A 60,948-nucleotide genomic window follows, 5' to 3' on the forward strand; every position below is an offset into this window, starting at 1 on the left:
GAAGGGCAACGGCATCCCGGGCTGCGTCAGGAGGAGAGCTGCCGGCAGGTCAGGGGAGATGCTCCCACCCCTTCGTTCAGCGCTGGTGAGTGCTGCGAGAGCTGGAGTGCTGGGTCCAGTTCTGAGCTCCCCAGTGCGGGAGAGACATGGACAGAGAGTCCAGCAAAGGGCCACAAAGATGATGAAGGGACGGGAGCATCTCACATGAGGAAAGGTGAGAGAGCTGGGCCTGTTCAGCCTGGGGAAGGCTCAGGGGGATCCTGGCAGTGTCTGTAAATACCTACAGGGAGGGTGCAGAGAAGCCCTATTGGCTTCCAGAGTGGAAACAAAAAAGGGGTAACGAGGCATGATTGTCTTCACAGACATCAAACAAATCTGGAGAGTTAGTTTCTAAGGCAAGTCACTGGCATGTAAACAAAACGATGGATCATACCCTGAGCTGCTTCCCACCGAGGCCTGTCCGCTCTGCACTGGCTGCACCAGGTCCTGCCTCTGAAGCTGCCAGGACCATCCATCCCAACCCCCCCTTGCTGCGCTCCTGGCCCCTGGCACGTGATGGTGCTGCAGCTCCCAGCTCGGCTCCCACCCAGGGGTGCCCCGCACGCCTCCAGCTGAGCTGGGATCTCTGGGCACTGGGGCGGGCCCTTTGCTTCTGGACCATGGCTTGAAGGGAGCTGTCCTGGCTCTGGAGATGATGCTGTGTCACGGTCCCACCAAGTCCAGGTTTCTGTCAAGAGGCCTCGGCTTGGACACCCAGCACGGAGCCCAGGCTGCACTGAGCTGCCCTCCGAGCAGGGCTGGTCATCTCCCCAGCCCACAGCTGGCTGCCCCAGCGCCCCGCTAGCCAGAGGGGTCACTGGGACAGAGCTGCGGGGTAGCTCTAGGGCTGAGCTGGGTTAGCTGGGGGCAGGGGGGGTCTGGTGGGTTTGGGACAGGGTTCCAGTGTGGAGCAACCGAAGGGGATGGAGCAGCGAGAGGCTGGCAGCAGTGGCAGCAGGAGGCTGAGGAGTCCATGGGAGTGTGTGTGTGCAGGCAGGGAGTGTCTGTGTGTGTGTGTGTGTGTGTGTGTGTGTGTGTGTGTGTGTGTGTGCTGGTGTGCAGTCAGGGAGTGTCTGTGTGTGTGTGTGTGTGTGTGTGTGTGCTGGTGTGCAGGCAGGGAGTGTCTCTGTGTGTGTGTGTGTGTGCGCGCTGGTGTGCAGTCAGGGAGTGTCTGTGTGTGTGTGTGTGCTGGTGTGCAGTCAGGGAGTGTCTGTGTGTGTGTGTGTGTGCTGGTGTGCAGTCAGGGAGTGTCTCTGTGTGTGTGTGTGTGTGCGCGCTGGTGTGCAGTCAGGGAGTGTCTGTGTGTGTGTGTGTGCTGGTGTGCAGTCAGGGAGTGTCTGTGTGTGTGTGTGCGTGTGTGTGTGCTGGTGTGCAGGCAGGGAGTGTCTGTGTGTGTGTGTGTGAGCGCTGGTGTGCAGGCAGGGAGTGTCTGTGTGTGTGTGTGTGTGTGTGTGTGTGCGCGCGCGCTGGTGTGCAGTCAGGGGGTGTCTGTGTGTGTGTGTGTGTGTGTGTGTGTGTGTGTGTGTGTGTGTGTGCTGGTGTGCAGTCAGGGAGTGTCTGTGTGTGTGTGTGCGTGTGTGTGTGCTGGTGTGCAGGCAGGGAGTGTCTGTGTGTGTGTGTGTGAGCGCTGGTGTGCAGGCAGGGAGTGTCTGTGTGTGTGTGTGTGTGTGTGTGCGCGCGCGCTGGTGTGCAGTCAGGGGGTGTGTGTGTGTGTGTGTGTGTGTGTGTGTGTGTGCTGGTGTGCAGTCAGGGAGTGTCTGTGTGTGTGTGTGTGTGCTGGTGTGCAGTCAGGGGGTGTCTGTGTGTGTATGTGTGCTGGTGTGCAGGCAGGGAGTGTCTGTGTGTGTGTGCTGGTGTGCAGTCAGGGAGTGTCTGTGTGTGTGTGTGTGCGCGCGCTGGTGTGCAGGCAGGGAGTGTCTGTGTGTGTGTGTGTGTGTGCTGGTGTGCAGTCAGGGAGTGTCTGTGTGTGTGTGTGTGTGCAGTCAGGGGGCTGTGTGTTGTCCCAAAAGCGGGTTCTTTCACCCGGTGCACAATCACCCCATCAACACACTGATTGTTGCTTGCAGACAATTTTCGTTCGTATCAGCTCATGGGGCAGGGGCTGCATTAACCCCCCACCTCCCGCTGCACGAATGACCACTGGCAGAGGCGCTGTGAAACAAACACTGAAACTTTAATGAAATAAGAATGAGTTGGAGACAGGGGAGAGGGCTGGGGCTGGAGCGGGCGGCACGCTGTCCCGTGGTGTCCCTCAGGGTTCTGGCTCGCTTGGCGGGCACGTTGTTGCCATCAGGTGCTCTCCACTTGCTGCTGCCCGCCACCACGCCGTCCCTGTCCGGCTTCACCTCCCGCGAGGTTTTTGAGTGTTTTCCCACCCGTCACACCACCATCTTCCTCCTCTTGGGTGGGATGTTGTCCCGCAGGGAGGTCTCTCGTTTCTTGGCACTCCTGGCCGGGGTGGGGCGCTTGGCCCGCTTGCCCCCCGCCCGGCCCGATCCGGGCACCCCCCGGCCGGAGACAGCGCCCAAGGGCAGCGGCAGGCGGGTCAGAAGCACCCGGGGCTGCCTCCGCAGCACCTCCTCCATCAGCTGGGCTGTGTGGGCTGGGTGATTCCGGGAGGGACGTGAGCGGCTGGGCAGAGGGGTCTCCTGAGGACCCTTCAGCGCATTCTCCAGGGGCAGGCGAGTCAGAAGCACCCGGGGCTGCCTCCGCAGCACCTCCTCCATCAGCCGGGCCGTGCGGGGCGGGTGACGCCGGGAAGGACGCGAGGGGCTGGGCAGGGGACTCAGCAGCGGGATCCCCTGTGGGCTCAGCAGGTGACTGTCCGGAAGAGCCTTCAGGGGACCCTTCTGGGGTCTCTTCGCAGGACTGTCCTCGGAGCTCTCCTCCGAGCTCTCATCTGAGCTCTCCTCCGAGCTCTCCTCAGATGTCTCCGAAGGACTCGGTGGCAGCCAGGTGGGCAGTTCTGCCCCCATCCTGCCCTGCTGCCCTGTGGGGTCCTGCGAGGGGGAGGCTGGCACCCCCCAGAAGGGGTCCGCGTCCCCCAGCATCGCTGCTGACAGGTGGTCCTTGGCCCAGTTGCCCTGCATCCCGTAGCCCAAGAAGTTGGGGGCTTTGTTGGAGGAGACTGTGCTGTCGAGGCTGTCAGGGACGTCGGGGAAGATGTTTTCACCGTCCACCAGCATCACCACCGCCACTTGCTCATTGTCGCAGCCGCCCTCTGCCCTGTACTCCGAGAGGTGGGGGAGCTCGTTAAGGGAGGTGCTCAAGTTGGAGACGTGGGGGACACTGGGGACGGTGTCCTTGCCATCCCCCAGCCCTGCCGCCACGGCTCGCTCCTTGGGGCAGCCGCCCTCCGTCACGTACCTGCAGAGGTCAGGGAGCTCCTTGAGGACCTCAGCAGGCAAGTTGGGGACACTGGCGGTCAAGACGGTGTCCCCACTGTCCCCTAGATGTGCCACCATCGCTCGGTCCTGGGGGCAGTCACCGTCCACCACGTACACAGAGAGGTCGGGGAGCTCATCACAGCACATGGTGCTGGTGAGGCTGTTGGGGAAATCAAGGACATCAGGGACAGTGTCCTCACTGTTCCCCACTCCCACCACCACCCGCTTCCACATACCTGGAGAGGTCGGGGAGCTCACCGAGGAGGGCCGTCAGCTCTGGGACATCGGAGACAGCGTCCTCACTGTCCCCCAGCCTTGCCGCCACTGCCTGCTCCTTGGGGCTGCTGCCCTCCGCCACGTAGGCAGAGACGTCGGGGAGCTGCTGGAGGAAGGCAGTCACGCTGGGGCTGTCGAGGACGTCGGGGATGGTGTCCTCGCCATCCACGGTGTTAAGCCAAGCGAGGATCTGTTGGGCAGTGGTGTCCTCTGCCTCCTCAGGAAAGGCCTCCGCGAAGGCGTCCAGCCCCTGCTCGGGCAGGTCTGCGGGCTTCCCCGGGGCTGCCAGGGTGGTCACTGCTGCTGCAAAAGCAAAGCCAACCCAAGTCCAGGCCATGCAACCTTTCCTCAGCTTGGCTGTCTGCCTGTGGGCTCTGCCAGCCCCTAAACTCACCTTTGGGCTTTATGGTGGCTCTGCCAGTCAGCGGAGCCAGGGCGGGCTGGTGGGCGCTGGCAGCAGGGACGCTGTCCTCGACGGCCACTGCCTCCATGTTGGAGGCCTCCGGCAGCTTCTGGGCGCTGCCGGGCGTGTTGTGGAGCAGAGGGGGGCCCTGCACCCAGCGCTGAGCTGCGGGGTGGCAGGGTGACGGGGGGCTGGGGCGGGCAGGGACGTGCAGCAGGCAGGAGCCCGTGGGGTACAGGGGCTCCTCCTGGACCACGGTCCCCGGCCCCAGCCCCATCGGCTGGGGGGGCACCAGCGTCCTCCCCACCACCTGCTGTCCCCAGCCATGGGCAGGGGGACAGGGAGCAGCCATGGAGCAGAACTGCACCCCTGGGGGGAGCTGCACCATGGGAGGGAGCCACATGCCGGGGTGGAGCTGCACCAGCTGCCCCGGGGCCCCCATGGGCCCTGGCCCCCCCTGCCAGACACTGGCCTGGGGCAGCTGGTAGGTGATGGGGGGCAGCTGGGCAGGCTCAGAGGCCGCCGGCAGACCCGGGACAGAGCGCAGCATGTCTGCTGTGACCGGTGGCGGCGCGGCTGCAGCACTGACGCTCTGACACCCTGTCGTCGGGTGGTTTGGATCTGCCCCATTATGACATCACCCCTAACGACACCCCGTAACCGGGGACCGGCTGTGAGCCGCTCCGCAGGCAATGGGCTCCTGGACACTCCGGCCCCTCGCTCCATGGCTGCCCTCAGCCTTTGCTTACCCACAGCCCAGACGACACTGGGCCCTGTACCTACACCCTGTCGATGGCTGCTCTGAGCAAAACCAGCCTGTGACTCCCCTGCAACTTTTCAGTGTTATTTGGCCTGGTGTAAAGCTCCCCAGATGTGGGCACCAGCTGCCCTGGTACCAGCTCACGCAGGAGGAAGCCGAGGCACAGGCTGGCTAACGGCAGTGATGAAGCCGCAACTACTCTGTCCCTGCCGTATCTGCTGCCAGTTTGGAGGGGTGGAAGGCGCCACCCAGGGCACAGGAGAGGAGAGCGGGGGGACAGGGAGCCCCGTCCTGACTCCTCACTGGCTTCACTCCTGGCCAGCTGCTTTTCCTCTGTGCCAGGATGGAGAGCACAGCGGGGGCTGGGGGGCGTTGGTCCCCCAGGAGCTGTGTGGGATCCCGGGGTGTCGCTGAACAGGGGGTCTCTGCCCGCAGGTGCCTGTGGGAATTAAGAATTGGTAGTTAGCAAAATGTAAACTGGCCTTGAGGTTAGAAGAATGATTGTGGATAACTGAGTTTAACATTCCTGGGGTGATTTGAGGTTCTTTTGCTGCGGCAGTGAGGTGATGCCGGGCTGCGGAGCAGAGCGGGGTGGGAGGCGAGGAAGGGCGTGAACGTCTCGAAGCTGGGAAGGGCTTTGCAGCGAGCCCTGTCCCCATGGGAGGGGACGCTGGCCGTGTTCAGGATGAAGGCCTTGCGGCCCTGGCTGGGGTGTGTGCCCGTGCCCTCCCTGGCCCCCCAAGGTGTGTCCTGGTGCCAGGGGCTCCGTGCTGCTTTCTGCGTGGGGCCGTGTCCGTGAGTCCTGCAGGGAGCTGTCTGTCCTGGCTGCCCCGCCAAAGGGCTCCTTGCCCCGGGGAATGGGCCGGGGGAGTCCCCCCTCCCCCCCACCACCATTGCCTGCCCCGCTGGTGGTGACTCGGCCCTGAGGGCGGCTGAGTGCCCTTCAGGGCTCACCGGCTCTGATTTGGGGCTCAGTGGGGCTGTTGCACCATTGGGTGCCGTTTCCCAATGCCCCCTGCGCTGCCTCCCCCTCCCACACAGACACAGAGAGGTTTTGAAGAAAACAAATTTTAATTGCAATAAACAACAGAGAATGTCCCATCAAAACTACTCTAATACCCTCCCTCCCCCCAAATACATGAACATCCCCACCCACGCCCCAAACACCCCACCCTTGAGCCCCCACCCCCCAAATACAATAACATACCCCCCCAATACACCACCCTCCTCCCGCACCCCCAAGATACCCCACTCTCATCACCCACTGCCCCGTTCCCTACATCAATCTTTACTCCCCCCTGCCCCCCCCGGGCTGACTGCAAGTGCCCTGCGCTTGCTGGGGGGCGGTGACAGGGTGCTCTGCCCCCGCTTCCAGTCCCGCTTCTCTGGCACGGCCGGCTGGGACGGGGGCGGCTCCATCCCCGCATCCCCCCACGGCTCCTGGGCCTCCAGCCCCATCAGAAAGTCCTCCAGGCCCAGGACGGTGTCGATGGTGTTGTCGAGGCCAAGCAGCTCATCGGGCAGCAAAAGCGAGGGGGAGTCACAGGGGGGGATGGCTGCGCAGGTGTCAGCCAGGTCCCCAGGCATGGGGCTGCTGCTGGCACCGTCCTGGCTGAGCCCCACCGAGTCCAGCGACCAACCAAAGAGGCTCAGGGCCTCTTGGAGCAGCATCTCATCGCTGAGACTGAGATCTTCTGGTGTGCCCCCAAGGTCTTCATTGTGGGGGACAGCAGCGGGGCTGGTGGGGACGTCACTGCCCGGGGGGATGTTGCTGCCTGGGACTGGCCCCATGGGGGTGGCCGCACCGGAGATGTTGTTTTCCGGTTGCCCCTGGACATCCTCGTAGGTGGGGATGGACGTCGACAGCACTGGGGAGCCTGGGGCCATCGCTCTCCCCTCTTCTCTGGTGACTCCACTGTCCCCAGGCATGGGGCCGCTGCTGGGACCATCCTGGCTGACACCCACCGCATCCAGGGAGTGACTGAAGAGCCTGAGGGCCTCTTGCTGAAACATGTCTTCAGTCACAACCAGGTCGTCCGTGGCATCCCCAGGGCCTTGGTTGTAGGGGTCAGCACCGGCTGCTGGGGGGACGTCGCTGCCTGGGGCGATGTCAGTGCCCAGGGGTGCCCCTGCAGAGGTGGCCGTGCTGTCGATGTTGAAGGGAGCAGACAGCCCCTCGATGTGCCCGTAGCTGGGGATGGAGGTGGATGGTGGTGGCATGTTGGTCCACTCGTAGCCAAAGAGTCGGGGGTCAAAACGGCAGCCACACGGAGCCCTCAGCAGCCCTGTGTAGGTGAGAGGGAGCTGTGCTGGGCAAGGGGGACCCTCTGGGGGCACCCACCGAGCCGGCCCCCATCCCCAACATCCCCCGGCTCCGCGCCACGCACGTGGGGAGCTCGTGGCCAGGGCGATGCCTGCGGGATGAGCTGCTGTGCCAAAGGGACGGGCTCAGAAATCGGGGACGAGTCTGGCTTCTCCGAGGTGAAAAGGGGAGAGATGGTGCCAAGTATGTGGTAAATTCTCTGGCCGTGGGCTGTACTGGGCACACATCAGCCAGGTGAGGGCAGGGACGCTCGCCCAGGCTTGCCAAACCCCCGTGCGAAAACTGCCTGGGGAGGGGGCACGGGAGTGATGGGGACTCTGGGGTGCCCGTGGTCGGGGGTGCTGAAGGTGCGGAAGGTGCCGGGGTGGTGGAGCAGAGAGGGGTGCCATACCTTGTGGAGGGGCCTGGGGGGCGTGGGGTGCCCCCCTCGCCGGGGGTGCCCAGGCTGTGGGGAAGGGCTGCTCCTGCCCGGGCAGTGGGCACAGGTTGGCTGAGCCTGGAAGAGAGACGGGAGCCATGGCCGGCGCTCACCTCCGCTCTGGCCCCCAAGAGCGTCCCCGGGCTGCAGGGGTCGGGGTCGGGGTCGGTGCCTACCTTGGTGGGAGAAGATTTCGGGGAGCAGAGAGAGCCGCAGGAACCGGGGCCCTGGGGGGTCCCAGGAGCCGCGCAGAGACACCCACCCTGGTGGCAGCACCATGGTTTGTGGTGGGTGTTGGTTGCTAAGGACTCTCTGGGGTGTCCCGGGACGGAATGTTGGGGGTCCCCAGGTTACGCCCCGCCCCCAGCAACCTCCCCAGCTCCTCCTGGGGAGGGAAAGGGTTAAAAGGGGCCTGTGGGTGCAGGTGCCTTGGACTGGAAGCCTTGGTCCGTTGCCAGAGCTGAGACAGCCTTGGGATCAGGGGGACTTGGTGGCAGGAGCCCCACACCTGGAGTGCTGGGCTGGAGGGGGCAGGTGGGGCAGGAGGGGCAGGCAGGGCAGGCGAGGGGAGGGCTGGCAGGCGATGTGAGGGAGAGGTGCGATGCTGCAGGCCTGACAGTCAGCGAGGACGTGGTTGGGAGCCTCGGGGTGAGGATGAGGGGGATGGAAAACAAAGCAGATGTCGTGGTGGGTGTCTCCTGCCGCTCGCCCAGCCGGGACGCCAGCACTGCGCAGTTCCTCTGGGGGCACTTGGAGAAATCTCTGGAGCGCTGACCCTGGCCCTTGTGGCAGCTGCCAACTCTTGTTTATGTTTCCCCCCCCGGTCCGGTCTTGTGTCTGCCCGGGGTGCAGCCAGGCCAGGGGAGGAGGGTCCCAGCCTGGCCGGCAGCTCCCTCCCTGGCCGTTCCTGGGGTGATTTGGGGTTCCTTTGCTGCGGCAGTGAGGCGATGCCGGGCTGCGGAGCTGAGCGGGGTGGGAGGCGAGGAAGGGTGTGAACGTCTCGAGGCTGGGAAGGGCTTTGCAGCGAGCCCTGTCCCCGCGGGAGGGGACGCTGGCCGTGTTCAGGACGAAGGCCTTGCGGCCCTGGCTGGGGTGTGTGCCCGTGCCCTCCCTGGCCCCCCAAGGTCTGTCCTGGTGCCGGGGGCTCCGTGCTGCCTTGGCTGTCTTGTGCCCATTGCTCAGCTTGGCGAGGGCCCCGCACTTCTCGTGGAACAGCAGCGCCTCATTGGACAGCGGCGCCCCTGGACCCGCCCACGCCACTCCTGCATAGGCCTCGCCCCCTCTGGCGACACACCCCCCGGGAGGGGCCGCACCCTCCAGAGAACACCCTGTCTGGTCATTATGGCCCAGGAGAGTGGGGAAAGGCCTGCCCCGAGGTGGGACACACCCCCTGGAGAGGCCCCACCCTCCAAGACAAGCCCCACCCCTCGACCCCCCATTTATCCCCTGGTTTGGAAAAGGAAACACAGTGAAGGCTCCGCCCCTGTGCTGTGACACCCCCAGAAGAGGCCCCGCCCCTGGGAAGGGTCCACCCAGGAGGCTTTAACCCATGAGGGGTTAAGGGAGAAATGGGGCAGAAATGGGGGGGGATGGGGGTCCCCACTGCTGGTGTCTGTGTCCCCCCGACAGCGGGGGCTCCAGTGCTGGGGGGCCCTGATCAGGGGAGTCCCAATGCTGGGGGCTGTGTCACCTTGAGGGGGGGTGTATGGGGGACCCAGTTCTGGGGGGCTGCATCACCCCAGTGTTGGGGGACCCCAGTAAGGGGGGTTGGGGGACACCATGCTGGGGGCTGCATTGCCCGGATCTTGGCATTCCCAATGCAGGGGGTCCCCATGCTGGGGGGCTGCAGCACCCCCATACTGGGGCTCCCAATGCAGGGGCGGCGATGCTGGGGATCCATGTTGAGGTGTCCCTGCCCCACTTACACCCATGCACCCAGTTACCTCCTGCCCTTCCCCAGGAACCCCCAGCCCCCTGCTTCCCCAGTCCCCTCTCCAGTCCTCCCTTTCCAGTCTCCCCCAGTTCTCCCAGTTAACCCCAGCCTGCTCTTCCCCAGTCCCCCTGATACCAGGGGACTGGAACCACGGGATCATCTGTAAAACAACTCGCTAATCTATAGATAACAAAATGTACGCCTCTCAGTTTAGACCCCTAACAGTAGATAACAGGATGCTCCAGTGTCCGCAGAGTGAAAATTGTGGCTGTGAACAAGCCCAGGCCAGACTCTATTTCGGCAAAGAGCCTCCAGGAAAAGCGAGCATGCGCGGAGTAAAGGCTCATCAAACGGACACAGTGAGGAAGACTCTAATTAGCCACTAGAGACCACCAGAGGAGCACCGACTCATTTAGATCAACGGAAGTGAGCATGTGCAAAGTACTAATGCATATGTTACCTAGTTCTAGGAAAAGTATGAATATGCTCATGGCTTTGTGGAAATTTAGTGCCTATGACTGAATTGCTTTCACTCTAAGCTGTGCAGCGTTAGGAGTCGGTGCGCTCACCTCTGCGAAATTATTCACGTGTGCGCCCAGCGCTGCAATACAGAATGCCTGCTTTCTGACCCTCCAAAATGAGTCTGAGAGAGTTTCCTCGACCGCTTTTTGGGTATCAGTTGAATAGAGCACAAGTGCTCTGGGGAGGAACAGCCCCACGCACCGGTATATCCTGGGGCTGCCCAGCTGGAAAGCGGCGTTGCAGAAAAGGGGGACCTGGGGGACACCAAGTTGAACGTGAGCCAATAATGTACCGCTGCTGCAAAGAAGGGCAACGGCATCCCGGGCTGCGTCAGGAGGAGAGCTGCCGGCAGGTCAGGGGAGATGCTCCCACCCCTTCGTTCAGCGCTGGTGAGTGCTGCGAGAGCTGGAGTGCTGGGTCCAGTTCTGAGCTCCCCAGTGCGGGAGAGACATGGACAGAGAGTCCAGCAAAGGGCCACAAAGATGATGAAGGGACGGGAGCATCTCACATGAGGAAAGGTGAGAGAGCTGGGCCTGTTCAGCCTGGGGAAGGCTCAGGGGGATCCTGGCAGTGTCTGTAAATACCTACAGGGAGGGTGCAGAGAAGCCCTATTGGCTTCCAGAGTGGAAACAAAAAAGGGGTAACGAGGCATGATTGTCTTCACAGACATCAAACAAATCTGGAGAGTTAGTTTCTAAGGCAAGTCACTGGCATGTAAACAAAACGATGGATCATACCCTGAGCTGCTTCCCACCGAGGCCTGTCCGCTCTGCACTGGCTGCACCAGGTCCTGCCTCTGAAGCTGCCAGGACCATCCATCCCAACCCCCCCTTGCTGCGCTCCTGGCCCCTGGCACGTGATGGTGCTGCAGCTCCCAGCTCGGCTCCCACCCAGGGGTGCCCCGCACGCCTCCAGCTGAGCTGGGATCTCTGGGCACTGGGGCGGGCCCTTTGCTTCTGGACCATGGCTTGAAGGGAGCTGTCCTGGCTCTGGAGATGATGCTGTGTCACGGTCCCACCAAGTCCAGGTTTCTGTCAAGAGGCCTCGGCTTGGACACCCAGCACGGAGCCCAGGCTGCACTGAGCTGCCCTCCGAGCAGGGCTGGTCATCTCCCCAGCCCACAGCTGGCTGCCCCAGCGCCCCGCTAGCCAGAGGGGTCACTGGGACAGAGCTGCGGGGTAGCTCTAGGGCTGAGCTGGGTTAGCTGGGGGCAGGGGGGGTCTGGTGGGTTTGGGACAGGGTTCCAGTGTGGAGCAACCGAAGGGGATGGAGCAGCGAGAGGCTGGGAGCAGTGGCAGCAGGAGGCTGAGGAGTCCATGGGGGGGTGTGTGCTGGTGTGCAGTCAGGGAGTGTCTGTGTGTGTGTGTGCTGGTGTGCAGTCAGGGAGTGTCTGTGTGTGTGTGTGTGTGTGTGTGCTGGTTTGCAGTCAGGGAGTGTGTGTGTGTGTGTGTGTGTGTGTGTGTGCTGGTGTGCAGTCAGGGAGTGTCTCTGTGTGTGTGTGTGTGTGCGCGCTGGTGTGCAGTCAGGGAGTGTCTGTGTGTGTGTGTGTGCTGGTGTGCAGTCAGGGAGTGTCTGTGTGTGTGTGTGCGTGTGTGTGTGCTGGTGTGCAGGCAGGGAGTGTCTGTGTGTGTGTGTGTGTGTGTGTGTGCGCGCGCGCTGGTGTGCAGTCAGGGGGTGTCTGTGTGTGTGTGTGTGTGTGTGTGTGTGTGTGTGCTGGTGTGCAGTCAGGGAGTGTCTGTGTGTGTGTGTGTGTGCTGGTGTGCAGTCAGGGGGTGTCTGTGTGTGTATGTGTGCTGGTGTGCAGTCAGGGAGTGTCTGTGTGTGTGTGTGCGTGTGTGTGTGCTGGTGTGCAGGCAGGGAGTGTCTGTGTGTGTGTGTGTGAGCGCTGGTGTGCAGGCAGGGAGTGTGTGTGTGTGTGTGTGTGTGTGCTGGTGTGCAGTCAGGGAGTGTCTGTGTGTGTGTGTGTGTGCTGGTGTGCAGTCAGGGGGTGTCTGTGTGTGTATGTGTGCTGGTGTGCAGGCAGGGAGTGTCTGTGTGTGTGTGCTGGTGTGCAGTCAGGGAGTGTCTGTGTGTGTGTGTGTGCGCGCGCTGGTGTGCAGGCAGGGAGTGTCTGTGTGTGTGTGTGTGTGTGCTGGTGTGCAGTCAGGGAGTGTCTGTGTGTGTGTGTGTGTGCAGTCAGGGGGCTGTGTGTTGTCCCAAAAGCGGGTTCTTTCACCCGGTGCACAATCACCCCATCAACACACTGATTGTTGCTTGCAGACAATTTTCGTTCGTATCAGCTCATGGGGCAGGGGCTGCATTAACCCCCCACCTCCCGCTGCACGAATGACCACTGGCAGAGGCGCTGTGAAACAAACACTGAAACTTTAATGAAATAAGAATGAGTTGGAGACAGGGGAGAGGGCTGGGGCTGGAGCGGGCGGCACGCTGTCCCGTGGTGTCCCTCAGGGTTCTGGCTCGCTTGGCGGGCACGTTGTTGCCATCAGGTGCTCTCCACTTGCTGCTGCCCGCCACCACGCCGTCCCTGTCCGGCTTCACCTCCCGCGAGGTTTTTGAGTGTTTTCCCACCCGTCACACCACCATCTTCCTCCTCTTGGGTGGGATGTTGTCCCGCAGGGAGGTCTCTCGTTTCTTGGCACTCCTGGCCGGGGTGGGGCGCTTGACCCGCTTGCCCCCCGCCCGGCCCGATCCGGGCACCCCCCGGCCGGAGACAGCGCCCAAGGGCAGCGGCAGGCGGGTCAGAAGCACCCGGGGCTGCCTCCGCAGCACCTCCTCCATCAGCTGGGCTGTGTGGGCTGGGTGATTCCGGGAGGGACGTGAGCGGCTGGGCAGAGGGGTCTCCTGAGGACCCTTCAGTGCATTCTCCAGGGGCAGGCGAGTCAGAAGCACCCGGGGCTGCCTCCGCAGCACCTCCTCCATCAGCCGGGCCGTGCGGGGCGGGTGACGCCGGGAAGGACGCGAGGGGCTGGGCAGGGGACTCAGCAGCGGGATCCCCTGTGGGCTCAGCAGGTGACTGTCCGGAAGAGCCTTCAGGGGACCCTTCTGGGGTCTCTTCGCAGGACTGTCCTCGGAGCTCTCCTCCGAGCTCTCATCTGAGCTCTCCTCCGAGCTCTCCTCAGATGTCTCCGAAGGACTCGGTGGCAGCCAGGTGGGCAGTTCTGCCCCCATCCTGCCCTGCTGCCCTGTGGGGTCCTGCGAGGGGGAGGCTGGCACCCCCCAGAAGGGGTCTGCGTCCCCCAGCATCGCTGCTGACAGGTGGTCCTTGGCCCAGTTGCCCTGCATCCCGTAGCCCAAGAAGTTGGGGGCTTTGTTGGAGGAGACTGTGCTGTCGAGGCTGTCATGGACGTCGGGGAAGATGTTTTCACCGTCCACCAGCATCACCACCGCCACTTGCTCATTGTCGCAGCCGCCCTCTGCCCTGTACTCCGAGAGGTGGGGGAGCTCGTTAAGGGAGGTGCTCAAGTTGGAGACGTGGGGGACACTGGGGACGGTGTCCTTGCCATCCCCCAGCCCTGCCGCCACGGCTCGCTCCTTGGGGCAGCCGCCCTCCGTCACGTACCTGCAGAGGTCAGGGAGCTCCTTGAGGACCTCAGCAGGCAAGTTGGGGACACTGGCGGTCAAGACGGTGTCCCCACTGTCCCCTAGATGTGCCACCATCGCTCGGTCCTGGGGGCAGTCACCGTCCACCACGTACACAGAGAGGTCGGGGAGCTCATCACAGCACATGGTGCTGGTGAGGCTGTTGGGGAAATCAAGGACATCAGGGACAGTGTCCTCACTGTTCCCCACTCCCACCACCACCCGCTTCCACATACCTGGAGAGGTCGGGGAGCTCACCGAGGAGGGCCGTCAGCTCTGGGACATCGGAGAGAGCGTCCTCACTGTCCCCCAGCCTTGCCGCCACTGCCTGCTCCTTGGGGCTGCTGCCCTCCGCCACGTAGGCAGAGACGTCGGGGAGCTGCTGGAGGAAGGCAGTCACGCTGGGGCTGTCGAGGACGTCGGGGATGGTGTCCTCGCCATCCACGGTGTTAAGCCAAGCGAGGATCTGTTGGGCAGTGGTGTCCTCTGCCTCCTCAGGAAAGGCCTCCGCGAAGGCGTCCAGCCCCTGCTCGGGCAGGTCTGCGGGCTTCCCCGGGGCTGCCAGGGTGGTCACTGCTGCTGCAAAAGCAAAGCCAACCCAAGTCCAGGCCATGCAACCTTTCCTCAGCTTGGCTGTCTGCCTGTGGGCTCTGCCAGCCCCTAAACTCACCTTTGGGCTTTATGGTGGCTCTGCCAGTCAGCGGAGCCAGGGCGGGCTGGTGGGCGCTGGCAGCAGGGACGCTGTCCTCGACGGCCACTGCCTCCATGTTGGAGGCCTCCGGCAGCTTCTGGGCGCTGCCGGGCGTGTTGTGGAGCAGAGGGGGGCCCTGCACCCAGCGCTGAGCTGCGGGGTGGCAGGGTGACGGGGGGCTGGGGCGGGCAGGGACGTGCAGCAGGCAGGAGCCCGTGGGGTACAGGGGCTCCTCCTGGACCACGGTCCCCGGCCCCAGCCCCATCGGCTGGGGGGGCACCAGCGTCCTCCCCACCACCTGCTGTCCCCAGCCATGGGCAGGGGGACAGGGAGCAGCCATGGAGCAGAACTGCACCCCTGGGGGGAGCTGCACCATGGGAGGGAGCCACATGCCGGGGTGGAGCTGCACCAGCTGCCCCGGGGCCCCCATGGGCCCTGGCCCCCCCTGCCAGACACTGGCCTGGGGCAGCTGGTAGGTGATGGGGGGCAGCTGGGCAGGCTCAGAGGCCGCCGGCAGACCCGGGACAGAGCGCAGCATGTCTGCTGTGACCGGTGGCGGCGCGGCTGCAGCACTGACGCTCTGACACCCTGTCGTCGGGTGGTTTGGATCTGCCCCATTATGACATCACCCCTAACGACACCCCGTAACCGGGGACCGGCTGTGAGCCGCTCCGCAGGCAATGGGCTCCTGGACACTCCGGCCCCTCGCTCCATGGCTGCCCTCAGCCTTTGCTTACCCACAGCCCAGACGACACTGGGCCCTGTACCTACACCCTGTCGATGGCTGCTCTGAGCAAAACCAGCCTGTGACTCCCCTGCAACTTTTCAGTGTTATTTGGCCTGGTGTAAAGCTCCCCAGATGTGGGCACCAGCTGCCCTGGTACCAGCTCACGCAGGAGGAAGCCGAGGCACAGGCTGGCTAACGGCAGTGATGAAGCCGCAACTACTCTGTCCCTGCCGTATCTGCTGCCAGTTTGGAGGGGTGGAAGGCGCCACCCAGGGCACAGGAGAGGAGAGCGGGGGGACAGGGAGCCCCGTCCTGACTCCTCACTGGCTTCACTCCTGGCCAGCTGCTTTTCCTCTGTGCCAGGATGGAGAGCACAGCGGGGGCTGGGGGGCGTTGGTCCCCCAGGAGCTGTGTGGGATCCCGGGGTGTCGCTGAACAGGGGGTCTCTGCCCGCAGGTGCCTGTGGGAATTAAGAATTGGTAGTTAGCAAAATGTAAACTGGCCTTGAGGTTAGAAGAATGATTGTGGATAACTGAGTTTAACATTCCTGGGGTGATTTGAGGTTCTTTTGCTGCGGCAGTGAGGTGATGCCGGGCTGCGGAGCAGAGCGGGGTGGGAGGCGAGGAAGGGCGTGAACGTCTCGAAGCTGGGAAGGGCTTTGCAGCGAGCCCTGTCCCCATGGGAGGGGACGCTGGCCGTGTTCAGGATGAAGGCCTTGCGGCCCTGGCTGGGGTGTGTGCCCGTGCCCTCCCTGGCCCCCCAAGGTGTGTCCTGGTGCCAGGGGCTCCGTGCTGCTTTCTGCGTGGGGCCGTGTCCGTGAGTCCTGCAGGGAGCTGTCTGTCCTGGCTGCCCCGCCAAAGGGCTCCTTGCCCCGGGGAATGGGCCGGGGGAGTCCCCCCTCCCCCCCACCACCATTGCCTGCCCCGCTGGTGGTGACTCGGCCCTGAGGGCGGCTGAGTGCCCTTCAGGGCTCACCGGCTCTGATTTGGGGCTCAGTGGGGCTGTTGCACCATTGGGTGCCGTTTCCCAATGCCCCCTGCGCTGCCTCCCCCTCCCACACAGACACAGAGAGGTTTTGAAGAAAACAAATTTTAATTGCAATAAACAACAGAGAATGTCCCATCAAAACTACTCTAATACCCTCCCTCCCCCCAAATACATGAACATCCCCACCCACGCCCCAAACACCCCACCCTTGAGCCCCCACCCCCCAAATACAATAACATACCCCCCCAATACACCACCCTCCTCCCGCACCCCCAAGATACCCCACTCTCATCACCCACTGCCCCGTTCCCTACATCAATCTTTACTCCCCCCTGCCCCCCCCGGGCTGACTGCAAGTGCCCTGCGCTTGCTGGGGGGCGGTGACAGGGTGCTCTGCCCCCGCTTCCAGTCCCGCTTCTCTGGCACGGCCGGCTGGGACGGGGGCGGCTCCATCCCCGCATCCCCCCACGGCTCCTGGGCCTCCAGCCCCATCAGAAAGTCCTCCAGGCCCAGGACGGTGTCGATGGTGTTGTCGAGGCCAAGCAGCTCATCGGGCAGCAAAAGCGAGGGGGAGTCACAGGGGGGGATGGCTGCGCAGGTGTCAGCCAGGTCCCCAGGCATGGGGCTGCTGCTGGCACCGTCCTGGCTGAGCCCCACCGAGTCCAGCGACCAACCAAAGAGGCTCAGGGCCTCTTGGAGCAGCATCTCATCGCTGAGACTGAGATCTTCTGGTGTGCCCCCAAGGTCTTCATTGTGGGGGACAGCAGCGGGGCTGGTGGGGACGTCACTGCCCGGGGGGATGTTGCTGCCTGGGACTGGCCCCATGGGGGTGGCCGCACCGGAGATGTTGTTTTCCGGTTGCCCCTGGACATCCTCGTAGGTGGGGATGGACGTCGACAGCACTGGGGAGCCTGGGGCCATCGCTCTCCCCTCTTCTCTGGTGACTCCACTGTCCCCAGGCATGGGGCCGCTGCTGGGACCATCCTGGCTGACACCCACCGCATCCAGGGAGTGACTGAAGAGCCTGAGGGCCTCTTGCTGAAACATGTCTTCAGTCACAACCAGGTCGTCCGTGGCATCCCCAGGGCCTTGGTTGTAGGGGTCAGCACCGGCTGCTGGGGGGACGTCGCTGCCTGGGGCGATGTCAGTGCCCAGGGGTGCCCCTGCAGAGGTGGCCGTGCTGTCGATGTTGAAGGGAGCAGACAGCCCCTCGATGTGCCCGTAGCTGGGGATGGAGGTGGATGGTGGTGGCATGTTGGTCCACTCGTAGCCAAAGAGTCGGGGGTCAAAACGGCAGCCACACGGAGCCCTCAGCAGCCCTGTGTAGGTGAGAGGGAGCTGTGCTGGGCAAGGGGGACCCTCTGGGGGCACCCACCGAGCCGGCCCCCATCCCCAACATCCCCCGGCTCCGCGCCACGCACGTGGGGAGCTCGTGGCCAGGGCGATGCCTGCGGGATGAGCTGCTGTGCCAAAGGGACGGGCTCAGAAATCGGGGACGAGTCTGGCTTCTCCGAGGTGAAAAGGGGAGAGATGGTGCCAAGTATGTGGTAAATTCTCTGGCCGTGGGCTGTACTGGGCACACATCAGCCAGGTGAGGGCAGGGACGCTCGCCCAGGCTTGCCAAACCCCCGTGCGAAAACTGCCTGGGGAGGGGGCACGGGAGTGATGGGGACTCTGGGGTGCCCGTGGTCGGGGGTGCTGAAGGTGCGGAAGGTGCCGGGGTGGTGGAGCAGAGAGGGGTGCCATACCTTGTGGAGGGGCCTGGGGGGCGTGGGGTGCCCCCCTCGCCGGGGGTGCCCAGGCTGTGGGGAAGGGCTGCTCCTGCCCGGGCAGTGGGCACAGGTTGGCTGAGCCTGGAAGAGAGACGGGAGCCATGGCCGGCGCTCACCTCCGCTCTGGCCCCCAAGAGCGTCCCCGGGCTGCAGGGGTCGGGGTCGGGGTCGGTGCCTACCTTGGTGGGAGAAGATTTCGGGGAGCAGAGAGAGCCGCAGGAACCGGGGCCCTGGGGGGTCCCAGGAGCCGCGCAGAGACACCCACCCTGGTGGCAGCACCATGGTTTGTGGTGGGTGTTGGTTGCTAAGGACTCTCTGGGGTGTCCCGGGACGGAATGTTGGGGGTCCCCAGGTTACGCCCCGCCCCCAGCAACCTCCCCAGCTCCTCCTGGGGAGGGAAAGGGTTAAAAGGGGCCTGTGGGTGCAGGTGCCTTGGACTGGAAGCCTTGGTCCGTTGCCAGAGCTGAGACAGCCTTGGGATCAGGGGGACTTGGTGGCAGGAGCCCCACACCTGGAGTGCTGGGCTGGAGGGGGCAGGTGGGGCAGGAGGGGCAGGCAGGGCAGGCGAGGGGAGGGCTGGCAGGCGATGTGAGGGAGAGGTGCGATGCTGCAGGCCTGACAGTCAGCGAGGACGTGGTTGGGAGCCTCGGGGTGAGGATGAGGGGGATGGAAAACAAAGCAGATGTCGTGGTGGGTGTCTCCTGCCGCTCGCCCAGCCGGGACGCCAGCACTGCGCAGTTCCTCTGGGGGCACTTGGAGAAATCTCTGGAGCGCTGACCCTGGCCCTTGTGGCAGCTGCCAACTCTTGTTTATGTTTCCCCCCCCGGTCCGGTCTTGTGTCTGCCCGGGGTGCAGCCAGGCCAGGGGAGGAGGGTCCCAGCCTGGCCGGCAGCTCCCTCCCTGGCCGTTCCTGGGGTGATTTGGGGTTCCTTTGCTGCGGCAGTGAGGCGATGCCGGGCTGCGGAGCTGAGCGGGGTGGGAGGCGAGGAAGGGTGTGAACGTCTCGAGGCTGGGAAGGGCTTTGCAGCGAGCCCTGTCCCCGCGGGAGGGGACGCTGGCCGTGTTCAGGACGAAGGCCTTGCGGCCCTGGCTGGGGTGTGTGCCCGTGCCCTCCCTGGCCCCCCAAGGTCTGTCCTGGTGCCGGGGGCTCCGTGCTGCCTTGGCTGTCTTGTGCCCATTGCTCAGCTTGGCGAGGGCCCCGCATTTCTCGTGGAACAGCAGCGCCTCATTGGACAGCGGCGCCCCTGGACCCGCCCACGCCACTCCTGCATAGGCCTCGCCCCCTCTGGCGACACACCCCCCGGGAGGGGCCGCACCCTCCAGAGAACACCCTGTCTGGTCATTATGGCCCAGGAGAGTGGGGAAAGGCCTGCCCCGAGGTGGGACACACCCCCTGGAGAGGCCCCACCCTCCAAGACAAGCCCCACCCCTCGACCCCCCATTTATCCCCTGGTTTGGAAAAGGAAACACAGTGAAGGCTCCGCCCCTGTGCTGTGACACCCCCAGAAGAGGCCCCGCCCCTGGGAAGGGTCCACCCAGGAGGCTTTAACCCATGAGGGGTTAAGGGAGAAATGGGGCAGAAATGGGGGGGGATGGGGGTCCCCACTGCTGGTGTCTGTGTCCCCCCGACAGCGGGGGCTCCAGTGCTGGGGGGCCCTGATCAGGGGAGTCCCAATGCTGGGGGCTGTGTCACCTTGAGGGGGGGTGTATGGGGGACCCAGTTCTGGGGGGCTGCATCACCCCAGTGTTGGGGGACCCCAGTAAGGGGGGTTGGGGGACACCATGCTGGGGGCTGCATTGCCCGGATCTTGGCATTCCCAATGCAGGGGGTCCCCATGCTGGGGGGCTGCAGCACCCCCATACTGGGGCTCCCAATGCAGGGGCGGCGATGCTGGGGATCCATGTTGAGGTGTCCCTGCCCCACTTACACCCATGCACCCAGTTACCTCCTGCCCTTCCCCAGGAACCCCCAGCCCCCTGCTTCCCCAGTCCCCTCTCCAGTCCTCCCTTTCCAGTCTCCCCCAGTTCTCCCAGTTAACCCCAGCCTGCTCTTCCCCAGTCCCCCTGATACCAGGGGACTGGAACCACGGGATCATCTGTAAAACAACTCGCTAATCTATAGATAACAAAATGTACGCCTCTCAGTTTAGACCCCTAACAGTAGATAACAGGATGCTCCAGTGTCCGCAGAGTGAAAATTGTGGCTGTGAACAAGCCCAGGCCAGACTCTATTTCGGCAAAGAGCCTCCAGGAAAAGCGAGCATGCGCGGAGTAAAGGCTCATCAAACGGACACAGTGAGGAAGACTCTAATTAGCCACTAGAGACCACCAGAGGAGCACCGACTCATTTAGATCAACGGAAGTGAGCATGTGCAAAGTACTAATGCATATGTTACCTAGTTCTAGGAAAAGTATGAATATGCTCATGGCTTTGTGGAAATTTAGTGCCTATGACTGAATTGCTTTCACTCTAAGCTGTGCAGCGTTAGGAGTCGGTGCGCTCACCTCTGCGAAATTATTCACGTGTGCGCCCAGCGCTGCAATACAGAATGCCTGCTTTCTGACCCTCCAAAATGAGTCTGAGAGAGTTTCCTCGACCGCTTTTTGGGTATCAGTTGAATAGAGCACAAGTGCTCCGGGGAGGAACAGCCCCACGCACCGGTATATCCTGGGGCTGCCCAGCTGGAAAGCGGCGTTGCAGAAAAGGGGGACCTGGGGGACACCAAGTTGAACGTGAGCCAATAATGTACCGCTGCTGCAAAGAAGGGCAACGGCATCCCGGGCTGCGTCAGGAGGAGAGCTGCCGGCAGGTCAGGGGAGATGCTCCCACCCCTTCGTTCAGCGCTGGTGAGTGCTGCGAGAGCTGGAGTGCTGGGTCCAGTTCTGAGCTCCCCAGTGCGGGAGAGACATGGACAGAGAGTCCAGCAAAGGGCCACAAAGATGATGAAGGGACGGGAGCATCTCACATGAGGAAAGGTGAGAGAGCTGGGCCTGTTCAGCCTGGGGAAGGCTCAGGGGGATCCTGGCAGTGTCTGTAAATACCTACAGGGAGGGTGCAGAGAAGCCCTATTGGCTTCCAGAGTGGAAACAAAAAAGGGGTAACGAGGCATGATTGTCTTCACAGACATCAAACAAATCTGGAGAGTTAGTTTCTAAGGCAAGTCACTGGCATGTAAACAAAACGATGGATCATACCCTGAGCTGCTTCCCACCGAGGCCTGTCCGCTCTGCACTGGCTGCACCAGGTCCTGCCTCTGAAGCTGCCAGGACCATCCATCCCAACCCCCCCTTGCTGCGCTCCTGGCCCCTGGCACGTGATGGTGCTGCAGCTCCCAGCTCGGCTCCCACCCAGGGGTGCCCCGCACGCCTCCAGCTGAGCTGGGATCTCTGGGCACTGGGGCGGGCCCTTTGCTTCTGGACCATGGCTTGAAGGGAGCTGTCCTGGCTCTGGAGATGATGCTGTGTCACGGTCCCACCAAGTCCAGGTTTCTGTCAAGAGGCCTCGGCTTGGACACCCAGCACGGAGCCCAGGCTGCACTGAGCTGCCCTCCGAGCAGGGCTGGTCATCTCCCCAGCCCACAGCTGGCTGCCCCAGCGCCCCGCTAGCCAGAGGGGTCACTGGGACAGAGCTGCGGGGTAGCTCTAGGGCTGAGCTGGGTTAGCTGGGGGCAGGGGGGGTCTGGTGGGTTTGGGACAGGGTTCCAGTGTGGAGCAACCGAAGGGGATGGAGCAGCGAGAGGCTGGGAGCAGTGGCAGCAGGAGGCTGAGGAGTCCATGGGGGGGTGTGTGCTGGTGTGCAGTCAGGGAGTGTCTGTGTGTGTGTGTGCTGGTGTGCAGTCAGGGAGTGTCTGTGTGTGTGTGTGTGTGTGTGCTGGTTTGCAGTCAGGGAGTGTGTGTGTGTGTGTGTGTGTGTGTGTGCTGGTGTGCAGTCAGGGAGTGTCTCTGTGTGTGTGTGTGTGTGCGCGCTGGTGTGCAGTCAGGGAGTGTCTGTGTGTGTGTGTGTGCTGGTGTGCAGTCAGGGAGTGTCTGTGTGTGTGTGTGCGTGTGTGTGTGCTGGTGTGCAGGCAGGGAGTGTCTGTGTGTGTGTGTGTGAGCGCTGGTGTGCAGGCAGGGAGTGTCTCTGTGTGTGTGTGTGTGTGTGTGTGTGTGTGTGTGTGTGTGTGCTGGTGTGCAGTCAGGGAGTGTCTGTGTGTGTGTGTGTGTGCTGGTGTGCAGTCAGGGGGTGTCTGTGTGTGTATGTGTGCTGGTGTGCAGTCAGGGAGTGTCTGTGTGTGTGTGTGCGTGTGTGTGTGCTGGTGTGCAGGCAGGGAGTGTCTGTGTGTGTGTGTGTGAGCGCTGGTGTGCAGGCAGGGAGTGTCTGTGTGTGTGTGTGTGTGTGTGTGTGCGCGCGCGCTGGTGTGCAGTCAGGGGGTGTGTGTGTGTGTGTGTGTGTGTGTGTGTGTGTGTGTGTGTGCTGGTGTGCAGTCAGGGAGTGTCTGTGTGTGTGTGTGTGTGCGTGTGCTGGTGTGCAGTCAGGGGGTGTCTGTGTGTGTGTGTGTGCGCGCGCTGGTGTGCAGGCAGGGAGTGTCTGTGTGTGTGTGCTGGTGTGCAGTCAGGGAGTGTCTGTGTGTGTGTGTGTGCGCGCGCTGGTGTGCAGGCAGGGAGTGTCTGTGTGTGTGTGTGTGTGTGCTGGTGTGCAGTCAGGGAGTGTCTGTGTGTGTGTGTGTGCAGTCAGGGGGCTGTGTGTTGTCCCAAAAGCGGGTTCTTTCACCCGGTGCACAATCACCCCATCAACACACTGATTGTTGCTTGCAGACAATTTTCGTTCGTATCAGCTCATGGGGCAGGGGCTGCATTAACCCCCCACCTCCCGCTGCACGAATGACCACTGGCAGAGGCGCTGTGAAACAAACACTGAAACTTTAATGAAATAAGAATGAGTTGGAGACAGGGGAGAGGGCTGGGGCTGGAGCGGGCGGCACGCTGTCCCGTGGTGTCCCTCAGGGTTCTGGCTCGCTTGGCGGGCACGTTGTTGCCATCAGGTGCTCTCCACTTGCTGCTGCCCGCCACCACGCCGTCCCTGTCCGGCTTCACCTCCCGCGAGGTTTTTGAGTGTTTTCCCACCCGTCACACCACCATCTTCCTCCTCTTGGGTGGGATGTTGTCCCGCAGGGAGGTCTCTCGTTTCTTGGCACTCCTGGCCGGGGTGGGGCGCTTGACCCGCTTGCCCCCCGCCCGGCCCGATCCGGGCACCCCCCGGCCGGAGACAGCGCCCAAGGGCAGCGGCAGGCGGGTCAGAAGCACCCGGGGCTGCCTCCGCAGCACCTCCTCCATCAGCTGGGCTGTGTGGGCTGGGTGATTCCGGGAGGGACGTGAGCGGCTGGGCAGAGGGGTCTCCTGAGGACCCTTCAGCGCATTCTCCAGGGGCAGGCGAGTCAGAAGCACCCGGGGCTGCCTCCGCAGCACCTCCTCCATCAGCCGGGCCGTGCGGGGCGGGTGACGCCGGGAAGGACGCGAGGGGCTGGGCAGGGGACTCAGCAGCGGGATCCCCTGTGGGCTCAGCAGGTGACTGTCCGGAAGAGCCTTCAGGGGACCCTTCTGGGGTCTCTTCGCAGGACTGTCCTCGGAGCTCTCCTCCGAGCTCTCATCTGAGCTCTCCTCCGAGCTCTCCTCAGATGTCTCCGAAGGACTCGGTGGCAGCCAGGTGGGCAGTTCTGCCCCCATCCTGCCCTGCTGCCCTGTGGGGTCCTGCGAGGGGGAGGCTGGCACCCCCCAGAAGGGGTCCGCGTCCCCCAGCATCGCTGCTGACAGGTGGTCCTTGGCCCAGTTGCCCTGCATCCCGTAGCCCAAGAAGTTGGGGGCTTTGTTGGAGGAGACTGTGCTGTCGAGGCTGTCAGGGACGTCGGGGAAGATGTTTTCACCGTCCACCAGCATCACCACCGCCACTTGCTCATTGTCGCAGCCGCCCTCTGCCCTGTACTCCGAGAGGTGGGGGAGCTCGTTAAGGGAGGTGCTCAAGTTGGAGACGTGGGGGACACTGGGGACGGTGTCCTTGCCATCCCCCAGCCCTGCCGCCACGGCTCGCTCCTTGGGGCAGCCGCCCTCCGTCACGTACCTGCAGAGGTCAGGGAGCTCCTTGAGGACCTCAGCAGGCAAGTTGGGGACACTGGCGGTCAAGACGGTGTCCCCACTGTCCCCTAGATGTGCCACCATCGCTCGGTCCTGGGGGCAGTCACCGTCCACCACGTACACAGAGAGGTCGGGGAGCTCATCACAGCACATGGTGCTGGTGAGGCTGTTGGGGAAATCAAGGACATCAGGGACAGTGTCCTCACTGTTCCCCACTCCCACCACCACCCGCTTCCACATACCTGGAGAGGTCGGGGAGCTCACCGAGGAGGGCCGTCAGCTCTGGGACATCGGAGAGAGCGTCCTCACTGTCCCCCAGCCTTGCCGCCACTGCCTGCTCCTTGGGGCTGCTGCCCTCCGCCACGTAGGCAGAGACGTCGGGGAGCTGCTGGAGGAAGGCAGTCACGCTGGGGCTGTCGAGGACGTCGGGGATGGTGTCCTCGCCATCCACGGTGTTAAGCCAAGCGAGGATCTGTTGGGCAGTGGTGTCCTCTGCCTCCTCAGGAAAGGCCTCCGCGAAGGCGTCCAGCCCCTGCTCGGGCAGGTCTGCGGGCTTCCCCGGGGCTGCCAGGGTGGTCACTGCTGCTGCAAAAGCAAAGCCAACCCAAGTCCAGGCCATGCAACCTTTCCTCAGCTTGGCTGTCTGCCTGTGGGCTCTGCCAGCCCCTAAACTCACCTTTGGGCTTTATGGTGGCTCTGCCAGTCAGCGGAGCCAGGGCGGGCTGGTGGGCGCTGGCAGCAGGGACGCTGTCCTCGACGGCCACTGCCTCCATGTTGGAGGCCTCCGGCAGCTTCTGGGCGCTGCCGGGCGTGTTGTGGAGCAGAGGGGGGCCCTGCACCCAGCGCTGAGCTGCGGGGTGGCAGGGTGACGGGGGGCTGGGGCGGGCAGGGACGTGCAGCAGGCAGGAGCCCGTGGGGTACAGGGGCTCCTCCTGGACCACGGTCCCCGGCCCCAGCCCCATCGGCTGGGGGGGCACCAGCGTCCTCCCCACCACCTGCTGTCCCCAGCCATGGGCAGGGGGACAGGGAGCAGCCATGGAGCAGAACTGCACCCCTGGGGGGAGCTGCACCATGGGAGGGAGCCACATGCCGGGGTGGAGCTGCACCAGCTGCCCCGGGGCCCCCATGGGCCCTGGCCCCCCCTGCCAGACACTGGCCTGGGGCAGCTGGTAGGTGATGGGGGGCAGCTGGGCAGGCTCAGAGGCCGCCGGCAGACCCGGGACAGAGCGCAGCATGTCTGCTGTGACCGGTGGCGGCGCGGCTGCAGCACTGACGCTCTGACACCCTGTCGTCGGGTGGTTTGGATCTGCCCCATTATGACATCACCCCTAACGACACCCCGTAACCGGGGACCGGCTGTGAGCCGCTCCGCAGGCAATGGGCTCCTGGACACTCCGGCCCCTCGCTCCATGGCTGCCCTCAGCCTTTGCTTACCCACAGCCCAGACGACACTGGGCCCTGTACCTACACCCTGTCGATGGCTGCTCTGAGCAAAACCAGCCTGTGACTCCCCTGCAACTTTTCAGTGTTATTTGGCCTGGTGTAAAGCTCCCCAGATGTGGGCACCAGCTGCCCTGGTACCAGCTCACGCAGGAGGAAGCCGAGGCACAGGCTGGCTAACGGCAGTGATGAAGCCGCAACTACTCTGTCCCTGCCGTATCTGCTGCCAGTTTGGAGGGGTGGAAGGCGCCACCCAGGGCACAGGAGAGGAGAGCGGGGGGACAGGGAGCCCCGTCCTGACTCCTCACTGGCTTCACTCCTGGCCAGCTGCTTTTCCTCTGTGCCAGGATGGAGAGCACAGCGGGGGCTGGGGGGCGTTGGTCCCCCAGGAGCTGTGTGGGATCCCGGGGTGTCGCTGAACAGGGGGTCTCTGCCCGCAGGTGCCTGTGGGAATTAAGAATTGGTAGTTAGCAAAATGTAAACTGGCCTTGAGGTTAGAAGAATGATTGTGGATAACTGAGTTTAACATTCCTGGGGTGATTTGAGGTTCTTTTGCTGCGGCAGTGAGGTGATGCCGGGCTGCGGAGCAGAGCGGGGTGGGAGGCGAGGAAGGGCGTGAACGTCTCGAAGCTGGGAAGGGCTTTGCAGCGAGCCCTGTCCCCATGGGAGGGGACGCTGGCCGTGTTCAGGATGAAGGCCTTGCGGCCCTGGCTGGGGTGTGTGCCCGTGCCCTCCCTGGCCCCCCAAGGTGTGTCCTGGTGCCAGGGGCTCCGTGCTGCTTTCTGCGTGGGGCCGTGTCCGTGAGTCCTGCAGGGAGCTGTCTGTCCTGGCTGCCCCGCCAAAGGGCTCCTTGCCCCGGGGAATGGGCCGGGGGAGTCCCCCCTCCCCCCCACCACCATTGCCTGCCCCGCTGGTGGTGACTCGGCCCTGAGGGCGGCTGAGTGCCCTTCAGGGCTCACCGGCTCTGATTTGGGGCTCAGTGGGGCTGTTGCACCATTGGGTGCCGTTTCCCAATGCCCCCTGCGCTGCCTCCCCCTCCCACACAGACACAGAGAGGTTTTGAAGAAAACAAATTTTAATTGCAATAAACAACAGAGAATGTCCCATCAAAACTACTCTAATACCCTCCCTCCCCCCAAATACATGAACATCCCCACCCACGCCCCAAACACCCCACCCTTGAGCCCCCACCCCCCAAATACAATAACATACCCCCCCAATACACCACCCTCCTCCCGCACCCCCAAGATACCCCACTCTCATCACCCACTGCCCCGTTCCCTACATCAATCTTTACTCCCCCCTGCCCCCCCCGGGCTGACTGCAAGTGCCCTGCGCTTGCTGGGGGGCGGTGACAGGGTGCTCTGCCCCCGCTTCCAGTCCCGCTTCTCTGGCACGGCCGGCTGGGACGGGGGCGGCTCCATCCCCGCATCCCCCCACGGCTCCTGGGCCTCCAGCCCCATCAGAAAGTCCTCCAGGCCCAGGACGGTGTCGATGGTGTTGTCGAGGCCAAGCAGCTCATCGGGCAGCAAAAGCGAGGGGGAGTCACAGGGGGGGATGGCTGCGCAGGTGTCAGCCAGGTCCCCAGGCATGGGGCTGCTGCTGGCACCGTCCTGGCTGAGCCCCACCGAGTCCAGCAACCAACCAAAGAGGCTCAGGGCCTCTTGGAGCAGCATCTCATCGCTGAGACTGAGATCTTCTGGTGTGCCCCCAAGGTCTTCATTGTGGGGGACAGCAGCGGGGCTGGTGGGGACGTCACTGCCCGGGGGGATGTTGCTGCCTGGGACTGGCCCCATGGGGGTGGCCGCACCGGAGATGTTGTTTTCCGGTTGCCCCTGGACATCCTCGTAGGTGGGGATGGACGTCGACAGCACTGGGGAGCCTGGGGCCATCGCTCTCCCCTCTTCTCTGGTGACTCCACTGTCCCCAGGCATGGGGCCGCTGCTGGGACCATCCTGGCTGACACCCACCGCATCCAGGGAGTGACTGAAGAGCCTGAGGGCCTCTTGCTGAAACATGTCTTCAGTCACAACCAGGTCGTCCGTGGCATCCCCAGGGCCTTGGTTGTAGGGGTCAGCACCGGCTGCTGGGGGGACGTCGCTGCCTGGGGCGATGTCAGTGCCCAGGGGTGCCCCTGCAGAGGTGGCCGTGCTGTCGATGTTGAAGGGAGCAGACAGCCCCTCGATGTGCCCGTAGCTGGGGATGGAGGTGGATGGTGGTGGCATGTTGGTCCACTCGTAGCCAAAGAGTCGGGGGTCAAAACGGCAGCCACACGGAGCCCTCAGCAGCCCTGTGTAGGTGAGAGGGAGCTGTGCTGGGCAAGGGGGACCCTCTGGGGGCACCCACCGAGCCGGCCCCCATCCCCAACATCCCCCGGCTCCGCGCCACGCACGTGGGGAGCTCGTGGCCAGGGCGATGCCTGCGGGATGAGCTGCTGTGCCAAAGGGACGGGCTCAGAAATCGGGGACGAGTCTGGCTTCTCCGAGGTGAAAAGGGGAGAGATGGTGCCAAGTATGTGGTAAATTCTCTGGCCGTGGGCTGTACTGGGCACACATCAGCCAGGTGAGGGCAGGGACGCTCGCCCAGGCTTGCCAAACCCCCGTGCGAAAACTGCCTGGGGAGGGGGCACGGGAGTGATGGGGACTCTGGGGTGCCCGTGGTCGGGGGTGCTGAAGGTGCGGAAGGTGCCGGGGTGGTGGAGCAGAGAGGGGTGCCATACCTTGTGGAGGGGCCTGGGGGGCGTGGGGTGCCCCCCTCGCCGGGGGTGCCCAGGCTGTGGGGAAGGGCTGCTCCTGCCCGGGCAGTGGGCACAGGTTGGCTGAGCCTGGAAGAGAGACGGGAGCCATGGCCGGCGCTCACCTCCGCTCTGGCCCCCAAGAGCGTCCCCGGGCTGCAGGGGTCGGGGTCGGGGTCGGTGCCTACCTTGGTGGGAGAAGATTTCGGGGAGCAGAGAGAGCCGCAGGAACCGGGGCCCTGGGGGGTCCCAGGAGCCGCGCAGAGACACCCACCCTGGTGGCAGCACCATGGTTTGTGGTGGGTGTTGGTTGCTAAGGACTCTCTGGGGTGTCCCGGGACGGAATGTTGGGGGTCCCCAGGTTACGCCCCGCCCCCAGCAACCTCCCCAGCTCCTCCTGGGGAGGGAAAGGGTTAAAAGGGGCCTGTGGGTGCAGGTGCCTTGGACTGGAAGCCTTGGTCCGTTGCCAGAGCTGAGACAGCCTTGGGATCAGGGGGACTTGGTGGCAGGAGCCCCACACCTGGAGTGCTGGGCTGGAGGGGGCAGGTGGGGCAGGAGGGGCAGGCAGGGCAGGCGAGGGGAGGGCTGGCAGGCGATGTGAGGGAGAGGTGCGATGCTGCAGGCCTGACAGTCAGCGAGGACGTGGTTGGGAGCCTCGGGGTGAGGATGAGGGGGATGGAAAACAAAGCAGATGTCGTGGTGGGTGTCTCCTGCCGCTCGCCCAGCCGGGACGCCAGCACTGCGCAGTTCCTCTGGGGGCACTTGGAGAAATCTCTGGAGCGCTGACCCTGGCCCTTGTGGCAGCTGCCAACTCTTGTTTATGTTTCCCCCCCCGGTCCGGTCTTGTGTCTGCCCGGGGTGCAGCCAGGCCAGGGGAGGAGGGTCCCAGCCTGGCCGGCAGCTCCCTCCCTGGCCGTTCCTGGGGTGATTTGGGGTTCCTTTGCTGCGGCAGTGAGGCGATGCCGGGCTGCGGAGCTGAGCGGGGTGGGAGGCGAGGAAGGGTGTGAACGTCTCGAGGCTGGGAAGGGCTTTGCAGCGAGCCCTGTCCCCGCGGGAGGGGACGCTGGCCGTGTTCAGGACGAAGGCCTTGCGGCCCTGGCTGGGGTGTGTGCCCGTGCCCTCCCTGGCCCCCCAAGGTCTGTCCTGGTGCCGGGGGCTCCGTGCTGCCTTGGCTGTCTTGTGCCCATTGCTCAGCTTGGCGAGGGCCCCGCACTTCTCGTGGAACAGCAGCGCCTCATTGGACAGCGGCGCCCCTGGACCCGCCCACGCCACTCCTGCATAGGCCTCGCCCCCTCTGGCGACACACCCCCCGGGAGGGGCCGCACCCTCCAGAGAACACCCTGTCTGGTCATTATGGCCCAGGAGAGTGGGGAAAGGCCTGCCCCGAGGTGGGACACACCCCCTGGAGAGGCCCCACCCTCCAAGACAAGCCCCACCCCTCGACCCCCCATTTATCCCCTGGTTTGGAAAAGGAAACACAGTGAAGGCTCCGCCCCTGTGCTGTGACACCCCCAGAAGAGGCCCCGCCCCTGGGAAGGGTCCACCCAGGAGGCTTTAACCCATGAGGGGTTAAGGGAGAAATGGGGCAGAAATGGGGGGGGATGGGGGTCCCCACTGCTGGTGTCTGTGTCCCCCCGACAGCGGGGGCTCCAGTGCTGGGGGGCCCTGATCAGGGGAGTCCCAATGCTGGGGGCTGTGTCACCTTGAGGGGGGGTGTATGGGGGACCCAGTTCTGGGGGGCTGCATCACCCCAGTGTTGGGGGACCCCAGTAAGGGGGGTTGGGGGACACCATGCTGGGGGCTGCATTGCCCGGATCTTGGCATTCCCAATGCAGGGGGTCCCCATGCTGGGGGGCTGCAGCACCCCCATACTGGGGCTCCCAATGCAGGGGCGGCGATGCTGGGGATCCATGTTGAGGTGTCCCTGCCCCACTTACACCCATGCACCCAGTTACCTCCTGCCCTTCCCCAGGAACCCCCAGCCCCCTGCTTCCCCAGTCCCCTCTCCAGTCCTCCCTTTCCAGTCTCCCCCAGTTCTCCCAGTTAACCCCAGCCTGCTCTTCCCCAGTCCCCCTGATACCAGGGGACTGGAACCACGGGATCATCTGTAAAACAACTCGCTAATCTATAGATAACAAAATGTACGCCTCTCAGTTTAGACCCCTAACAGTAGATAACAGGATGCTCCAGTGTCCGCAGAGTGAAAATTGTGGCTGTGAACAAGCCCAGGCCAGACTCTATTTCGGCAAAGAGCCTCCAGGAAAAGCGAGCATGCGCGGAGTAAAGGCTCATCAAACGGACACAGTGAGGAAGACTCTAATTAGCCACTAGAGACCACCAGAGGAGCACCGACTCATTTAGATCAACGGAAGTGAGCATGTGCAAAGTACTAATGCATATGTTACCTAGTTCTAGGAAAAGTATGAATATGCTCATGGCTTTGTGGAAATTTAGTGCCTATGACTGAATTGCTTTCACTCTAAGCTGTGCAGCGTTAGGAGTCGGTGCGCTCACCTCTGCGAAATTATTCACGTGTGCGCCCAGCGCTGCAATACAGAATGCCTGCTTTCTGACCCTCCAAAATGAGTCTGAGAGAGTTTCCTCGACCGCTTTTTGGGTATCAGTTGAATAGAGCACAAGTGCTCTGGGGAGGAACAGCCCCACGCACCGGTATATCCTGGGGCTGCCCAGCTGGAAAGCGGCGTTGCAGAAAAGGGGGACCTGGGGGACACCAAGTTGAACGTGAGCCAATAATGTACCGCTGCTGCAAAGAAGGGCAACGGCATCCCGGGCTGCGTCAGGAGGAGAGCTGCCGGCAGGTCAGGGGAGATGCTCCCACCCCTTCGTTCAGCGCTGGTGAGTGCTGCGAGAGCTGGAGTGCTGGGTCCAGTTCTGAGCTCCCCAGTGCGGGAGAGACATGGACAGAGAGTCCAGCAAAGGGCCACAAAGATGATGAAGGGACGGGAGCATCTCACATGAGGAAAGGTGAGAGAGCTGGGCCTGTTCAGCCTGGGGAAGGCTCAGGGGGATCCTGGCAGTGTCTGTAAATACCTACAGGGAGGGTGCAGAGAAGCCCTATTGGCTTCCAGAGTGGAAACAAAAAAGGGGTAACGAGGCATGATTGTCTTCACAGACATCAAACAAATCTGGAGAGTTAGTTTCTAAGGCAAGTCACTGGCATGTAAACAAAACGATGGATCATACCCTGAGCTGCTTCCCACCGAGGCCTGTCCGCTCTGCACTGGCTGCACCAGGTCCTGCCTCTGAAGCTGCCAGGACCATCCATCCCAACCCCCCCTTGCTGCGCTCCTGGCCCCTGGCACGTGATGGTGCTGCAGCTCCCAGCTCGGCTCCCACCCAGGGGTGCCCCGCACGCCTCCAGCTGAGCTGGGATCTCTGGGCACTGGGGCGGGCCCTTTGCTTCTGGACCATGGCTTGAAGGGAGCTGTCCTGGCTCTGGAGATGATGCTGTGTCACGGTCCCACCAAGTCCAGGTTTCTGTCAAGAGGCCTCGGCTTGGACACCCAGCACGGAGCCCAGGCTGCACTGAGCTGCCCTCCGAGCAGGGCTGGTCATCTCCCCAGCCCACAGCTGGCTGCCCCAGCGCCCCGCTAGCCAGAGGGGTCACTGGGACAGAGCTGCGGGGTAGCTCTAGGGCTGAGCTGGGTTAGCTGGGGGCAGGGGGGGTCTGGTGGGTTTGGGACAGGGTTCCAGTGTGGAGCAACCGAAGGGGATGGAGCAGCGAGAGGCTGGGAGCAGTGGCAGCAGGAGGCTGAGGAGTCCATGGGAGTGTGTGTGTGTAGGCAGGGAGTGTCTGTGTGTGTGTGTGTGTGTGTGTGTGTGTGCTGGTGTGCAGTCAGGGAGTGTCTGTGTGTGTGTGTGTGTGCTGGTGTGCAGTCAGGGGGTGTCTGTGTGTGTGTGTCTGCTGGTGTGCAGTCAGGGAGTGTCTGTGTGTGTGTGTGTGCAGTCAGGGGGCTGTGTGTTGTCCCAAAAGCGGGTTCTTTCACCCGGTGCACAATCACCCCATCAACACACTGATTGTTGCTTGCAGACAATTTTCGTTCGTATCAGCTCATGGGGCAGGGGCTGCATTAACCCCCCACCTCCCGCTGCACGAATGACCACTGGCAGAGGCGCTGTGAAACAAACACTGAAACTTTAATGAAATAAGAATGAGTTGGAGACAGGGGAGAGGGCTGGGGCTGGAGCGGGCGGCACGCTGTCCCGTGGTGTCCCTCAGGGTTCTGGCTCGCTTGGCGGGCACGTTGTTGCCATCAGGTGCTCTCCACTTGCTGCTGCCCGCCACCACGCCGTCCCTGTCCGGCTTCACCTCCCGCGAGGTTTTTGAGTGTTTTCCCACCCGTCACACCACCATCTTCCTCCTCTTGGGTGGGATGTTGTCCCGCAGGGAGGTCTCTCGTTTCTTGGCACTCCTGGCCGGGGTGGGGCGCTTGACCCGCTTGCCCCCCGCCCGGCCCGATCCGGGCACCCCCCGGCCGGAGACAGCGCCCAAGGGCAGCGGCAGGCGGGTCAGAAGCACCCGGGGCTGCCTCCGCAGCACCTCCTCCATCAGCTGGGCTGTGTGGGCTGGGTGATTCCGGGAGGGACGTGAGCGGCTGGGCAGAGGGGTCTCCTGAGGACCCTTCAGCGCATTCTCCAGGGGCAGGCGAGTCAGAAGCACCCGGGGCTGCCTCCGCAGCACCTCCTCCATCAGCCGGGCCGTGCGGGGCGGGTGACGCCGGGAAGGACGCGAGGGGCTGGGCAGGGGACTCAGCAGCGGGATCCCCTGTGGGCTCAGCAGGTGACTGTCCGGAAGAGCCTTCAGGGGACCCTTCTGGGGTCTCTTCGCAGGACTGTCCTCGGAGCTCTCCTCCGAGCTCTCATCTGAGCTCTCCTCCGAGCTCTCCTCAGATGTCTCCGAAGGACTCGGTGGCAGCCAGGTGGGCAGTTCTGCCCCCATCCTGCCCTGCTGCCCTGTGGGGTCCTGCGAGGGGGAGGCTGGCACCCCCCAGAAGGGGTCCGCGTCCCCCAGCATCGCTGCTGACAGGTGGTCCTTGGCCCAGTTGCCCTGCATCCCGTAGCCCAAGAAGTTGGGGGCTTTGTTGGAGGAGACTGTGCTGTCGAGGCTGTCAGGGACGTCGGGGAAGATGTTTTCACCGTCCACCAGCATCACCACCGCCACTTGCTCATTGTCGCAGCCGCCCTCTGCCCTGTACTCCGAGAGGTGGGGGAGCTCGTTAAGGGAGGTGCTCAAGTTGGAGACGTGGGGGACACTGGGGACGGTGTCCTTGCCATCCCCCAGCCCTGCCGCCACGGCTCGCTCCTTGGGGCAGCCGCCCTCCGTCACGTACCTGCAGAGGTCAGGGAGCTCCTTGAGGACCTCAGCAGGCAAGTTGGGGACACTGGCGGTCAAGACGGTGTCCCCACTGTCCCCTAGATGTGCCACCATCGCTCGGTCCTGGGGGCAGTCACCGTCCACCACGTACACAGAGAGGTCGGGGAGCTCATCACAGCACATGGTGCTGGTGAGGCTGTTGGGGAAATCAAGGACATCAGGGACAGTGTCCTCACTGTTCCCCACTCCCACCACCACCCGCTTCCACATACCTGGAGAGGTCGGGGAGCTCACCGAGGAGGGCCGTCAGCTCTGGGACATCGGAGAGAGCGTCCTCACTGTCCCCCAGCCTTGCCGCCACTGCCTGCTCCTTGGGGCTGCTGCCCTCCGCCACGTAGGCAGAGACGTCGGGGAGCTGCTGGAGGAAGGCAGTCACGCTGGAGCTGTCGAGGACGTCGGGGATGGTGTCCTCGCCATCCACGGTGTTAAGCCAAGCGAGGATCTGTTGGGCAGTGGTGTCCTCTGCCTCCTCAGGAAAGGCCTCCGCGAAGGCGTCCAGCCCCTGCTCGGGCAGGTCTGCGGGCTTCCCCGGGGCTGCCAGGGTGGTCACTGCTGCTGCAAAAGCAAAGCCAACCCAAGTCCAGGCCATGCAACCTTTCCTCAGCTTGGCTGTCTGCCTGTGGGCTCTGCCAGCCCCTAAACTCACCTTTGGGCTTTATGGTGGCTCTGCCAGTCAGCGGAGCCAGGGCGGGCTGGTGGGCGCTGGCAGCAGGGACGCTGTCCTCGACGGCCACTGCCTCCATGTTGGAGGCCTCCGGCAGCTTCTGGGCGCTGCCGGGCGTGTTGTGGAGCAGAGGGGGGCCCTGCACCCAGCGCTGAGCTGCGGGGTGGCAGGGTGACGGGGGGCTGGGGCGGGCAGGGACGTGCAGCAGGCAGGAGCCCGTGGAGTACAGGGGCTCCTCCTGGACCACGGTCCCCGGCCCCAGCCCCATCGGCTGGGGGGGCACCAGCGTCCTCCCCACCACCTGCTGTCCCCAGCCATGGGCAGGGGGACAGGGAGCAGCCATGGAGCAGAACTGCACCCCTGGGGGGAGCTGCACCATGGGAGGGAGCCACATGCCGGGGTGGAGCTGCACCAGCTGCCCCGGGGCCCCCATGGGCCCTGGCCCCCCCTGCCAGACACTGGCCTGGGGCAGCTGGTAGGTGATGGGGGGCAGCTGGGCAGGCTCAGAGGCCGCCGGCAGACCCGGGACAGAGCGCAGCATGTCTGCTGTGACCGGTGGCGGCGCGGCTGCAGCACTGACGCTCTGACACCCTGTCGTCGGGTGGTTTGGATCTGCCCCATTATGACATCACCCCTAACGACACCCCGTAACCGGGGACCGACTGTGAGCCGCTCCGCAGGCAATGGGCTCCTGGACACTCCGGCCCCTCGCTCCATGGCTGCCCTCAGCCTTTGCTTACCCACAGCCCAGACGACACTGGGCCCTGTACCTACACCCTGTCGATGGCTGCTCTGAGCAAAACCAGCCTGTGACTCCCCTGCAACTTTTCAGTGTTATTTGGCCTGGTGTAAAGCTCCCCAGATGTGGGCACCAGCTGCCCTGGTACCAGCTCACGCAGGAGGAAGCCGAGGCACAGGCTGGCTAACGGCAGTGATGAAGCCGCAACTACTCTGTCCCTGCCGTATCTGCTGCCAGTTTGGAGGGGTGGAAGGCGCCACCCAGGGCACAGGAGAGGAGAGCGGGGGGACAGGGAGCCCCGTCCTGACTCCTCACTGGCTTCACTCCTGGCCAGCTGCTTTTCCTCTGTGCCAGGATGGAGAGCACAGCTGGGGCTGGGGGGCGTTGGTCCCCCAGGAGCTGTGTGGGATCCCGGGGTGTCGCTGAACAGGGGGTCTCTGCCCGCAGGTGCCTGTGGGAATTAAGAATTGGTAGTTAGCAAAATGTAAACTGGCCTTGAGGTTAGAAGAATGATTGTGGATAACTGAGGCAGCATTATGGAACACCCTGTTGGGTGAAAAACAGCAGGAAAAAGCACCACCTGCAGAGTGTGGTGAGCATGTAAGTTATAAACAGGCAAAACCTGAAGGTCAGTAGGATGTAAAAGTGAAAATGAACCTATGTAAACAGGTGGTCATAAATTGGGAGTGGGCACACAGTGCAGCAGCATTTGCTCTTGGCAATGCCCCCCCTTCAACAAACTGCGCGTCGCCCCGACCCCAGCTGGACCGAGACCAACAAATATTCATGTAATTTCCGAGCAGTGCACACCTATTTCCAGAGGATCTAATGCATCTGTTAATACATTGCACAAGTGTACTAAAATTTGGGGAAGGGTCTCTGAGGGGCTTCCATGGGGGTTTTCGGTGGTCTGTGGTGGTCCCTAGTGGTGGCTGAAGAGGTGTCTTAGTGTCCTTTCCATGAACTCTGAGGTTTTTTTCATATAAGACCTCATCTTGGCTCATTGCTCTGTCTGTAAAGTTTCTCAGCTTTCTTACCTTCAGCTCCCACAGGTGTCTGTTGGCTTCTCTGCCCTCCCCGGGATGGACCCATCACAGTGGCAAAAATTATGTCCTTGGGTGCATTCTTGTCTGAGGCCCCTTACAGCCATTAGCACCAACTGCTTGCAGGCATCAGCTACAGGCATCAACTCCCCCTTTTCTTGAGACTTTGGACTCATAAATCCAAGGTCTCAATACTTAATACCTCATTTTCATGCAGATTTGTCTACAACAACACTGAATCATAATGCAAGCTAAGATATAGATGCAGACCATTACTATTATCATTAGAAACAGATTTCTTAACCATACCCAATTCAGTAGCCATGAGGTAAGTTTGTGCCACAATTCTTCAAAGCCCCAGGACGTATCATCCTTGGTGGCCTGAGGCAGGACTTTGGTCTGTTCCCAAATTTCTGCCAAATCCGTGGAAATTCTGCCATTCTGATCTACGTATACACAACAGCTTGTGTTAATCACGGTGCAGACACCCCCTTGCGAGGCCAAGGGCCATTCGATTTTGTTACACTACCTGAGACAAACTGGACACTTCAATTTGCAACGCTTGTGTGGCGTCCATAGTTCTGTTTTCTATGTTCTCGATTATGGTGGATATATTTACAGTTGTCTTTTCCAATTCACTTACTCCAAGCCGAGAGAGAAACCATCTGACGAAACTGTGGAATGCCTAAGGACACTCTGCTATAGCACTGTGAGTCCTTCTGCTTCGTTTAAGGAGGGTCCTCGCCCATCCACTCTGTTCATGCAGCTTATTAACTGCTGTCGTGCTCGGGACTAGGGCTCCTGGTGCACACTCCTTCCCATCCTAGGGGCAGTATTTTCCGAGCTCGGTTACCGCATAGCCAGTACCATCCTGTTCCTTCTGCTCGGGGTACAGGCCACCTAACTGAGGGTTTAAATCTATGTAACAGGGCTAGATCAAATTGGCTGTCTACAGAATTCATGTAACTGTTACAGCCCTTGGCTAGTCCTACAGCTATAGTATTGTTGTTTGTGCAGTCTGGAGTTGCATCATTCAGATGACATCGCTGTATGCAAGCACAGTTATAGGATACCTGTGGTGGTTCTTCCATTTGGATTTCTTGTTGAGTAGTCATCTTAGCACTGCCCCGCTGAAAGGCTGCGCTCACTGTAATCTGTCCATAGCTCTGGCCTCCAGCAATGGTGATATCGTATAAGGGGGTACCATCAGGCGTTGGAATCCCCATGTACTTTGCTGTTCCAGTTAACAATGTGTCTGGGTTTGCCACTACAGGATGAATATCCTGGGTTATCTGATTTATTGCCCTCAGGTCCTGGACCAACCAGCAATCCTTACCATCGGCCTTTTTAACCAGCAAAATGGGGGGGGGGGGTGTGTGTGTTTTGACTCACACTCCACTAGTAACTTATACTTTAAGAATTTCTCAATTATTGGCACCAACCCCTTTCCAGCTTCTAGCTTTAGAGGACACTGTTTAATTCTTACCGGGGATGATCTTGGTTTAAGGTCAATTCTTACTGGGTCTGCTCTTTTGGATTTTCCCGGGACTCCTCCGGCCCATACAATAGGAATCACAGCACCTTCTACTCCTGCAGGTACCTGCTGTAACTCTGCTTGCCTCTGGAACATAAAGACCTGGGCATCCAAAGCTTTACTTTCAGGAACATGGATTGGGATTTTCCCTGCTGGGCGCACGTGCGCTTTGGGCAGCCGGGCCTGACTGGAGGCTGGGCGCAGGCTGCTCCCTGCAGCGCTGGAGCCTGGGGCAGCCCGGCCACCTGCCAGTCGCTGCCTGAAACCCGGGTGTCCAGGGGAGCCTTTCCCGGGGGGCAGAGGGGGTCGGGTCCCACCAGCCCCGCTCCTCCCGGCTGCGGGCGTGCAGGGGGTCGCAGCACAAGTCCTGGGGGGAGAGAGGTTGCTAAGGCCTGAGGATACAAACTCCGGCTGGAGCCGAGCTGCAGACGGACGGAGGGATGGACAAAAAATACTCTTACCATAAATGACATCTCGCCTTTTTATAAGGTCTTTTGTCTTTTTGCGCAAGACTGTTCCGCTGCAGCACTCCAACACTCTGCTTCAAACTCATGAGCATCTGTTTCTATTTCACTCTGGAGGGATACAGAATATGCATCTAGACCACAAGCACATTCAATTGCAATTCTTATTAAATTGTCTCCCTGGAATTGTGTTGCTTCTGCCGCTGCTTTTTGAATTTGTATTCCCCATGCTCACTCCCGGCTGCCCTCAGACTGGGCACACTGAAGTGGCCCCAGAGATGCACTGTTTATATACTACCTGTGATCCTTCTAGAAATGTAAAGCTGCCACTTCACTTGCCGTATTGGCTAAATCAGCAGGTCTGAAGGGCAGGAAATTGGTCCCTACTGTGCCCATTTAGTGTGGAAATTGCAAAGTAGCTGCTCCTTTAGTACAACACCAGAACCTACACGCAATTATTCACACCCTACCGTACAAGGACATTTCATGGCAAACAAGAAAAATCTGAGATCACATAAAACCCCCAAGTTCTTTGCAATGCTCATTGCTACACAGTGATTGATATCTGCATGCACACACACTGAACATAACAGATACCACGGCTAAGTTTCATTTTAATACAGCAGCTTTAAATGCTTTTTAAATCTAGACAGTCTGTGAACTGGAAAGATATTTAAAACTTTAATCACTATTACACAATACATGGAAGCCTGTAATAGACTTCTGAAAAAGGGATACAATTATTTAGCACTAATGTCTGTAATGAATGATAAGGAGCAGGAGACAAAACACATCCTTTTAAAAAAGGAACTTCAGGGAAGTCAAAGATGAAGAATCAGCCAGACGATCTTTAAAACTTATCACTGACAAGGTCTGCAGCTGCCCCTTTTGCAAAGTGCTTTTAAGGACATGGGAGTGGACAAGATCTCACGGACCCCTGAGCCCAGGACCCTCCACTGCACGCAAGCTTTGTCTTCCACCCCGACCAAACTCCTCTTCCAGCACAGTGTCTGGGAGGCTGCTTCAGGACCACGCTGCTGCAGCAGTTCAAGAGGGTCCCCAGTTCCCAGCCAAGGTTTATGCATCGCTAATTTACAACTTTTCTTGTAAAAGCACTGGTGTCTACTCACCCCCAAAAGTTCCCCTTTCTTAGTCTGTACCTCCACTAACAATTATCTCTCCTTCCACTTCCACCTTGCTCAATGAAACAGCTAAGTGATGAGCTCCAAGCCCATTGTTCTGAAGGAGGACACTAATTAGACAGTAGCAAGATTTGTAAAGGCAGATTTCTTAAACAAAGGCTTAATAACAAATGTCCTCCCATTTCCATTTGGAGAAGTATTGAAATCATCAGCCATGAAGTTCTCCTTCTGTACTCCACAAGCCAAGAACATGAAGTTCCGGTTCTCGTTAGGCCAAATCTAAAACTCTCCAGAGACAAAACGTGGGGAGAGGGATGGAGGGGATGCAAACACCACAGTTTATACCTTTCTTAAAATGTATTTCTCTTACACTGATACGATACCCTTGGCTTTTTTTGCTGGGCACTGCAGCCTGCAGTGTCACGCTGTGGGTAAAGACAACCAGTGCCCATGCTATTAGCTGTTCCCTTCCAGCTTCTGCTTTCGGCTGTGGAAAATAAGTACTGGCTGCCTAGCAGAGTCTGCACCAACCAAAAGCCATCTTCTGAGATCCATTAGCACTGCCCGCACACTGCTGAGAGGCCCTACCTATCGCTGTTAACCCATCACACCAGACCATACCACAGAGCTGTTTCAACAACAAGCCCTACAGCCAACTTTTCCTATTTTCATTTTCCTTCTTGTTTCCTATTTTAGCCTCTGCACATTCCCCTAAACGCACAAAACCACTCTCGATAACACGAACAGCCACTTACCTTCTTATAACAATTACTCCCGTTGCACTGCCTCTTGGTAAGAGCCGTTTCATAAAGAAGTACACCTTGCACTGCAAGTCGAATGGTACCTAACGAAAACGTACAAAATACACACAGCAATACTTGGAGATTCACGTCAGCTTGTTTCTTACAGCCAAAGCAACCAAACGGACCATCTGCAGGGCAGCAGGTAATTCTGCTCTAGTTCCCGTCGGTCACCTGAGAGCCAAGAAGCCTGTTCTGTTAGTGCAGACCTTGCAACGTCTACAAATTAAAATGCCATTTCAATTATACACCTGTGGCCGTGATGGTCTTTTCCAGCAGCAAAAAGCTATTTCAAAGCCTATGCTGCAATAGAGCTGTTCTTTCTTCTTGGTTTTTTTTCTCCCAGGTCTCTTTTCCCACTTTGTTGCAACAAAGATTTACGTCCAGACCATTAGTGCTAGCTTGTCGTAGAGATTTCCAGCAACCACTAGCTGCAGGCAAGTTTTAAATAGACAATTATGAAAATCTGATGTAAAACAAAGTTCACCGTTCTAGTCTTTTCAGAGGCCAGAGAACAGACAATCAGTGAAAAACTAGCTTATTGATCCCTTTTCACCATGATATTTTGAGGTTACACAGCAAGAAGGTATAAGGAAACATAAAAAGACAAAACCACACAGGAGATTGCTAGGAGCCTCTAAGCCATACCCAGTAGAAAAAAAGAATGAAGCCATCTTATTAAAAGGGACTTTTTCTGTGCTTCAATAACACACCGTGTATAGCCTTTAAAGCACGTTAAAGAAAAAAATACAATCCAACAGATAAGCCTTGAGCACAGAAATCATTCTTTAGAACAAACCTGGGGAAATGCACTGGGCTGAACTTTGTGGAGATCCAGAAGGTCTGTGCTGCAAATCTTTCTGCTACAGGAACAAACACAATATTCTTACACTTACAGATCAAACTTTCAGTTCAAAATGAATCATGTTTCTCCTATGACACAGCACTAACTGTAAGGGAAGCTGTACACTGAAAATATAACAGATTTCACACAGTAACAGTTTTGATCTTTTCACATTCCAGAATGGCATATAGACATCAACACTCTGTATAAAAATCCTATCAAGTATAAATCAGACTGAAATAGAACCAAAAATGAAGTTACAGCTGAATTAAAGCTATGATAATAAATATTTACTAGATGAAAGCAAACCCTTTAGGTAGTAAAGGTAACTTTGTCACCATTTAGTTTACATCAATACGAACTAAACTAACCCAGCTGGCTAACAAAAAGTTAGACTGCCTATTTAAAATCGCATCCTTGGTAACCTGTACAACTTTCTCGTTCTTACAACACCAGGATATTACAATTCACTGAGATAGAATTTATCAAAGGTGCAAAGAACTTAAGTACTATAGTCTGTAACAAAAGGCTTTTGGGGAGTCCTGCTTCACTCTGAGGATCTCATTTCTGACTTCATCCCTCACACCACTCTGTGCCACCGCTCCCTCTTTGCTCTCCTCGGGAGAGGTCTGTCAGGGCTGATTCAACCACGGAACTTTGGCAGACGGTAACGAATGGAAATGAAAGCATCAGAGCAAGCGGATGTTTTGGGTTACAAGTACATACCAAAAACCCCACAAGAACATTTCTGCCCTCTGAAGAGTTACATTCTAAATCCCCAAGGGCTGAAAGCTCTTCCTCGGACCTCTGAGAGCCCAGCTCTGAGCTGTTCTGCTCGCTCTGCTCCCCCTCACAGCACTCCCTCATCTGCTGCCAGCCTCTGACATCATCAACACTTGCAGGTTAGAACTAACGAGAACTCCCTCAAGTATCATTAGTTATAAGGGGGAGGAAATGATTTTCAAAACCAATACCAGAAAAAAAAAACAACAGATAGAAGCTATCTGAAACCAACCTGTGACCTTACATGCAACCGCAGGCACCACGATGAGACAGATCAAAAATGAACAGCTTAGCAAGACATAAAGTTCATCACAGTTCAAAAATGAAAGAACTTATTCTGCAGTGCTCAGTTTATCAATAATATGCAACTTTATAACCAAATTCCCCTCCAGCCCTCTCACACTTCCATCAGCTTTAAGATGGCACAACCTATTAAAATACAGTGGCGTAAAATTCAGAGGTACCATATAATTCAATTACGCTCCCAAAAAAAAGGGATGGGTTTGAGCATCCTTATAAGGGTTAGTCGCCCTTCTGACAGACACAAGCAGTGGTAAGTAATTTTCAGTACAGCAATAACCATTTCACTTTATTTTCCCTATATATTGTCATAAATTACTATAAGGACAACCTAACAACTATTCAATGTCTTGAAGATGTAGGGCAAGATTCTGTACTGATGTAAACGAAAACACTCACACTAAAGTAAACTTTCTATGTCAAGCACTGTTGTTATAGAAGAAGAACAAATTTTAAAACCCACCTTGGGTCTGATGCTGCTGCATTCAGCCAGTAAACTCTTGCAGTTCTTATGGACATTCACTGCACAGTCTGAAACACACAAAAAAAGTCTTAAATTATTCTTGGGAGTTCCTAGGGAAAGAAAGAGTGACACATTGATTTTGGAAGAGATGCAGAGTAAGCTCAGGTGTTTCAGCGAGCACCCTTGTTGTGCATGTGCTGTTCTTGATTTTACACCAAATACTCAAGCGTTTTGGATAAGACTCAGAATCACTGATAATGCAATTCACACAGACACTCCTGAATGCACTAACAGTGTTCTGCCTCATCCCCGCCCAACCACAGCGCTGCTTTCCTCGTATTTGCAGAGGTTATTTCCATGCCTCACAATTCAAGATTGATACCATTCAAGGCAGCAGCAATCTATTGGGCTCCAGAGGACCAGCTGCCTTTCTGCACAGAGTATTAGTAGGGGCTGAAGGAACTACAGGAAAGTTCAAATCGCACCACAGAAGCGTCAGAGCGTCACCACCAGCAGAGCATGACCGCTTTTCCACCTTCACAAGGGAACTGTTTCCAGATACAGCAACTGCAGCAGCCCTCTCTCACCCAAAATGCATAAAACCATTAATAGCACAGTAAACTCCAGTCTCTTTTTTTCTTTACCCTAACTACTGCTTGAGAAAACAGGATGACAACTGGTAGTGTCAAATATTTTCTAGTCTTTCTGCCCACCTACAAAATAATAAAGGAGTGTCTGCTTATCTACATCCCACTGCTGTCGATAAGTTCTTTTATCCCGTTTTGGCGACAGTTTCTGGTGACCCAGATGGCACCTCGCTGAGAGAGACAGGAGGAGTCGGGGACCTGATTGGTTCCAGCCGGCACTGAGGAACTCTCTGGGATACCCATCGATCCCCGATCCATAAGGCTCTTTGCAGCATCCCCTGGAATTGGTAAGACACTTCTTATCTGGTTGGTTTGGGAAGTGCCTGTCAGACACGGCGAAAGCTGCGCAGGGTTGGACAAAGGGTACCCATTTGGTTTGGGAGCCGAGGCCTCTGCCTGTAAGACATAAGCAAAAGCTATTGCAGGGTTGGAGAAATCTGGGTATTGGAAAAACCTATATGCTATAGGTTTCTATTGACATTTGTATTTTGGTATTTAAGAAAATTGGAAAAAAATATAAAAAAAATGGTGGTGTTTGTGTGAATTGAGACATACAAATAAGTACGAAGCGAGTGCAGAGTTCGGATCCGCGGTTCTGTTACCCCGCGAGGGTGCAGCCAGAGAAGAACGAAGCGAAGACTGAGTGATTGTGTGTGTGTGAATTTTAAAATATTTTGAAATGACATCTAAACTAAACACATTTGTTCAAGAGTAAGAGCGTTAGTAATCTGGCTTTGGATGAAAAGGTACCGAAGGTTTCCCCATTAGGATGTCTGTTAACACACTGGGGAGAAATACATGATGACTTACATAAAAGTCAAATGATAGAGTATTGTAATTATTGGTGGTCTTCATATGTTTTGGAAGATCAGGAAGAGTGGCCTACCACTGGCACTTTGGAGGAGGATTTGTGAATTCTGGGAACCAAGATTTTAATGCACCCCTAGGAATAAATCAGTGTGCTTATTGCAGAAAAGGGCGGCACTGGAAACGAGAATGTCCAAGGATGAGGGGTGGTCAGCAAGAGGCAGCAAGAGTAACGATCCCAGATGAATGAAGGGGACCAGAGGGGAACCCAGCTGAACCTCTGGTTGTAATTAAGCTGGGAGAAAAAGAGGTTAAATTTTTAGTAGATACAGGAATGACATTTTCAGTATTGAATACCTGTAAAAGGAAATTGGGAATGAAAACAGCAAACATACGGGAAGCAACAGGGAAAGAAGAAAACAGCCATTTCTACAACTCCTGTATTTAAAATTTGGGAACAAAATAATTACACGTGAATTCTTGTACGTACCAGAATGTCCAATACCCTTGTTAGGAAGGGATTTGTTGTCCAAATTAAATGCACAGATTGTTTTTGAGGAAGGGGAACTCTTCCTAAGAATACCTGAGTCAAAGCCAGGAGAAATCCTGATGACACAAGAAAGAGTAAAAGAACAAGAAATTCCACAGGAAGTAGATCTAGCTGTAATCCCTACAGTATGGGAAACAGATGAACCTGGCAAATCAAAATTAGCACAACCTGTGAAAATAGAATTGAAAGAGGGTGCAAGACCAGTAAGGATTAAACAGTACCTGATTAAAACAGAAGTTAGACGGGGAATTAAGAAATGATTGACAAATTTTTGGAGTAAAAAAATCCTTGAGGAATATGAATCTAAATATAATACTCCAGTTTTACCAGTTAGGAAACCTTCGGGTGCATATAGGTTAGTACAAGATTTAAGAGCAGTGAATCAGATAGTTAAGGACATTTATTTTAGAGTAGCAAATCCATACATATTGTTGACAGCATTAAAAGACCCATCAGTGGTTTACAGTGCTTGATTCAAGGAATGCTTTCTTTTGCATGCCTCTGGAGAAGGGAAGCAGAAAATTGTTTGCCTTTGAGTAGGAAAATCCACAAACCAGACGAAAAAGAAAAAATGCAATTGACATGGACAAGGACTTAAAAAAAAAAATAGCCTGACCAATTTTGGAAATCAGCTGACAAAGGAGCTTAAAGAATGGAAACAGGATGATCCACGGCCAAAGCCGGGACACTTCTGCAACATGCGGACGACACACTGATTGCTACAGAAGAAAGATCCACCTGCATAAAGGTAACAATAGAACTTTTAAATTCTTTTTGGACTAAACAAGTACAAGGTATCCAGAAATAGAGCCCAAATAGCCAAGCCATTGTATGAAACTCAAAAGAACTTTTCCTTCATATGGGGCCCACAACAGAAACAGGCCTTTTAAAGACTTAATATGAGCTCTAATGAGTGCACCTGCCCTGGGACTTCCAGATTTAACCAAAGATTGCCAGTTGTTTGTTTATGAAAGACAACATCTTGTACTAGGGGTGCTGACCCAGAGAATGGGAAGTTGGAAAAGACCAGCTGGACACTTTTCCAAACAGCTGGACACTGTGAGTAAAGGATGGCCTACCTGCCTTCCAGCAGTTGCTGCTACAGTGATGCTTATTCAAGAGGCCCAGGAATTGACCTTGGGAAGAACAGTAACAGTCTATGTCCCACGTACAGTGATAACTGGTTTAGAACAAAAGGGGGGACTTCGGTTGTCCCCAGGCAGAATGATGAAGTACCAGGCGGTCCTGACTGAACAAGATGATGTGGTTTTAAAAACAACTAACCTGGTAAACCCTGCAGTTTTTCTAAGTTCTACACAGGAGGAAGGGCAGCTGGAGCAGGACTGCCTGACTACCACTGAGCATGTGTCGAGAGGATCTGAAGGACACACCGCTGGAAGATCCCGACTGGCAGCTACACACAGATGGCGGCAGCTTTGTGGAACAGGGAGTTCGATACTCTGGATGTGCCGTAACAACAGACAACTAAATCATAAAGGCAAATGCATTGTCTGGCACCACTTCAGCTCAAAAGGCAGAACTCTTTGCTTTAACCCGAGCTCTTGAATTAAGTGAAAAGAAGAAAGTAAATATCTGGACTGACTCAAAGTATGCTTTTGGGGTAGTACTTGTCCATGGAGTCTTGTGGAAAGAATGAGGATTATTGTCCTCCCAGGGATCAAATATTAAAACATCAGGATGAAGTTCTGCGACTCTTGCAAGCAGTTCAGAAACCAGCTCAGGTGGCAATCATGCACTGTAAAGCACATCAGGTTGGGAATACAAAAGAAATTGGAGGAAATAACTTGGCAGATAGGGCTGCCAGAAGAGCAGCAAAAGAAACGACATTACAAATGGCATTGATTCCAACCAAGACAGTAGTTCTTTCAAGGGAGGAACCTACATATTCAGAAAAAGATGATAAATCGGGGCAATTATTGAATGCTAGGAAAAATTTAGCTGGATGGTGGGTGACACCTAATGGACAAGTAATAGTACCACCTCTTCTAACGAGAGAAATAATTCAGATAAAACATCAGGAATGTCATTGGGGCGTAGAGGCTTTGGTAACCCTTCTAAAAAGACAAGTAGTATCATCAAAATGCTAGGATTAGCCAAAATGATAATTGCAAAATGTGATGTGTGTTTGAAAAATAACCCAGCAATAAAGAAAAGGCTCCAAATAGGTAAACTCAAATCTGGAACAGAACCAGGAGACTATTAGCAAGTAGAATTTTCAGAGTTACCTCGACAAAATGGGTATCAATACATTCTGGTGGGGGTTGATACTTCTACAGGATGGCCAGAGGCCTTTCCTTGTCATACCACTCAGGCAAAAGAAGCAGTAAAATGGTTACTATGAGAAATAATCCCAAGATTTGGAGTCCCGACTGGGATCTCTTCAGACAGAGGCCCACACTTTGTTGCTGAATTAGTACAAAGTGTTTGTAAAACTCTGCAAATTACTTAAGACTTACATACACCATGGAGGCCACAATCCAGTGGAAAATTAGAAAAAAAAAAATCAGACCTAAAACAGCAAATTAGCAAAATATGTCAACAAACTAATTGAAAGCGGCCTCAGACACTTCTATTGGCACTGTTGTAAATCAGGGTACAACCAGAAAGTGGCACATCAGTTAGTCCTTACGAATTACTATATGGGAAACCATCTCTGGAACCGAACCCAAATATGCATGTAAAATGAAACAAGATGTGTGTAATTATTTACCCTCCTTAGGGAAAACCCTGACTGCAATCCGAAAGGCAGTAGCGTGGAGCTGACCTCTATCCCTGGAAAATAATAAGGGAGTGTCTGCTTATCTACATCACATTGGTGTCGATACGTTCTTTTATCCCATTTTGGTGACACAATCTTCAAACAGTATTCAGAAATTTAACAAACCATAACAACAAAGAAGCCAGGGTTTTAAAATTTAAAATTTTAAAACTTACTAAGAGGAACTCATACACATATGCATATGTATGTATACACACACATACTTCTATTTATATAATATATAAAAACATATTTACAGATAAGTCATCTTAATACGATGAAGCCTGGAGGAAGTTATCAACTGCAATGGATCCCCAATGCCTTTGGTCACTCGCTCTTTATCTTCTTAAGAAGTTACAATCCTTGTAAATGAGATTCTCCAGCCACCACACCGAGGACACGGCGCAGTACCTGTGCCCGGGCACACAAATCCCCGTATAACTTCAGATGCGGTGCCTCACCTCCGTGGCTGGAGTTAGTCAGACAGCCCAACTATCATCTCTTATTTTGGGGGACAGGACTTCTGGGACTACAAGCCTCAGCTATGAAAGTCCCTCACCTCCTCCCATCGAACCCTCCGGACAGGCTCTCAGTTCACAAACCTACACCTTTCTGTTTCTCTCCCTTGACGGTTTGCACTCCTGCTCTCCTCTGTCACCCCAACTACTTGCACGGAGAAGTGGAGGCCTCCCATTGGAGTATGCCTAATATTGCCCAGATAGAATAAAGATCAAAGAAACATCTTCCTTTCATGCATTTTAAGCAGTGCACATGCTGTTTACACGATGGCAGCAAGTCCCTTAGGAACTGAACTTGCAGAACAAAGCATCTCTCTCTGATGAGAGTAGGGAACAAAAAACAAACTCAAAACTATGTCTGTTTTCATTGTCCTAGTTCCTTTCAGTCCAGCTGATTCCCCAAGCAGGTAGAAACAACTTGCAGAACTCTGGCTAAGCTGTTGGCAATCAAGCTCAATTACCAAAACATGGAGTTCGATTAACAGTGCTGCTGTGTTTAAAAGCGGAAAAAGTGTCACAAAGTGCACACAAGGAGAGCGACGAGAGCTGTAAATACTTTACCCAGTGCCTACCACACCGCTGTTGGGCCATTCTCTGGCAAGCAGAGCAAGCCTGCTCCTTGTACTTTTGTGTTCCAAATTACAGGGGAGCTCAGCGCTGCATAAGGGATCAGAAATAACCCCCAACCTCTGCTTGCTTGCTTGTTCTTCTTTAATATGCAAGCCCCAAACCTGACACAACTTCAGGCAAAACCTGGAGTCCTCAGCCAGTTATCACTAAGTGTAATGCCCCCATGCACACTGATACTAACTCCAGGCTTTGCTACTGTCAGGGCCTTGGACGGCCTGTAATTGAAGAAGATTGAGAAGCCACCACACCTACTCCTGCCCCTCAGGTACCTGAGGATTGCGAGGCCAGAAGCTTCGGAGCTTCAGGCCTTCTGACAGTAATTTGCTAAAGAGCCACTCAGTGAAATTTGTCTCCCTGTGAAAAGGGGCAGAAATATTCAGCGCACCTAACCTCCAGGGAACATGGAGATTTGTAAGGAGTAGTTAATTTTAAAGTCATTTGGGCATCAGCCACCTCATATTGAACTTGATTCTGTACCTCAGAACAAAGAATTTGTCCTTTAGACCAAGACCAGAATTTTTAAAGTTAATTTGGGGAATTTTTCTGTAAAGCTTTGCACATAGTTTTACTCACAGCTACAAGGGTGCTTTTTGTTGTTATGGTTTGTTAAATTTTGATCCTTATTACAACCTAAGGATTTGTTTTTATCAGTCAATGGTTTTTATCATAAAACAGTTGTTTTGATCATTCACCTGAAGGCCAGCTGTGCAAAGAAGTACCTGGAGGATTAATCTTCCTGTGACATCTTTCCGCCTTCCCACGTGTGCTTCCTCAAAATTCTTGCCCATCTCCTATTTTCTCCAGCAAGACTCAAAGCTTAGCAGGCTGGAAAAGCCTGACAGCTTGGGACTTGTCTCTGTCAACTGACACACACTCTGTAACATCAAAACAATTATTATTTACATATTCTTTAAGATTTTTGAAGAATTTTTTCTAGTAGACAAAACAGCAAACACAATATCCTGGCCCACAGTCCCAGGGCAGCAGCGCTCTCAGCTTAGACAGCAACAACTTCCCATCCACAGATGCAAAACAAAAAATAGCAACAGGACATTCCACACCAAGTTCTATAAAACAAACCAGGGGCACAAATAACCTGCGTTAAAACAAACAACACACAAAACCAAACCTCCCCCAAGAAAATGACACCGAAATTGATACATTTCACTCCAGCATTGGTTAAAAGCCAAAGAGCAAACCTAAAAGAGGAGAATACACTTAAAACCAGAGAGGTGGGAACTTCAGCACAGAATTAACTGCTGAAGATTCCCAGGTAAGCTGCAAAAATACAGAGGGAAAGATTTCACAACATTCATACCCTCGGTTCTGGGAGCTGCTGTGAGACTCTTCAGGCTGAGGAAAGCCAAAGCACAATTCACACAAGCGCTTAATAATCTTGAGAAAACAATTACACATGCTAAGGATACGTTATGGCTGGCACGAGAACAGAGCAAACGGAGATGAACAGGTTCACTAAATAAATGCCACTTAATCTCTACCACAGTTACTAGTGTGCATCTGTGTTGAAAGCCTAAAGACTACTCAAAAGACTACTCAAAAAAGTCTAAGAAGTCTAAAAGACTACTCAAGCTGTTAAAATAACTCGAGAGGCATACAGGCAGGTGTCACAAGGCACAATGTAATACAGAGAGCAGCTTGCCGAGAACCAGCTACCAATAAATAAAAGTACAAATCGTAACATGCGAAACAAAGAGAACCGTGGCTTGTTAAGTGCTTTGAAAATGCAGACCAATATGTGGGAGCATTGCTTCTCTAAATCTTCTACAAGGAACACAGAAAACCAGATGGGAGCATCTGTATATAATTACTCTTATATAATAATTCTTTTCAAATTCAAATTTCCAATTCAAGTCAAATGGACTTACCATTTGGCTTCCTTAGGTAACTAAGCTAAGAGAGCGTGTGATACTGCACGGGTATCCTCCAGTAAATTCAGCTGAATTTGTATGAGAGGCTCAGGAGCTGAGATTCCTGCCCCAGTGGTAAAAATCTTACATTCCTACGGGTTTCATGGAAATAGGCGGTCATAGAAAGGAGAGAAACCATGCATTCCAGCCTGCTGTAGCACAGCCCCAGAAAATGCACAGGAACGAGGGACATTATGAATGGTCTAGCCACAGAAAAAGTTTCAGTTAGATCTTTAATGTTATGAAATAGTGGAAAACATAAAACACAAAAGTATAAGGAGCCAGGTTTGGTGCTGCTGAACCATATACCGGAAGAGTTTACAAACTAAAATACCTTATAACCTTATTTTTCATTTTAAAAAAGGAACACACATATGTTTGCATCTTCTTGCTCATACCCTGTTATTCTGGCGACAAAAACAACCACCTTCTTTAGAAGGAAGCTAGACGATTTTGGGGTGAGGAGTATCAGAGGGGAAACCACATCAATCTCATTAGTTTAGGCACACTGGTAGGGATTCCTTCTCAAATTTGGCACTTAGCACTCCAAGTTGCTCTTTAAAGCTTGGCCAGAAATTCTCTCCAGCCCACAGGTTTCCTCATTTCATCTTAGGACACGCTGCTTCATTTGCATGCAACACCTCCAGGAAGCCAGACAACTCCAAACGTGTCAGTTTTACCTCAATTCACTTTGCTCCCTGTCAGTCAGATTGAACATAAATCAAAGTAAATATATAATTAAAACTAAACTTAAGGTCAGTTCCAAGTTTGGAAAAAACAAAGCTGTATGAAATCAAAAGCAACGCTAATACAGTTTAAGAACTGGAGCTCAGGGGTTGCAGCAGCAGCAGAATTTCTGAACACACCTTCTCCCCTGAAGAAAGCCCCAGGCTCAGAGCCCCGTTATTTCACCCTCCCCAGGACTCCTGCTGCAGGCAACCCCCACCCAGGTCCTCTCTCCTCCTTCTCCTTTTCCCTTCAGGTCTGACTTGGCTTCCAGCTTCCTGCTCTGTGCAAGCGTTGCTCACTCATCCACAGGCCTTACACCTTCTTACAGCAGTCATGTTTCAGTAAAAATGTAACTGCACCTGTACAGAGTGGGGTTTATTCCACCAGACTTTTCTCCCCCTCTCTGTGTCTGCCTGCTGCAGCCTTTCTGTCAATCTGGACTTTTAATCCCCTACCCAAACCCCACCAGAGACACTAATACCACTTTAAATACTACATAAGATACCAGATAGGCTCACAGTCAGTTAAACTTGTGAGCTTTAGGCAGTCCCTAACTTTCCAAAGAAGCCAAAGACAACACTCTTGCATACATTATTCACACAGGTGAAAGAACTGCTAGAACAGCCCCATCCCACAGGTCCTGTCTTCACCTGACTCACATTAATTTTTGAGCCTTGCTTTTAGGAAGCTGTGCTTAAAGGTAGCAGGTTAATAGACACCTATTAGCCCTCCAACAGGTCTGACAGGTGAAAAACCGACAGCAAAACCACAGTTGACACACACCACTCCCCAGACTCACCTCTCTGACAGCGATCGCGGGCCCAGCAGCGTTCAATGAAAATGCCATTTATCACAGTAGGTGGGCGGTTGCTCTTCCCTCTCACAGCTCCTGGACACACATCTCCACACTCGTCTTTGTCATCCTTGTCGGCCACGATGTAATTACCTCCTACAGAATCTAAAATCCTTGACCAGTCGATCGTGGACAAGCAACATAATTCTTTGTTCTTCTCAACCCGCACAGCGCCTCGAGGAATGTCCATCAGGTCACAGAGGCCCATCTCCTTCAGGTGAACCATCTCAAAAATGACCAGCGCGGGGTTAAAAAACAGATGAGCTGCTCGATTCACAGTGACGTTGGGAAAAGCCCCTTTAAACTCTCCAGGCCATACATGCGAAAAAGCAGCAAGTAGTCTGTAACCATAGTCAGTTTAGGAAAGCTGAGCTCACGGAAACCTTCAGGCTTGGTTTTAAACATCAGCAATATTTGTGAGTGGCCCCCAATCACAGTGCAGCTCTCAAGCGTGTTCAGCCGGGTCAGGTTGTTGCCAACGTCCACGCTTCTGCAGACTGGAAGGCAAAGAACAATGTTATTTACTTATTTAATAAAATGTAATTGGTTTAGTTTTCTAAATACACAGTTTTGTCCAACCACACCATAATATTTAGCTTCACTCAGAATTCACGACCAGGTCCTTTGCAGCAAAGCACGCTTCAAGCGCTGAGAAATGTACTGTGGGGAACATCCCCTGGTACAGGATTACAAAATAAGACCAAAGGGGTATTTCCTAATTTTTCTGCCATCTTGAGTTTCTGGATGTTACCTCTGTCACGACAGCTGTTGTAACACCAGTTCTTAGACGTCATTTGGCGTTTACAAAAGTAAGAGATGTCCACGCAACAGAGTCTGTTTTCTTTAGATCTTGCCAGCGGCACACCTACCTCATCTCAGATCGTGCAATTAATGCCAGGGGATTCGAGGAAGTAATTTAGAATGGCTGCAGGGAGGGGAAGATCGGAAAAGAGTAATGGCTAGGAAATGGTAGTGCCGCGGAAGAGAGCAGAGCAACCTGGACATACACACGCACGAGTACAGCCCACACTCCTGCCCAGGCTTTGCTGACAGCAGTCATTTACTACACTAGCAATTTTTGCCCTAAGCATTCTTTTCAGATTAGGTGTTTTTTTGTTACTATTTCCTCAAGGTTGCGAATCTCCCTGCCTTGACTATCCAGTCAGTTTATTTAGTAGAACCAGTAACCCAAAGACCTGGCAAAGTGAACAATTACATGAAGGTGAACAGAGTAATATGAATCCAGGCACCAGCAAAAGGAAAAGACGGAAAGCACAAAATTCGAATAGGGAAATATTTTTTTTAACTCTAAGCACAGGTAAGAAATCAAGAAAGAAATTCAGGGCCCCATGCCTGTATAGCACAAAGTCCCAGTGATAACCCTTTTCAAACCAAACTTCATAGAAACACACAGCTGGACCTTGATGTTCAAGGGAGAAGCCTGTGGACAGGCAAACCTGCTTGGCAACACAACGCTGCAAAACAACCATTCCCCTGTCCTGTTCAGGGGGATGCTTTTTCAATTATTACTTTTTTTTAGACTGCAGCCACTTTAGGGATTCTCTCTTTTGCCTACAGCTGAGACAGCCCACCCCTGCCCCTCTCCCCCCTAAGAATTAAAAGCACAAGACCTTTGCTCTTTTTGTCACTGTATGTAAAGCTCACCGACTACAAAATTACCATGCCAGAGCTTCAAGAACTCACCCAGCAATAATCAGGCCTTACAAAATTGATGTGGAGACAGATGTTTGATAGTTACAATTGTCTGACTCCTCATGGTTTTACACAGACCACTGCTGTGTGGCTTAAAAATAAATTCTATGCAAATTTGCTCCACTGCCATAAAAAAAAAATAAATCTGGCAACACTAATACAGGATCTGAAGCAATGTTATTGCCCAGTGGGATTTTCTGTCACTATATCCAAGTCGTTTCATAAATTGCTTTCTGGAAGAAAAAGCTAATGCACACAGCGCCTCAGAGATCAACTTTTTGGAAGTGCGAAAGGAAATCTGATGACCAACCACCACCAGCCTCTTTGCCCCATGAAAAACTGCAGCCAGACTGGAAGTAAGCCAGAAAGCTGTCTTGCTGCACATCCCAACTGTGGGCTAAAAGAACTGGGAGAGCAACAGATTCAGTTTAAGTACTCTAAATAGTTAATTTTAAATAATCAAGGTCGGTATTTCCAAGGAAGCAAGTGTGTGACAGGGCAGGCCAGCGGTTTCTTCGTGAAAGGAGGAACAACAGAAGGGCAAATAAAACTCAAACACTGCAATTCAATGTACAAGACACCGGTGCAGCTAAAGCTGCCTGATAAATGCAAAAGCCAACATCTTCCTTCTTATCTACTGCTTGCTGAGCACACAGGCCAAACACAGCAAGCTAAGGCGGTGCCAACGGCCGTATCCCGGGATAAAGTACTACCTGGAGTAATCTGAATGTGCACAGCCGACCTTAAGGAAAGGGCAAAAAATACAGCTCAACTCTACAGACTAAGAATTACTTTCAAGAGTAAAAGCTCTAGGCTTTTATTGTGGTTTAAGGCCACAAAATGCATCTATACGTAATTACCTGAGTCTTTCATCATTTTGACTAGGATTAGGTAAATCACTAGAAATTGGCCACAAGCTGTCCCCCAGACAAGCCCTTAATCCACAGAGCTCCCCCTGCTCCAGGAGCGCAGCTAAGAAGAGGCAAGTGAAGCTTGGGAGTAAACAGCAAAGCATCTTGAAGTGTTGAATAATCCTACCAATCTACCAGAGCTGGAAGTACACAGCCACAGTCCATCAGCTGTTTGCATTTTAGAAATATTTTCATATTTGTCACCAGCTCTCATACAGAATGCGTTATTTGTCACTAGTGCTGCCAGCACAGACCAAACAGGAGGTTCTACACATCCGGGCACACCAGGATGTGACCCGAGTTATTCCAACTCTGCTGCTTTCAAAGCGGAGCAACAGCAACGTCATGAACTGGCACACTGTCTGCTGGGCTCAAGGGGTCCCAGCACTGGGGGCTCCTGCACGAGGCCTCTTCACGGAAGGCAACGGCACATGCCAACGTTAGCCTGGAATAGAAACTTAGGAGACATTTAAAGCAAATCAGGGTTTTTTTCTGAAATAAACCACTGAATAAAAGGCTAACATAATTCTAAATGTACAAAGATTTAAAGGGTTTATACAGATTTTTCCACAGTTAGAGAAAATTACACTTAAGACTTATTTTTCATGTTCTACTTCAGTTTAGTTTTTAAGTGATGAATACCACCACGGTATCTGAGCTTTTTTTAACCACCTCAAGGATCAAGGATAAGAGAAAGGAGTTAAGAATATCTGAAAGAAAATCTGCTTTTGTTGGAGTGTCTCCATGCTTTTGAGTTCTGCTCAGCAGTTTGTATCTGCTGTTCATGCAGAAGCTGCTTAAGCCACCCCATAAATTTATGGTTACCAAGACAACAAGAAGCAGTTTTAAGCAAAGCAGTAAGTGGTTTTCCACAACTTCTCTTGACAGTATTTCTTCTGCAGGGGCAGGGGAATTAATCAGCAATTCCGTATGAAGGCTACGCAGGTTTGATCCCCGAAGGAGGAGAGCAAAGTTGAGCAGTCAATTATAATGCAGACAATCTGGTCTCAAAAAAACCCACATAAATCAGCTTTCAGGAAAATCAAAACCTCAGACTGATTCTCCAGTAGTAGGCCCAAAGCTATTGCTGGTCAAACTACTGGCAAAATCTCTAAATTCCCAAATTTCAGCAGAAACAGGCTCCATGTCCAGCAGCACAGCAGTACGCTGCCAGAGAGGAAACACTCCTCCAGCCCCAGTTACCAAGCGATTCAAAGTAACTTAAAAACACCCAAAACATCATTATAGACATGTTTCATCAGACCCCCAAGAAAAAAAAGTCCCAAGGCTTGCTTTTTGAAAACAAACAACAAAATCCCAAGATGCCAAAGCCTCTTCAACAAACTACTTTGGTAACAACCTTAAAGTACCGAATGAAGCAACCAGATCTATGTCAGAGGTTGGTTTTCAAGACAGACTCTAAGCAGGGCAATAGCTGGAACTTAAGCCTTGTTTATAGTAAACCATGTGGATACCAAACCTTAAGGATTCACTGCTTCAGAGCTCTGGCCCTTTAACCATCAAGGAAGACCAGAATAACGCAGCACTGCACAGAAAGATCACAAACCATTTAAGCTATTAGGCAATCCTGCATTTTTATAGTGTTCGCTGCCTACTTGAATAAGCAAATTATTTAAGAAAAATTACACTCACTTTGGTCAAGTCAAAAGTTTGCAATTCTGTGTAAGGCTGACTTTCAGAACTGGTATTAGGAAGCTGGAAAAAGGGCTTTTGGGTGTTTCTTGGGTAACTGCTGGGAGAGGAAAACATCCTGCCAAGTGACAGGTTAGGAGAAGCTGTTAGGAGCAGCTGTAAGACAGCTTCTAGCCTACTGGGGCAATAGTTTAATAAACATTCAAAAATCTAATCGTGAAATATTAATTTTTAAACTCCAGTTCTCCACCTCAGAAAACACGACGCTTCCCACGTGCAGATCAAAGGCAGTGAAGCGACAGCGTCCCAGGACCACGGGAGGTCACTCGGGGTAAGGGACAGAGGTCGATACTAACAGACCTCGTTACTTCAGAGGGAGCAGGAACAGGTTTTACACGTCGCCAATATCAACATCATTTATATTCTGCAAGACAGTCACCCCAATATTGACCTCCAGAGAGCTTATGGGTTTCACAGACTGTTCAGAGAGACAGTTAGTGCACTACCTCTCTTTTAACACAGCAAGAGGGCACACGGAGAGCTGACAGACACAGCTGTTGCCTAGTTCTGATACAGCCCAGCCCTGCTGCACTTACTCTTTCTACTTGATACTCTTGGAAGCAAAATTTCATTCTAGACCGAGTCTCTCAGCACCAAAAATTAACACAGCGTTGAGGCGGAACAAGGGAACAGTTTCTTAATGAGTTTAGGAGCACAAAAAAATCTGTATGAGCCAGAATTAATATATAAGAAGCAAATTATTTTGAAAGGCTACTACTGCAGAAATACAAAGTGGAATTTGTCCCACCTGACGATTTCAGTAGAGAGACCTCAGCCAGAATTCTAACTCCCACCATCAGCAGCAGGCAGTGGAGTACACGTGCAGCGCCCAAATTCAGGTGAAGAGTTTAGAAGGGGAGAAGCGTACTCTAAACTCTAGTGACTGTATTGATTAGTTTTCTGCTAAGCCCAGAGCTGCTCAGTTGGTAGATGCCTAAAACTAGGGGAGGTAAATCCCACCCTAACTACCACAGCTGATGACCTGACATGCATCAGTCACGTGTGAGATTTATTTCAAGAAGTCACATTATGTTTACAGAGTGATAAAAAAAAACCAAACACAAACCTGTTTTTCTTCACAGAACAAGAAATATGGATCTTCATCTTATGCACAGGTCAGGTTTCCTTTCCTCAACCCTTGCTTCTACTCCTCTCAGTAACTTCTGAGCTCACAACTAACTTCAGTCACATGTAAAAGAGGAAGAGAGTTCTCACACATCATATTCCTAAAAGATGTATGAAAACTGGGCATGGGTTAAGGAGGAAAAACTCAGCGTCTCCAGCCAAAGGGTGCTTTAAATGTGAACTCAAACCACCCACCCAGTTTGCCTGCTGAGCCACACACACTACATGCTGCCCAGCCTCTTACCAGATACTGTCTAAAAGGAGTAAAGGGAAGAGACAGGTACAGGGCACAAGAAAAACCACGTACGGTTGGCTCAGAGACGGGGGGAATGTTGTCACTGGAGAGCAGCGTTATCCTGGGGCATGTTTGTAGAGAATGCAGGACACAAATGTGCAAGAAAGCAGACTCCGTTAGTTCCGCTGCGCAGGGAACAACCTGTTTGCTCACGCCACTATTGTCTGTGCATTCCGAGCCCCGCTGACGCCGGCCTTCGCCTTAGCGTGCTGCTCTCCACCTGCACTGCAGCGCTGTGTGAGCTCATCATGCTCAAAAATCGGAATCAAACATCAGAGTGGCTGAAAACCTTTTCAGTTAGGGACCTTGATCGTCCAAATTGTCCACAAAATACAAAGTATTTGCACTGCGTGAATGATATAAAAATATTCCACCCCAGACTTTGGTTTGACATCTTGTGCATTGCTGCTGTTTCTCCATCCATAAATTGTTGAGTATATTTTCCCACCACGTAGCAATACAGCAAAGATTAGGGGGTTAAGATCGTAAACACGCTTGCAACCCAAAAAGCCAAATATGATTTAAATAGATAAATAAATAAGAAGCTTCACTGTAGGAGTAGTAATAACATTTTCAGATTAGGAGCTGTTGGACCAGAGCTCTAGACGTATTTATTATTAGTGCTGGATGTCAACTCCCTTTTCCACGTCTCTGCTGGCGAGGGGCAGGTTTGGACTCGCTTTGCCAGCTGGAACTTACCCGCCCAGGTTAAAGCCGTACCACGGGTCTCTCTCAAGGCTTGTAATTTTAAAAACACGTATGAGGAAGAAACTGGGCGATTTTTGAAATATGCAACTTGTCCGATTGCTGGGAAAAAGGGGCTGTCTTAAGGGTACCTGCTGCTTTGTTCTCTGAGCAGCAGCCACAGCTCAAACCAGCCATCGCTGCACTGTCTGCACTGGAACTGCTATTGCCTCTGCGGAGGGAAAGCTGACAGGGGTATGGGGCTGTCTGGGGCACAGGGGATTTACGTATCCAGGCAGCTTGCCTGACATAAATACTTTTATTTAAAAACAGCTGTAAACATCATCCGAACTTAAAACCTCTAACTAGAATCATTTCCTGAGCAAGTTTGTTTGACATGACCCATCAAAACAGCTTGTAAGGCTTAAACTCGTGTCAGCCGGGATTTAACAAGCTCACACCTCCAGCACAACACCTTTACACCCGTCTGGTGTTTTACCAGACCCCGTGCAAACACCGATCCCGACCTCCGAGCTTCACCCCCCGTAACACCCGTGGATTTGAACGGCTCCCCCGAAGTGTTCCCGCGGTTAAAGACAAACCCGCAGCCCCACGCCTCGCTAAACCCGTCTGGAACTGCAGCCGGGGCTGAAAGCGGCCCAGGAGAGCAGGGCCGGGTGCCACCGCTCAGCCCCTTCCCAGCAGCAGGGCCGGGGGGGGCCGTGCCCTTCCCCACCCCTGAGCCCCGGCACCGGGCGGCACGGCCGGACCCTCCCCGCTCCCGCGAGCGACAGTCCCGGCGGGTCGGGAGGCGCCGCACGGTCAATCCTCAGGCGAAACGGCGGGAGCTGCAGCCCGGCCCGGTCCCGCCCCAGCTCCTCCCGGCCGCCGCCGAGCCCGTCCCTCCCGGCCCGCTCTGCCCCGCCTGGGCCCGAACACGCCGGCCCCGGGACGAAGGTGACCCGAGCCGCTCCCCGCGGGAGGGCCGCGGGCCCCGCTCCCGGCGCCGCAGGCCCCGGCCGAGCCGCCCCAGCCGCCGGCCCCGCGGTGCGGCCTGGCGCGGCGGCCGCCCCCCCCACGGCTACGGAGGGTCAAAGCGCGGCGGGGCCGCCCCGCGCCGCCCGCCTCGGCCCCCCCCGCCGCGGGGCCGCCGCCGCCCGGGCCCCGCCGCCCGCCTCGGCCGCGCCCCCGGCCCCGACTCACCGTTCCCGCGGCTCCAGCCGCCCCGGGCCGCCAGCACCACGGCCAGGGCCAGCGCCGCCGCCGCTCTCGGGCCCCGGCCCGCGCCGCTGGAGCCGCCGCGGCTCGGCTCGGCTCGGCGCGTCCCGGCGGGGGCGGATCGGGGCGGGCGCGGGGCGGGTCCCGGCTTCGCACCGTCGGTGAGAGCCCCGGAGAAAGGCCCCGCGGCGGCCCCTTTAGAGCGCGCGGCCCCGCCCGGCCCCGGCCCCTCCCAGCGCAGGCCGGGCTGGCGGCCCCTCCCCGGCCGGGGAACAAGGGGCTGCCCCGTCCGCGGGGAGCGGGGCCTTTCTCAGGCACCCCGAGATGTCCCCTCCCTTCACCGCCCGGCAGCGCCGGCAGCCGAGGCCACATGGCAAAGCCCGCTGCCTCTCCCCCAGGCTGCCTCGCCCTGGCTGGCTGCTGGCAGGAGGGGACAGCGGGTGGTGACAGCCTGGGGGGACAGGAGGGACATGGGCAGGGACAGGCCCGGGGGGTGACAGGACGTCAGGCGGTGATGGGCCCAGGGCTGTAGGGGGGGACGCCACAGGCCCAGGGGCTGGCGGGAGGTAATGCTGTGTGGTGAAGGCCGGGACGGTGACAGGAGGGACACCACGGGCCCAGGGGGTGGCAGGACACCAGGCAGGGACAGGCCCAGGGGGTGACAGGACAACGGGCCTGAGCCGGGGCCGCGGAGGCTGAGCTCGGGATCGGTGGCCGAGCCGGGGCCGCGGGGCCTCTCCCCATCACCCCTCTGCTGGCCCGGGCTGCCAGGAGGAGCCGGGTGGGCGCTGCCACCGCAGCCCAGCTCCATCGCTGAGGGCCCCGGGCCGGAGGCGTGGCAGGGGCGGGGGCCAGGGGCTGGCAGATACCACCTGCCGCGCACGGCGGACGCTGTCAGGAGCAGGCGTCGCCGGGCCCAGCCATGCCGTGCGTCCATGACCAGTTCTCCTCCCAGCTGCGCTACGACACGGTCACCTTCAGCGGCCTCCACATCTCCCTCAACGACCTCAAGCGCCAGATCATGGGCCGCCAGAAGCTGAAGGCGGCCACCTGCGACCTGCGGATCAGCAACGGCCAGACCGGAGAAGGTGCGTGGGGCGGCGGGCACGGGGCCTCGGGCACTGCCTGGCTGGCGGCGGCCGCAGCCTGCGGGAGCCACACTCTGCTCTCTGTGGCTTGTCCCCACGGGGCGTGAGTCAGCCTGGGGCCCGTCCCGCCGGCGTGCGGGGAACCGGGAGGGCAAGCGGCACCAGCGATTCAGTGGGGCGGGAAGGGACAGTGCGATTCGGCCACCATCGGTAGCTGTGGCCTGTGCGGGGACCTCACAGAGCCGTTCCGATCTGTTGTTAGACACGGAGCTGGGCGTAGAAGACTACGTGGTCGATGTGCAACGTCTAGTGCTTGCAAAAGCCCAGTAGCCACTTACTGGCCATCACTGGCAGTAAGACAAGTTTTGTGCTAGAAGGGAGAAGGAATCAACAACGGTGCTGGCTCCAGCGTGGTTGAACATTTCTGTTGGAGCTCTGCTTGGACAAGTGTGAAAAGTAGCCCTGTTGAGCGTGATGTCGCTGCTCAATCT

The 60,948-nt window shown here is 56.4% G+C and overlaps 2 protein-coding genes across 2 annotated transcripts; both read right to left on the reverse strand.

The window, feature by feature from the left end:
- Window positions 1-3,552: 3,552 nt before the first annotated feature.
- Window positions 3,553-5,354, reverse strand: LOC141949784 (uncharacterized). Its single transcript, XM_074883781.1, has 2 exons — window positions 4,096-5,354; window positions 3,553-4,004 (listed from the first exon to the last, which is right to left on the reverse strand). Exons 1-2 carry the CDS (start codon window positions 4,652-4,654, stop codon window positions 3,622-3,624), a joined length of 942 nt encoding a protein of 313 aa, XP_074739882.1. The 5' UTR covers window positions 4,655-5,354; the 3' UTR covers window positions 3,553-3,621.
- A 32,586-nt stretch (window positions 5,355-37,940) lies between these two features.
- On the reverse strand, window positions 37,941-60,180 carry LOC141949936 (uncharacterized). Its single transcript, XM_074884104.1, is given in 8 exon segments — window positions 37,941-38,048; window positions 39,835-39,923; window positions 40,679-40,742; window positions 42,270-42,337; window positions 51,657-52,007; window positions 52,010-52,207; window positions 59,355-59,564; window positions 59,778-60,180. Coding segments are annotated over 8 exon segments (1,476 nt in total). The 3' UTR covers window positions 37,941-37,955.
- Window positions 60,181-60,948: the final 768 nt, after the last annotated feature.

The sequence above is a fragment of the Strix uralensis genome, chromosome 14 (assembly GCF_047716275.1).
Source record: "Strix uralensis isolate ZFMK-TIS-50842 chromosome 14, bStrUra1, whole genome shotgun sequence".
NCBI classification, from domain to species: Eukaryota; Metazoa; Chordata; class Aves; order Strigiformes; family Strigidae; genus Strix; species Strix uralensis.

What these genes read in the sequence shown, in the direction of transcription:
- LOC141949784 (XM_074883781.1), bottom strand. Translation starts at nt 4,654, where the DNA reads ATGCTGCGCTCTGTCCCGGGTCTGCCGGCGGCCTCTGAGCCTGCCCAG. An exon ending in AGCCACCATAAAGCCCAAAG is followed by an intron (nt 4,005 to 4,095) that starts GTGAGTTTAGGG and finishes TTGCTTTTGCAG; the next exon opens with CAGCAGTGACCACCCTGGCA.